The 71,729-nt window shown below is 44.1% G+C and overlaps 2 protein-coding genes across 4 annotated transcripts; one reads left to right on the top strand and one right to left on the bottom strand.

Moving 5' to 3' along the window:
* The first annotated feature begins 1,497 nt into the window (after positions 1–1,497).
* On the top strand, positions 1,498–39,771 carry TRIM55 (tripartite motif containing 55). 3 transcript variants are annotated; one of them, XM_052788168.1, is made up of 11 exons: positions 1,498–1,820; positions 2,236–2,408; positions 10,309–10,474; positions 12,195–12,290; positions 16,157–16,390; positions 17,430–17,452; positions 17,552–17,676; positions 19,869–20,089; positions 22,024–22,311; positions 24,610–24,700; positions 39,369–39,771. In XM_052788168.1, exons 1-11 carry the CDS (start codon positions 1,632–1,634, stop codon positions 39,377–39,379), a joined length of 1,617 nt encoding a protein of 538 aa, XP_052644128.1. In that variant the 5' UTR covers positions 1,498–1,631; the 3' UTR covers positions 39,380–39,771. The 3 variants fall into 3 exon arrangements, with proteins under 3 accessions (XP_052644128.1, XP_052644129.1, XP_052644127.1); XM_052788169.1 differs by lacking the exon at positions 24,610–24,700 and adding an exon at positions 34,140–34,261 and having other exon boundaries at positions 39,368–39,771; XM_052788167.1 differs by lacking the exon at positions 24,610–24,700.
* Positions 39,772–41,646: 1,875 nt separating this feature from the next.
* On the bottom strand, positions 41,647–43,514 carry CRH (corticotropin releasing hormone). The gene is made up of 2 exons (XM_052788170.1): positions 43,197–43,514; positions 41,647–42,661 (listed from the first exon to the last, which is right to left on the bottom strand). The coding sequence occupies exon 2, from the start codon at positions 42,644–42,646 to the stop codon at positions 42,128–42,130; it is 519 nt and encodes a 172-aa protein (XP_052644130.1). The 5' UTR covers positions 42,647–42,661; positions 43,197–43,514; the 3' UTR covers positions 41,647–42,127.
* Between the last annotated feature and the right edge of the window lie 28,215 nt (positions 43,515–71,729).

The raw sequence follows: 71,729 nt of genomic DNA on the forward strand, positions 1-71,729 counted from the left end.
CTGTGAATGCAAGACTTCAGAAAAATCTATTTGGTTTTATGTGACTGCTGACAAATGTGTATGTTTACATAGGGGAAATTCCAGCTCGGTGGGCTGCAAATGGGTACAGGATTTCACCCAAACACTTAAAGAGTATTCAAGGCATTGAAATTAAAATAGTCAATAATACATTTAATTTAATATGATTCATTGCCATTGCATGCAGAGAATAGTACTCATTTTCACGTGGAAATCAATGAAAAGCTTCACTTTTATATTTCCCTGAAGTGCAGTTTCCAGACTGGTGTTGCAAGCAGATAAAGGGCCCTGCTTTGGAGTCAGGCTCTGCCCCTGGACGCGTAGGGGACTCGCTCAGCCGCTCTATAGCATATTTCAGATGCAAGCCCTATACAGTCATGACGTGGAATAAACGAGAGCTTTCTACAAGACACTTAACAGAGAAAGTATTATAGTTATTGATTAAAAGAGAAAACAACATTCTGATTACATGTACAGTACAGTGGCAAAGTGATTTTATACAGTACACACAGGGACTTTGGCTTAAATTTGAGGATGAGATATTTATTGCTTGTACAGTTGTGTGATAAATTATTGGCAAGTAGAAGCACAGATGGCTTTCCCTTAAGATCAGGCATCACATGCCACAAATTATCTGGGAAATTGTCATTTTAAAAATAACTCTGGAACAAGTGCCAAGCTGAGAGGGATATCAGTGTCTAATAAACAGATATAAACACAGCAGTGCCCAAAACTAAAATATATTTGAATTAAACTATGCAGAGAGAGAGTATATACAATTAGCACCTATTCTCTAGCTGTACAAATGGAAGATTTTCATACTGTATTTCTTCTGTCTCTTTCTCGTCAGGAAATCCAAATAATGTTTTTGCTGCATATTTAAGTCGCTGTGGAGTTAATGGCTTGAATAGTCGTGTTGGATTCTTATGTTACAGCTCCTAAAAAAAAAAATCATACCGGAAGAAACTTAAGCACAGTTACATGCAGGCAATTTTTTTTAACTGGTTTTCAAGGTGGTGACATATTTACACCCTGAAGTGTCTGAGCTCCGATGCAGCCATCACTTCTATTGTCTTCTCCAGCAACCACATGTGCTTCACACCTTGGAAAGGCAAGATCCTGGAGCCTGCTGAAACACATGGGCAAAATTACACCCTGCATCTCACGGCCATGGCTGCTTGCTCAAACCAGAGTGTTTGTTAGGCTGAGGCGTGTGGCTGGGCAGACTGGGGCAGCCCTACGCTCTCCACTGCCGTGCAGAGATAAGGGGGGGAGCGGGTTGTGTTTGCTTATCGCTTGCCCTCCTCCTCAAGGGGTGAAGGCCATCATGTGCGAATGAGGAGAGCCAGGGCCCTGCCGGCCGCCCCCCCGCCCCCCCGCCAGCCATCACCTGTCCCAGCCTGTCCTCCTCTCACGCGCTTATATGGGCACGGCAGGATGGCATCTTGTGACGCTGCGCTGCTAAAAACAGCCCCAGCTCCCTATGGCCCCTCGTTTAAACAACGTCCTCCAGCCAGAGCAACCCAGAGAGCCTCTGATCGCAGCACAGCCTTGGACTTATTTCAAGGGAAATTAACCCGGAAACCCCTCCTCGAGGCCGTGATCCTGAGCGTATGCCCCTGGAAAAGCTAGGGATGAGCACCTCCCTGAACTACAAGTCCTTCTCCAAAGAGCAGCAAACCATGGATAACCTGGAGAAACAGCTGATTTGCCCCATCTGCTTGGAGATGTTCACCAAGCCTGTGGTCATCCTGCCCTGCCAGCACAACCTCTGTCGGAAATGCGCCAGCGACATTTTCCAGGTAGGTTTCTTCCCACAGAAAGCTCTGCTTCCCAAGTAGCACTGGCTGAAATGAATGGAAAAGCAGATTTTTCATGTGTTTTGGTTGATTGCTTTTAAAAGTCGGCAAGACGGGGCAGGGGAGTGATTTAAAGCAGAAGCTGAGTGTCCCCAGGGGCCAGGGCTGAGCTCACAGCAGATTAAAGTGTCACCTGTTGGCTGCGGGGACATGGCCGCGTGTGTGAGCTGAGGAACCGGCCCCTCACCCTGCAGTTGCCAGGTGCTTTCCTGGGGGTGGTTTTTGGAGCTACCCTCTCCTTGGGCATATTGACAAACAGTTTCCTACAAGCGTGTTTTTGCCCCCGTGCTTTTGAAAGAGGTTTTCATGGGTTTGCATGGCCTTACTCACCTCTCCTTGTGCTGCTTGGCAAGAGCAGGCCTCCAACCCCTACCTGCCGACGAGGGGAGGCACAACCATGGCGTCGGGAGGCCGCTTTCGCTGTCCCTCCTGCAGGCACGAAGTGGTCCTTGACCGGCATGGTGTCTACGGGCTGCAGAGGAACCTGCTGGTGGAGAACATCATCGACATCTACAAGCAGGAGTCCACAAGGTAACGAGTGAATGTGTGCCCTTCAGAGGAGGTTTGCCACAAAAGCAGACGTGGCTTAGGAGACTGGTGGCCTTTGGTCTTTCCGTTTAGCGCACATGAGGTTGACTTAGTTGTTTTCTCTCTTGGAAATGCGGAAAGAGATCGTGCTGCCATGCATGCCTGTCTGCTGTGCAATGAAGTCAGCTCTTGCTAAGCACAGAAACCCGTATCCAAATAGATGCTGGATTTCCTTGCTGCCACTTATAGCAGAGGATTGTGCCATGCTTATTCACATGAGCAACACTCACCCATGCAAGCAAAGCCCTACTGACATGAATGGCTACTCACGCAAATAAGGGAAAAGTAGCTAGGTTCACATCATTTATTTTAAACAGTTCAGACAATTCTTATTTGTCTCTAACCTGTGCATTCTCATACTAAAGTAGAGAAAGAAATTTCAAATCTTGTTAGAAAATACTGAGGGACAGACAGTGCAAGAAGAAGAAAACTGAATTTCACACAGAAGATACCCTGCATCATAATGTCAAATCAAAACTCAATAAAAATAATCTTCATTCCTGTCAGCTTGGGATATGAACTCATGAAATCAAGTCTTATTTAGGTCTCCATAAAAGAGAAGGAATAGCCAGAAATAATACTTATCAGTGCTGTGTGTCTGTGCACAAGAATCAGGGCCTCAGGGCAGAGGAATGGGTTAATCCTAAAAAGTAAGATTACTCCTGAATGTTAATTGCCTGCACTGGATGTGTAATGGATTCAGCAATAGAAAAATGTTGCGTTCTCATCTCTCTTTCCCTGGGATGGGTTGGACGCCAGTTACCACCATGGGGAACTTAATAAGGTAGGGAGGGAAGCTAAGCCTGGTCCCAGGCCACCAAGCAAGCAGCTCTCACCCAGGGAAGCTACCTTTTGTCACCAGCATGGATCCATAGGGCCGGTTTTATATGGCAAGGTGTTTTGTACACCTGAAAGAAGGTGTAATCCTGGACGTGCTCCCTGACAATCTTCCCATCCTACCCCAACAATGAACTGGGTTTCGCAGGGACAATGAGGTGGTGTTGCTGGAGCATGTGGACGCAAGTGTCGGAGCCCAGTGCCTGGGATGCCTTAGGGCACTTCTACCCTCCTCCAGCAGAGGAGGTCAGTTGCCAGCAGAGAGAATGTTTTGGAGCCCGACTGTGGCTTTGGCTATTCTTGGCTGTTTGAATCCCTTCGGGGACAGTTGTAGCTGGGCATAGGTTGGAGCTCCAAAGTGTCAGAGAGCATGAAGTTGGCTTAAAATTGTCCTTTCTGCTGCCCTTCATGCTCGGTGCCAAGCTACCCTTGTGTGTGTCATTGATACCCAAATATTATTTTAGTCAGGAAAATCTCGGAGGAAATGAATCAGCAAAGCTACGGTGGTGGACTTTGCTTGTGATCAAATAAGCTGGACATGTGCGTCTTCATGTCTTTCTTGGGTTTGGTTTTTTTCAGCTCACAGTTGTATTTAACTTAAAAAATAAAGAAATGCAGCTCCTCTTCCCATTTAGTTCATGGGCAATTGGAACAAAGTTCAGTTAAACAGAAATGTAAGAGATTTAGTAGACTTTTTTTAAATTCCATGAAAGTAAAAGACATGATGAATAAAAGGGGAGGATAGAAAAAATACAAATATGAACATATATTTGCTGAGATATTTGCCCGAAAGATTTGTTTATTTAGTTTGTTAAGGTGCTTATTTAACCTTCATGTATGTCCTTAGAATGAAAGCTATCGTCAGGGTTATGTAGCAGCAGCAATGCATAGCAGCATTATCTAAACTATTTGGCACTTTGTAGGCCTCAGCTGCTTATCTCCCTCTGCCTAACGTTCCTCAGGCTCCCATGAGAGTGTGAGCAAGATCTGCCACGTCTTTACCCAGTGCTGTCCCACTGAAACCAAAACGTCAAGGGAAATCAAGTCTTCTCCACTTCTTCCTTTTGTACCAGTCTGTTCCAAACGGAGCACTGGGGTCTGGCAGAGGTACATAAGAGGAAAGGCGAGATGTGACCTTTGCCTCCTTGTTTCTTCCCAAGACAACCCTTCAAACTGGCAGCACCTGTGATTTCCAGACAGGAGCCTCTTCCCCTCAAGTCCTCCTGTAGGTATAATTCACCATAACTGTGTGTGCCAGAATGGTGCCAGCTCCCAGCTGCATTTCACATGAACTTAGGAGAGTGAGCGGAATTCAGCTAGGGAGCAAGCTTTATCTCCTGCTTAGGCAAAAAAAAAAAATTATTTCAAAAATAGTTTTTTAGATTTGAGTTTCTATTTAGATTAAGGAATTGTTTTTTTTAAATAAAAGCTGGGGCAGGAGCTGAGCTATGGTGTTGGGAGGCTCTGCCTAAGCCTTCACATGCAGCCCCTCCTGTTACTAAAAATCACATCATATGGTCTTTTATCCAATTGCTCATCAAATTCCAGCTGATGGCAGCGTAGCCTGTTGCCCAATTTAGACTCTATTAGCAACACAAGGAAAGAATTCTTCAAGCAGGACGTGGCTCCTACAAAGCTTTAAAGGATGGCAAAGGACTGAACCCAGTGGAAATAGAGTTGGCTAAAATATTAAATCAATCTTTGAAAGTCTGTAGGCCACGGATTACCTGAACTATCTGAGGAACATCAGGGTGCCTGCTGCCACCAGGAAAGGATAGCAACATGAGGCTGTGACTTCTCACAAGATCTGGCAGCCTCTAACGAGCTCAGCTGGCTATTCCTGATCAAAAGGTGCTTTGGGCTTTGTTACCAGCTGCATCCTGATCAGGGAGGGTCGAGTGCTCTTTCTGCCTTGCACCTACCAAGGAGACCCCTAGGTACAGGCTGTCCCTGCAGACCCAAGCACAGATGGAGCAGTGTGCGCAGCAGCGTGCGCAGCAGGGACCAGGCACTGTGCTGAGAGCAGTGTATGTGGGCTCTGCAACAGTGGTGACATGCTGCTGGACGGGGTAGCCAGCACCACCAGGAGCAGCTATCCCTCACACCTCAGAGGCCTCGGCCAGAGCTCCCAAGGGAGAATGTGGCTCTCCAGGATGGGCTGCAGGGATGCCTGAGGACCTCAGATAAGCTGGGCCAGGGAGATGGGCTCCCTGCCCACAGGTCGTGAAGCAAGGGAGCCACAGGAGGAGCCCTGCAGACTGTGCAGCAAGAGAGATGAGGAGAGAGATCACCTGGATCTTCTTCAACTCCCCACCGAGACAAAGACCCAAGCTCACCTGCACCAGTGGTTTTCTTGGGCCAAGCATTCACGATAGTACTAGTGTAATGGAGCTGCAGGAATCCCTATGTCCATATGAACTTTTATGGTCTTCTCATTTTTCAAGCCCCATTTCTACCCTGGGTATTGATGGGCTTTTCACTGGTTTGGGGAGGGTCCATCATTGTTGTTGATTTTCAGGGAACACCTCCTCCAAGCTCACAAATGGTCTATCCCCATATACATGAACTCAAGCAATGGTGGCAGGATACCAGCTTTGATTAACAGGGAGCTCCTGATAAAAATAAAACATTAAAAAAGAAGCAAAAATAAGGTGGACAGATGACTCAGGAATACTTTGAGAAACTGCCCAAGCATGTACAGATAGAGTTAGGAAAGCCAAAGCCAACCTAGAACTGAATCTGGCAAGGGACATGAAAGCTAAAATGAAGAGCTTCTACAGGTACATCAGCAGCAAAAGGAAAATTAGGGAAAGTGTGGGTCCACCGCTAAAAGGAGCAGGGGCATCTGTGACAAAGGACATAGAAAAGGCCAAGGTACTCAATGCCTTCTTCACCTCGGTCTTTACTGGTAAGATCAGTCTTCAAGAGTCCCAGGCCCCCAAGACCAGCGGGAAAGTCTAGACCAAGGAAGACTTAGCCTTAGTGGAGGGGGATCAAGTTAGGGAATATTTAAAAAAAAAATTGACATCCTGATGGGAGGCACCCATGAGTGGTGAGGAAGCTAGCTGATGTCATTGGAAGGCCACTCTCAATAATCTTTGAAAGGTCGTGGTGATCGGGGTAGGTTCCTGAGGACTGGACCGGAAGAAAGCAAATGTTACTCCAGTCTTCAAGAAGGGCAAGGAGCAGAATCCAGGGAGCTATATGCTGGTCATCCTCACACTGGTCCCTGGAAAGTTGTTCGAGCAAACCCTCCTGGAAACTATTTTCAAACATATAAAAGACAAGAAGGTGATTAGAAATAGTCAGCATGGATTTATGAAGGGGAAATCAGCCTGACCAACCTGATAGCCTTTTATAGTGAGATGACTAACTCAGTGAACGAGAGGAGAGCAGTGGATGTTGTTTACCTAGACTTTCAACACTGTCTCCTGTAACATCTTTGTTGACAAACTGATGAAATAAGGTCTAGAGTGGACAGTGGACAGTGAAGTGGACTGAAAACTGGCTGAACTGCCAGACTCAAAGGGTCATGGTGAGCACCATGAAGTCAGGTGGAGGCCAGTCATTAGTGGAGTATGTCCAAGATTGATACTGGGGCCACTACAGTTTAATATCTTCACTAATGACCTGACTGAGCCTCATGCAGTCATGCAGATTCTCTCCATCCCCTGACCAGGTGAAGGCACTAGGTGATGTTATTGTACAGGAAGGGCTACAGCTGTCTTAGGGTCCTCAGTAAAAACACCATCAAAGTTGGATTCAGGATTTCAGTAGAGACCTTTCTGGATTTGTAAAAATCCTAAGGAAAACATGCTTTCTAACTAAACAGCAGTTTTCCTAAAGTCTTACCATGTCCTTAATTAAAGTGTGCTCCTTTATATGCCCAGCAACTTTGCATTTTCTCACCAAATCACAGAATCACAGAATGGCTGAGACTGGATGAGGCCTCTGGAGGTCATCTAGTCCAACCCTCCTGCTCAAGCAGGGCCACCCAGAGCCAGTTGCCCAGGACTATGTCCAGATGGCTTTTGAGTATCTCCAAGGATGGAGACTCTACAACCTCCCTGGGCAACCTGTGCCAGTACTCGGTCATGCTCACAGTGAAAAAGTGTTTCCTAATGTTCAGAGGGAACCTCCTGTGTTTCAGTTTATGCCCATTGCCTCTGATCTTGTCACTGGGTGCCACTGAAAAGACCTTGGCTCCATCCTCGTTACACTCTCTGTTAAAGTATTTAGATACCTGAAGGTATTGATAAGATCAAGGTCATTGTTAAGATCCCTCTCAACCTTCTCTTATCAAGGCTCCAGGCTGAAAGTCCAGCTCTCTCAGCCTTTCCTCACAGGAGACGTGCTCTAGACCTTTAATCATCATGAGGGCCCTTTGCTGGGCTTTCTCCAGTATGTCCATGTCTCCCGTGTACTGGGGAGCCCAGAAGTGGACCCAGTACTCCAGGTTGTGGCCTTACCAGTGCTGAGAATCTTCCTTTCCATAAAACATGCACAACACTCCACACATTAAGGTCCAAACCCAATTTTAACAGAAAAGAATAAGCCTGTAACAGTCAAACACAGGCTTAGCATCTCAAAGAGCAGAGTCAGAGAATGAGAGCACAAAGCTATTAGGCCATTTCAGCAACCTGCCGCTTCTTTGGTCACAAGCACATTTGTGACAAATCTTTTCTTCTACTAAAGCCATGCTGTCATTTTCCTATCGGCCACTCTTTAATCTCCTGTTTCAGGAGCAGCCACCATTTTAAACTCAGAGGTTGTGTTTTGACCTTTGCTACACCAACATAGACCTAGAGGATCCCCTCTGAAGTCAGGGAATGTTGTGCTAAAAATCTCTCCTTTTGCACAGCCTAGGAAGGAGACTGTAGATCTGTGTACTTCTAGTCTTCTGTCACTTTCTTCAGGGCCCCACTAGTTCAGGGAGTTCTGCCAGGTTTCTTCCAGCTCTTTGCGGCACCTTTGAAGGTTGGCTACTTCTGGCTGAACTTGCTTGACACTGTCACCTTTTTGCCCTGTGCAATGTGTCTTTTATGCTAGTGGCACCATTCCAGTGTCAAATAACATTCTAGTAGTTTCTGCTTCTGGTCTTGTAAATATTTGCAGGAAAAGCAGCTATTTCAGGCTTAATTAATCACTTTGAAATTCATTGTCTGTTATTGCCCTCACATGCGGGCCCTTCCACTGGTGCACTATAACATGAATATATTAGGCACTGTTTGCAGTCAGTGTAAAGCATTGTTTGCAAACAATGTAAAGCAGTTTTTGTGGTGGAGACACACCTCTTTTGACTAGCATTGAAATGATGCTGGATTTGACACATTGAGTGCCTTATGTAAATGTACGTTAGAAATCTGACCCAAATAATACAGGCTTCCTTCAGAAGCATCCATCTTGTTTTATTCTGCTGTAGCGTGTTATATTGCAGATTACAGATTTTCCTTACAAACCCTTTAAATTCCAATGCCCTCTTGAAATTAAAAAATATGAATGCATGAGACATTTTATTTGTTGCTTAATCTTTTTTTAAATGCATCTAATTGATCACATTCCGTTCCCTTCGGAAGAGAAAACCTGTACTTTGTCATTAAAAAGTAAATGCCATGTCCACTCTACCAAATTAAATTGAAAAACTCTGTTGTAATATAATCTAAAATAATTATTTTTCGATACATTTTTAAACTTGAATAGAGTGACTGGTTGCCTCCTTGCTACAGAGCTCTGCAGAATGGCTTTAAAAAGAATGTTTCCATGTAATTTCATTATATTCTATAGTTTGGGAAAATATTTTCTGTCTAATGATGAAAAGATATATTTCTATGATGCCATTGCTCCACTTGCTACAGGTAAGTCATAGTTCTCCTTCCAGATGGTAACAGAAGGGGATAATGGCTTATGCTGGAAATATTTAACATTGCTACAGTAGGAGTGGCAAACTTTGGAGGCTTGAACCCCCAGGCACACTCCCTCCATCAATCTACTGACCCTGTACTCTGATACCACATCCTCGCATACTCACATGCTTGCCACGGATGTGCTCAGGGTGCTAAGCCTGAAGCGTGGGCTCAGAAAAGCATCAGCCTGCCCACACAGACTGGACCAGAGATTTCACTTACACTGGGAACGTCAGTTAAGTGGCTCATTTAAAGGAAGCTACAACTAAATCAGTTCCTAAAATAGCAGGGATTGACTTGTGTGTGTATGGCTAAATCATTTTGGTGAAGAGAAGATCAGGACTGAGCTATAGTCTGGTGACAGTTCCTGGCTTAGCACAGGGGAGGAATGCTTCTTGTGTAACCCATGCCCTTGGTGACAGTTACAATCGAGTTACCTACTGTTAAAAAGTTTGATACTGTACAAGTTAGGAATGTGCCACCCAGCTAAAATTAATTTTTGTGAGACCATATTTTGGTTGCTGGCCTAGTGTAAAGGCCATAAAGACCCAGTCCTGTTTGATATTGACAGTCCTGACCTGGGCCTCACAAAGCTCATCAGCAGAGATAGAGAGTTAAGGGCATAAAGGTCCATCAATACCTACAACTCTTGCTTCAGATTAGTCCCCTGCAAAAGAGCTTTGCTGCATTAAGGCCAAGTGTCCAACGTTTTGCATGATGAACCCAAAAGAAATTACATATGTTTCATATTTCAGACAGATGTTAGATAACATGCTAATTAAAGTACACAAGTAGTCTAAGATCAGTCTTAATGAGGTTATTTACATTTTTAAATATGAGTGAGGGTTCAGTCACACGCCCAGCTGGAATCCTCATATGAAGTCATGTTGCTATATTGTCATCACATCCTGTTGTGTCAGGACATTAAACTGTACCGCTGTCTATTTAGTCATCCCGTGTGGCAGGTTTAAGTCTACGCTGTGTATTCAGGTCAGCCTTGGGCACTGCTATACGAATGTACCGTATTTCATGCTGATACCCTAAGTGCTGTCATCAGAAACTCATGGGCACCAAGCTTGTTTTAAACTTGTTTTCTTTTGCAGACCTGAAAGGAAGTGTGACCAGCCAATGTGCGAAGAGCACGAAGATGAGAGAATTAATATCTACTGTTTGAACTGTGAAATGCCCACCTGCTCCTTGTGCAAAGTTTTTGGTGCCCACAAAGACTGTCAAGTTGCTCCTCTCACAAATGTTTACCAGCGACAGAAGGTAAATATCTTTTTGTTTCTCATAGTCCTCCCGGCAACTGACAGGACCATCGACAGGAAAGTATTCCCATGGGCTTCCTGCGAGTTTCCAAAGGGGCCTGGGGATGCCTTTGCCATTCCTGTGTGTGAGTGAAAGGCTCACACAAATCTGTAGGAACTGTTTAGAAACACAGGAAAGTAAATTTATGAGAGATCACACAGAAAGATATTACAGTGTCCCAATTTTTGTTAGTACAGTGAGTAAACATTTTAGACAGTGATTTGATGTGAAGCTGAGGACCTTTCTTTTGAGGTTCCTAATCTCTTTTTTTCAGTGCTTTTAGATCAGAAAAACAAGTGGAATTCCAACACATGAACTGGAAGGAGAATAGACCATTACAAACCAAATAGTTATCTATCAGCCACTTTTGCCTTTCAGCATCCCATTTTTTAAGAAAAGTTAAGTGAAAAACCTCTTCCTGCAAGTGAATGCAGGAATATTCAATAGTTGGCTGCACAGGATGTACCTAACATCCTCTGCCCTTGCTGTCACCAGTAAAAGACTTGTTTATTTTTAATACAGTATTAATTTAAAACCTGACTCACTGGGTTATCCTCCTGAGATAAACAGCTCATTTTTCTGGAAGGCCCCAGTGGGGCAAGCAATCAGACAGGCCAGGTTTGCAATCCCAGCCTCCAACTTTGTCACACAGATGCTTGTGTGTGGAAACTACAAATGAGAAGTCACTTTAGGAAAGTAGTTACATATCATCCTTTTCAAGCAAAAAAGGAGGGAGAAGGGGGATAAGTTTCTTGGACTGAATCCATGCCCCCAGTGACTCCCTTTGCATGGAGATTTGCAAGCCGTGGTTTCCTTCCCAGAGTGCCTGTGGAAAGGGGCTGTCATGTCCAAGACTGGAGGTGTAACGCAGAGGCTACAGGATGCATGCTTCAAAGAATCCTTTGCAAAGCTGTGGAGGCCACAGACATGGTTGCCTCTGTCACTACAGCCATGTGCCAAGGGCCCCTCACCTTCCCCAGCACCCTCACCAAGTTCCCTAGGGACTAGCTTCTGTGTCTCTCCTCTTCTAAGGATACCTCACAGTCATCTCCATCCCCACACTCAGGCCATTTCCTTCTTCCACCGGTTTCCCTCATGCCAGTGGCTCAGCCTCTACCTTCTCCTCCTCCTTTTCTCCCTTCCCCTCTCACCACAGCCCCAGCCCCGGCCCCACTGCCCTCATGCCAGGGGGTCTGTAGTGCCCAGGTCCCTCCAGGTCCATTGGCCACCTCTTCTCGTCTCCAGGGCCAAGAGCCACAGTCCTCAGGGAAATACCACAGTGGCATGGCTAGACAGAGACACTAAAAAAACCAGCCCCTCAAGAGACAGTCTTTTCTCTCAACAAACCCAAAGGGAATATTTTGGGGCTTTTGAAACGTAGCACTTCAGACAAAAACATCTAGAAGAGCCTCCTAGAACAAAGTGCTTCCTCCTTTCCAAACCACAGTTTCTTCTGCATGAAAAGTTTCAAAATGACAATGTTTTCATAGTGTTTTGGGAGAGGAAACAAATGTCAAAGTACTAGCAGGTAACGTGTGGGCAGGTAAAGCTCCAATTTTCCATGGTTCTGGTGGAAAGAAGATGTTATGGCTCATTTGTCTCCTGCTCCCCGCTGTTAGATGTGCCACCCTGAAGTGTGATGGTGTCTAACCCTCCTGCTTGCTCTCCCCTTACTGCCTAGTCTGAGCTGAGTGATGGCATTGCAGTCCTGGTGGGGAGCAACGACAGAGTGCAAGGGATAGTCACGCAGCTGGAGGAGACCTGCAAGACGGTTGAGGTAGGTACCATCTCTTTAAATGCAGTTCTTTCAGTGTGAAGTCACATCTTTTAAACTGCTGGTAATGACCATTCTTTAACAGACCTCACTTTGCCCAAATGCGTTCCCACATAGTTTCGCAAAACCATTACCTGTGGCTTTGTACAGTATCAGCTGTACTTCCTCAACCAAAGGATACGTCCTGCTCGGCACCCTGCCTCTGACATTGGCCATGTGGTTGAGGACAAAGAGTAAGGATAATCCATACCAGCACGTCTTGCTCAGCATTCTCAGTGGCATAGATCCTGTGAACAGAGCTTTAGTCTCAGCCACGGGGTAGCCACAGCGTGGCTCCCAAGTATATCAGTGAGCTCTGTATTTGGTTGCTTTACCTTCTGTGCAGAAGTACTTTTTAAATAGACTTATGTTGCCCTTTAAGAAGTCTTGTTTTGTTGCTCATGGGAGGGAAGAGTTTGGGTTCTTACTGGATTTTCTGGTAAAGTTCTTACTCTGACTGGGCTGGAATTAGTTTTGTGTCATTCAATGGCAGAAGTGGCTTTCATTTCCTCCAGGATATTTGCACCAGAAAAGCAAATATAAATATCAGCTCTGACCAATTTGAGCATCACAGAGCAATAGGCTGAAAGGAGCTCGTATGAATTGATTTTGTGATCAGAGTTTGATGAAGCATCTAGTGAAGGAGTTGCATCCCTCTCAGCCCAATTAGAATTATATTGACCCTTTAGAACTTGAGCAGAAAAGAGAAATGGCAGAGAAAAAGAAGTTAATCCAAGATGTATAGATTCTAATTGGTAAGAAAAATTGATTCCACAATCTATGTACACAATTGCCCAAGGCTCCTATTTCCTCAGAGCAAGGAAGAACAGAAAATGTCCAAATTTGGTTCAAAGAACATCAAACCATTAGCCCAAGTAAATGAGAGAGCATGTTAGCAGCAGTCAGAACTTTGTAGTCAGGAAGCCTTCATGTCGCAAGGATGAAATTAACTGCTATCAGGACTTTGCAGACAGAAACAAGCCTTTCAAGTAGGTTAACTGCAGAAATTTGAATGATACAAAAGCAAAAGCTTATACTCATTTAAGTTGAACTGGCTGAACCAGAAACAAAACTTCAAACATCTAGTCTGAAGTATGGAGAAAACACTGTGCTAAAAATACCTTAATAAATACAACAGTTTCTGAAACTAGCTTCCTCAGTGTCATCCACTCAGTTTAAAGTCTAACCTTTAAACTCAAAGCCCAAAGAAAGTGCAGCCATTTTACCTTCAGATGTTTTAACAGCCTTTTCACCTTTAAAGTCAAAGATTGCAGAAAATAGATCTTAGAGCTTACCTTGGCGCTTCCATGTTACAATTCAAGCAAATCACATTTCCCACCATGTAAGAGCTTTGTCTGAATTGACATCAGTTTGTCCTTGAAGATGAAAAGCTACAGCTAGAGCTGAGAAATGTGCACATATGGAAGTAACACTTATAATCCAAGGATTGTCTCCTCTCTCTGCGTAACACTTTGCAGGGAACAATAAATATCGGCTTTAGCAGAAAATACATTATCATTATCCTTTTAGCTGGAGTAAGCAATAGCCTACAGTTCTATATTTAGCTATTGCTCCTATCCAACCCTAAAAGCCAGAAAAACAAACAAAAAAATTGATTAATACTTGTATAGTTTTTAACTGATTGAAAGGTAGACCAAATTCACATATTATACTGAAAATAAAAAAAAGGGAATATAAAATGCTAAATACTGGAAAACAATAATAAATAATTAAGTACTGTTTAGCCCTGTAAACAATATGAGTCAAACAATGAAGGAAAAATTACAGTGTTTCTTTCAAATGCTAATAGTGTAGTCCAGTCAATACAGATACTTCAGAACAAGCAGTGCGACTCATGCTTAGCGGCAAGGACTCCTTTCTTTTTGCTGTAACTGTGCTTTAAAGAACAAAAAGGCTGAGAACTTTTCAGATTGGAAAGTCATGTATTTGTTAACCTTCTTCATTACTCAGAATCTGATTAGGGTAATTCCATCAGGCAGAGAACGTTGTACACAGAGAATATTTCAGAAATATTTCAGCATTTGCAGTTCGGAAACAATTCTGCACTCTCACTCTTGAGTTTCACAACTCTGTCATATCTGCTGGCAGGAAATATTATATATTAGAGCTTAGAGATAGGGAAGGCTCTCTCAGGGCACCCTGCTATCACTCTCTTGCTCTTCTTCCCCTAACACTTGTCCTGTGCCAAATGGCAAAGGCAGCACACACCTGTCTTGAAATTAAGGTTGTTTTACAAGTGATCTGAATGACGTTTCAGAGGAGGTCATTGTAGACTAAACCAAAGAGGAGTCTGGAGCAAGCAGAAGTGAAGGAAACACTGGGAGGAAGTTAAGAGAGGAGGGAAAGACAAGAGGAAGATTATTTGAGGCCTGAACAATAGAATGACACCCAGGAACCATGACTCACTTGGTTCAAAAGCTTCCTTATCCCCACCCTAGAATTCACTAATCAGGAATTTCTGGGAAGTGGCAAGGACCTCCAGAAGGGCAGGCCAAACCTGCCCCCATGTAAGGAGTTTTAAATTAGAAGTGCCTGTTTAGCCTAGTCTTCCTTATTGGGAAGCAGAGGTGGATACCTGGGTCAATGCAACAAGATCTGTATTCACTCCCCTCCCCTCAATGTATTCTCTCCTCTCCCCTCGATGTAGACAGTGATTTTTGGCCACACGTCCATCTTTGAAAGGCTTTCTCCTTTGAACGATACAGAGCAGACTGTCACCACTCATAGGAAAGAGCTCTGGCTGAAAGTCAAGAAAAAAGTGGGATTCTCTCTAGCCAAGTGCTATGAATAATCAGTCTTATCACTTCCAAAAGTACTGTGGGACTGTTAATAATCCTGTGCTGCCAGGATCTCAGTATGATGCCTCAAGGGACAAAGATGAGGAATTGATTCAGCCTTAGTTCCTAGCAAAGAGATTTAAATAACCGCCACCATCCGCAACCAGATATAACCACAATAAGGTTAAGCCCTGGGGCACACAGATGACTCAAGTACTTCTGTTTGGTAGACCTCAGACATTATAGATAACCTGTCTCCAATTTCCTCCCCATAAATACTCCCTTGCAAGTGCAGTGTGTTCTTGTTAGAGAGCGCTCAATGAAGCAGTCATCAAACCCATCCTCCTTACTCAGTGAAATATGCTATGTTGTCTGGTTGGAAGGACAATAAAAGTGGCTCAAAAAATGATGTGAAAAACAGTGCCTGAAGGTAGGGTTGGAATCGGATTCCTCATTCTTGTCTTTGTGTTTTTGTCACACACCATTTTCTTTGTGGTGCCTCTACCTCATTCAGTGCACAGTAAATGGAACATAATGGACACCTATTGTCAAAATAAAGTCTAAGAGGGCGTATGTGAAAATCATGCCCAGCCAGGATAGTTCCAGGTTCTCTGGTAGAAAATGAAAATACTCCAGAGCTGATTTGAGATGATCACTCCTCTAAAAACCATTCTGTTCATGCAAATGAACGCAGCTGCTAATATGGTAGGGTTCTTTACTTTTTCTGCAGACTTTGACGTCTCACTACAGACATCATAAATACCTTTCACAATTTTTTAGCAGACTGACAAGTTATACAATAATCTCTTTAGGGGCTTTCAGTGGCTTGAAACTCAGAGTTTGAAAACAGTTTTAAAACTTTTGTTCCAATAGCTTGGACTTTGAAAATTCTAAAAGTCTCTGGGGTCATTCAGAATCCTTTGCACTGTTCAGAAAGAGGAATTTCTTTGATGAAAATGCTTCCAAGTAACTGTAAAAATAGAAACTCTTTTAAGAACATAACATGTTAAACATAAACCAAATGATTCACAGGAATGCTGCAGACGACAGAAAGAGCAGCTGTGTGAAAAATTTGATTATCTCTATTCTGTACTGGAAGAAAGAAAAAATGAGATGACACAAATAATCACTAGAACCCAAGAGGAGAAACTGGAACACGTCCGCTCCCTGATGAAGAAGTATGCGGATCATTTGGAAGCTGTGTCAAAGCTTGTTGAATCAGGAATCCAGTTCATGGAAGAACCAGAAATGGCTGTGTTTTTGCAGGTATAAAGTCTATAAATAGAGATAGAAAAAGAATGATGGGTTTATCAAAATACTATTTAAGCATTTCTTAATTTTAGGCACATTCAGAGTTTGGTCATCTTTGAGTGAACATTTATACAAATTCATTTTTTAAACACTTTCATCAGCACAGACAAATGACTAGTCTTCTTGTGAATAGTATCCAAACCAAGAATGTAAGTATTTGTTATTTGCACCAAAATATACTATCCTGTGTATGAATTTCTGGTCCCCAAAGAAGAAACAGGAATTTTAACATTTTCCAACATATCTTTATTGTCCCACCACTATAATATATGTGTATAGGAACTTCTGTGAGTTATAGGTTTCATTTGCCTATTGACAGAGTGATTAACTTTCCAAGAATTAAATATTTATGTTCTAAGTCACATTTTTATGCCTTTACTTCATCTTTTTTTTCTTCCATTTTCTTACTATAAACTTAGGAGAGCTGATTAGGAAACCATTAGCAGCCTGTTCACTGAATTCATTGGTGTAGAATTTCTCTCCTGCGAGTTTACAATTTCTCTATATTAAAGGCTGGAAGGGTGTTTTCTAAAAAAAAAAAAAACCAACACCTTATTTTCATCAAAGAATTGCCTTTGAAAAGTACAGTATTCGTTCCAGACAAATAAAATTTTGTGGCTCCAGAAGTATGCCCTTATGGATAGTCAGAGATATAGTTACTGTGACTAAAGGTGGTAACAGAACAATTGCTTTTCACCACAAATAGACAAAACAAAAGAGCAAAAATATTTCCATTTAATTTTTGTAGAAATTGTACATATTTCCCATCATATTCAGATTTTAATTTAAAAGTCGTCAATTAACTGAAAGGTTTACTCAGCTGTATACTAATTACCATCCAAATTTGATCTCATTCGTAGATCTCATGGCTGCCATTTATGAGATCCATAGTGTGTTTAGAAGCAGCCAGTGTAAGAATTAGATCTCAATGCATAAAATCTCTGAAAAAATGGAACCAGTTAAGAAGTCAGTTATTTCCTTTTTGTTTTCACAGAATGCCAAAACATTGCTACAAAAGTAAGTATTTAAACTTGAGACACTTGATCTTTATAATGAATTACAAATTACAGATTTATCTGCACATCCAAATGCCAATAACCAATCTCTCTGTTTTAGAATTACTGAAGCATCTAAAGGTTTTCAAATGGAAAAAATAGAGGATGGGTATGAAAATATGAACCAATTCACAGTGAACCTCAGTAGAGAAGAAAAGATAATACGAGAAATTGATTTTGACAGAGGTATGTCATTTATTTTACCTAAGTTACTTTCTTAAATTGCAGCTGTGTGTGATTTACATGATGATACTGAGTAGGAAAATACTCAGAACTTGAAGCAGATATTTCTCTCCATCCCAAAGTGTAACTAGACCATTTTGTATCAATTATAAGCAAAAGCAAAAATCCATCACAGTCAAAAAAATCACATAACCTGTTGAAACCATTAATCTTAGCTTTTATGTGGCCTCAACACTTTCCTAAGCCCATGATCTTTACTGACTCCTCATGTGAAGGGACCACAAAATTAAGCTTTTATCTCATTCTGTAAAGTCCTTTTTTCCCCTAAAAGATGTCTTTATTGTATGGCCTGTCTGCTCTAGAAAGTCATTAAAGAAATAGAATGTTTATTACTAAACAATGTACTTATGAAAGATACTTTTTTAAAACTCTTCTTTATAATAATCAAAAATATAATTGAAATTCAAGATCACAGAGTTATAGAGGGCAGCAAAAATTGTCATCATCTTTCATGCATTTAACATCTTGTGTCATGTCAGTTGTCATGACATCATGACTAAACATGCTTACTATGTCTATATTATAATGCAAAGTTGTAATTCTACATTTACCAAAGTAGCCTGAAATCTAGGCTCACCTATGCTTTACCTTGCAGAGTAAGCCACAAGAAGTTAATGGAGATAAATGTTTCAAATAAGCAGATGTCTCCTATTAAAAGGCAGCAGTAATAGTCATCTGGATATCTCCAATTTTCTTGCTAGCACTGGATTCTGCTGGTACATTTACATTTACCTTTCTCAGCCCAGTTAAGTCTCATGCAGATGCCACCCATCGCTTACTCCCCTGCCACGACTTATACTAACTTCAGAGTGCGTGGCTGCTCCCTGCGAGGGACCCTGCATGCCTGCTGTGCAGATCTTGGTCTGTAGGTTGGGATCCGTGGACTAGCTGTACTTGTACTTGGCCCAGGGGTTCATGTAGCAGGACAGCAGCTGTGGCACCAGTCAGCAGCAGAGGAGCAGGTGCCATCTTGCAGGGCCGTGAACTTTCAGGGATTTGTCCTGGGAGGGACAATCCCTAGTCACAGCCTCATGCCCAGTTCGTCCCTGTGATCAGCCCCAGCTGCCACATCCCTGCCACACACGCGCATCTGCCAAGACTGTGACCTCCTGCTCTGGGCACACCCCCCACCATCTGATGGGGAATGTGACACCCACCTCTTGGGGACAAGGCATTAGCAAGGGCTTTGGCAATCAGGAGCTCGGTCCTACATTTGAAACTGCTACTACAGTCAGTGAGGTTCTCTGCGCCCAGGGGATGTGGAACCAGAGATTCAGCACTCTGCTTATAGGAGTGTATTTGCCTGCAGAAACATTTCTCTGTTACGAGGGCATTACTTACTTTGCAGATCTACATTCCTTCTACATACTCAGGCAGAACCATAACCTGTGCAAAATGTGCAGCCAGTTTGGAGCTTGGGTTAATGCATCCATCTAAGTTTATTTCTCTGAAGTGCTAGGATGGCTCTGAACAACATCTGACATTTGTGAGGATGAATAGTGTGATTATGCAAAGGAAAATGCATTGTTGGAGGGCTCCCTCTGGAAACGAGCCAAGCCACAAATGCTGACAACAAGATGTGTCAAATGACGCAAAAGCAACAGTTTGACCAAGTTTGACAGTCTGGTTTTAGGGAGGTTGGTATCCCGAACCTCCAGTCGTGTATTGCAAAGCACTGACCTGGTAAAGATTTATTATGATGGCTTCAATGGTGTTTAAAAAAAACATACCTAAAATTGCAAGAGGGACTGTTTTCCTGGCAGATTGTGCCAGACCAGGTGTTGTCTCCCCTAAAAGTGCAGGGCCGTGCTGCACGTCACTCATGAGGATGACTGCATTGGCGGGACTTTCTGTCCTCCTTCCCATGGAAAGGGCCAGTTTAAGATTTTAACAAGCATGTGTGTTCTGTGTCCTCCTTGCCGCGAAGCGCCTGCTGGCAGATCCATGGCAGTGCCCAGTCCAGGCTGGTGGGAGCAGGCTCCTCACCAATGCCCTCTCCCCAGCCTGTGTCCGCTGCCAGGCAGCAGATTATCAGTAGCTTTGCCATGCAATTGTAAATGGCTTTTTAATTACATAAAGACTGTAGCCATCTTCACGTGGTACTCAGCCCTGTCCTTTTATGCATGTCCTATCAGAGGAGGAGGGAGAAGAGGAAGAGGAGGAGACAGTGGGTGGTGAAGATTTGGATGAAGTCCACACAGAGTCATCAGGAGAGGAGGAAGAGGAAGAGGTGGAGGAGGAAGGGGCTGAGAGAGCATCACAGCCATCTCAGCAGGACCCTGAACCACAGAGCGCAGCAGGAGAACCCCCAGCTGAACCCGCTCCAGTGCCACTGCCCGCTGCCCCGGCTGGTCAGGTGAGTGCCCCCGGTGCCCCGCTGCCCTGCCAGCTATTCTGACTGCACCCCAGCAGAGCAAGGAAACACTCCCCTGTGGCCTGTAGGCACTGTACATCAGGAGCGTGGCTAAGGGAGTCCATGCTCTGGAGAGCAAAATTGTTTATTGCCCTTGTACACATATATGCAACTGTACACTGTGCTCTCCACCTGCATATATATTGCTTGATAGGCAAAAAATTACGCTGCTAGATAAATTGAGATATATATGGGATACATAAGACATAAATAAGAGATTCTGTTTGGGAGTTAAACGCATTACAATGGATGTTCTGCTTGCTATGATTTAACTCAGACTAACTATTATAAATGAAATGGTTGTTAAAATATTTATACTAAGAGAATTTGTCGTTCCCTCTGGATTTAGTGAGCTTTCCATCACCAATTTTTAGATCATACTTCTAATCTATTTTCTGTGAATGCTGTTTGCTGCCTTCTGCCCTGGTCATCCTAGGGATATCGTCTAGGTGGAAACAGGGATGTCATACACCAAACGGGAGAGGAAACTGCCTCTTGCAACCTAGCAGCAAAAAGATTCAGGTTGTGAATAATTTAGGCCAGCACTTTTTCTTAAGGAATGTGATTAGAATGAGACCATAATTGCCGCATATTCTAAAAGACCTACATAAAAAAATATACTTTTTGTGCTACTTTAGCTGGCCTTACATTCAATTAATTTAGCAAATTCTCCTCTTATGCAATTTACCCAGTGAAGTTGCTGAGCGGGTAAAGGCTGCTGTGAAGATATTGGAGGAGGCCAGTGTGAAAACAAGAGAGCACATAAAGAATCTTTGATTGTAGCAGGCTCCCAACATAAAAAAAGGGAAAATAAACAGTATAGATTCATTCTTGCTTTGATTTAGAAAGATACTTGAGTTTGCACCAGTTGTGTGAAGATGCTCTTAAATCAGGCTTTATTAATTTAACCAAAGTTTGTCTTCTGAGGATTTGCACTGACTTAACTAAACTTATGTCGCCTAACAGATGTAGGGTTTTATGCAAACAAGAACTAAACATAAGCAATTCTGCCCACTAGCGTGAAGTCCCTCACTTCTAAGGCTAAAATGAGAAAGGTACGGCATGCTGCTGTAGCAATTGTAAAATGCCACTAGGAGATGGTCAGACATGGAGTCAGACACGGCATGTGGGTGTTGCAGTGTGTGGGATCCCTGTATTTCAGCTTTTGCCTTCTGGTGTAGGAAAGGCAGAGCAGAAATGCTGTGGTGATAGCAGGTGCTGTGTGGGTGAGCCCCAAGAGCTTGATACAGGTAGAGAGGTGCAGTTCAGCCAGCTCCTCCTCTTCCTGGCAGAGCAACTGTGCTTATAGCAATCACAGCAAGGCTGGTGGGAAAATGTTTCTCTCCAATGTCTTTGTATTCCCCTTATTCTGACTGCTCATATCAACAGACTCATTGGCAAACCTGTTGTTCTTAACCCAAAATGCAACAAGCCATTCGAAGGTACCTACACCTGTCGTTCATGGGTGGTACCAGTTCACGAGGCTCTTATGCAGAATTTCTTATATTTTTAGGATTGAATTGGGTGTTTATCTGAATTAAGGAACCACTTGCTCACTCCCATCTCAGTCAGCATCCCCTTCCCAGATAATTCTATTCTATTTTTTGAGTATTAAAGTATATGTATTTGAGTATATTTTTGAGTATCTCTCCTATTCTATTCTGTGAGTAACTTATTTTCTTCCCCATATCTGTGCTATTCGAATGATAGTTGCTTTGGCTTCGCATTTTGATTGTAATTCTTTTAGACCATATATTAGGACAAATCTATTCCTTGCAGTGAGCTATAAGAAACATGGCATGCAGAGCAACGTGGCTATGGCAGGAAGGTAATGTGGTGCACTCTGCTTGTTCTTCTCTTTATCTGTCCTGATTAAGGATGATGTTGTGACACCAAGTGGTTCTCAACAGACCCCAGAGTCTGACACTCAAGTGCCGGCCACAGCAGAAACCATCGATCCCTTGTTTTACCCTAGCTGGTATAAGGCTCAGTCTCGGCAATCAAGCAGTCCGAGCTCAACCCCGGTGAGTGGGTTGGGGAAAGTAGGGCCTCCTGTTTCTCTGGAAACAAGTGCAAAGAAGGCAGAAGCCCCGGCAGCGGCAGCGATCGAGGAGAGTGCACCGGGGAGTGGTAAGGAAAGTAATACCACTGCAGCGACGTCCAAGGTCAGTGCTACTGAAGTCACTCCAGAGGGCTGTGGCACGCAGCAAGGCGGGAATGGCAATTGTTAAGGAAAATGTGACTTAATTTTCCTCTGCATGTTAAAGAATAAGAATAATTTCAGAAATATGGAAACGGCATAAGTTGTCATTTCAGCAAATCCACTGGATTTACAGATGGTTTCAATATGTGACAGGCTGAATTTTCAGCTTCAGAGTAGCATGCCGATGGTTGCTTGTGCTTAACGGCCAGTGCACCTCACTTGTGTGAGCTGTTATCCAAGTTGCTCACGCACACGCTCAGGAGCTGTTGGAGAGGCTGGCAATGTCTCTGCGCATCAGATATTTGCATGCATTAGTAGCAGACAGATCCTGTGCATGACATTATTCTCATCACCTGTTGAAAGCCTGTGTACATCACATGTCATCCCACCACCACTGATTGAGGAGCTATGGCTTGGCTTTGCCTTCTGCAGCTCTGAGGCTGCACCTGGAGTGTACGGCTTCCCCATGTGAACACGAAGCTATGCAAATACCCGGACCCTTCTTGTGTGTTTGATTGCCTCTCAGTAAGCAGTGTGATTTCCTGGGTTCAGATCTGTTGCAAAGAGTTTCCTCCAAGGATTCTTGGGACTTGATTAAAGGAGAGCATGAAGATAATATATTCCAGTTCTGGGTTAGACTACCAGCAGCATGATAGGATAACAGAGACTGATGTGTGGGTACGGGAGGGGGTTTGCCTTAAAATTACAATATTAGAGTTGGTATAACCTGAATTTGAATATTCCTTCTTCTGCATAGTGTACAAACTCCACATGGGTCAAAGATCCAAGGAACAGAGCTGAGGGAGCTGTGTGTGAAGGATTTGCACACTACACCAGCTCCTGCTCTAGTGCCTGGCTACCAGCCCATGAGCAGCACTCTCTAAATTAAACCATCCTGATTTATAGGCTTAAGCCATATGTTTTAAAAAAGCAATTACCTGTATGTGTGCAAGGAGAGAATATGTGTGTGTGTGTGAAAAAGCCCAAGTGGGTAGTATTTTATACTGTTTCCTTTAAAGTTGGGAGTCGACCATTTAACATACATAAGCAGCCGTACCATGATAAACCATCACATGGCAGGCAAAAAGTTAGGAGAAGGAGTTCATACAGATATGATAAAAGCTGGAGGCTTTAGTCAGTGACACTTGAATTTGGTGGTGGAAGGATTCTCAATGACTTCAGTCTTAACAAAAGCAACATTTGACCCCCAAATTTCAAGTCAGGGTTTGATTTGAGAATATTTGAGTGGAATAAAAAAAAAGAGTATTTTAAAATTACCAAATCTGCTATGACCTTGTCTTCTTAAGTATATTCCAAATGAGCTGGCAAAAGCAGGTAAATTCACAGTGAAATTAATTGCTGCTGGTTTTTTGTATTGGTTCCACTAATGACTGGGCAGCCAAACCTCACCATAGGGAGGTAAAATCCTTACTGGGTAAATTCCCTGGGAGCTTGCCTGACTGTGGTCTGCTTCCCTGTGTCCTAATTTACCAGCAGCAAGCAAAGGAGAAAAGTAAGGTTTGATGTGGCCAACTGTCTGAAAAAACAGTGGCAGTGGTTTTCAGTCACACCAAAGCAGCAACCTGGTACCCAGCTCTCTTCATCATCGGGTATTGGGAATAAAAACAGGCATGTGGGAAAGATGTCAATTCCTGTTGGCATGTGAATTTGGGGGTGCTGAGTTTCGATATTTTCCCAGATCACGAGTGACACTGACATTTTGGGAGGAGGATGTTTAGAACAGTAGCATATGGTTCTGGGGATGGGGGAAGGAAGGAGCAGGGGACACAGCTGAGGATGGGGTTGCCCCTGGGCTGGAGACAGAGGAAGGAATAGGAAAGCTTGGGAAGCAGAAAGGTGCAGAGTGTGCTGAAGAACAGAAAAAGCAGAGTGACCAAGCTAGGAAGGGTGATGCCACAAGATGATGCCGTGGTCAGATTTGCAGACCTGAGCTGAATTGTGGCTATGTGATGAGCAAAATGGCCTCTGTCATGTGGCAGTGATCATTTTTAAGTATGTGAAGTTCAACTTTGGTTTTTTTCCTGCATGTGATTTTTACACAACCCACTCTGAAATGCCATATTTGTTTATTTTTTTAAAACCTCGGCTGATGTTCCTCACACCACTGTTTTTACTCCCTCCAATTAAAGGATATCATGGAAAAGTGCTGTGGAAACAGAGCTTTTTCACTGAACGTGGTGATAATGACTAGTTCATGTCATGACAACATTGGTGAAGCACTCTTCTTATTTTCTCACAGGAGTTAGCATTCTGCATATCACTTTTGGCATTTCTTGTCATACTACATCATCTTTGGAATCTGATTCAATACATGATTTGTACTTTCATGGGTAGGAAATATTTTGTTTTACCATTAACTAACAGTTAAAATAGTGTCTCTGGTGATGTTCCTACATGGTTTTAAAGGATTTTTTCCCTTTCTTCCCATGCAAAAACATCATGCTAGTTCACAATACAAGCTGCCTAAAACATTTCTTCCTCGCACCTTTGAAACGCCGCCCTTCAGCTTACCCCTGCATGGTTAAACATTGCATCTCCCTGTTTCAAAATGAAAAGAGACATTTACTCCCTCAGATATATGGGCTTATATTTTAGTTGCTGTTCAGATGACCAGCAGGATGGAGAACCTGTAGGTTCACAGGAGACATGAAGAGCCCCGAGCTTGTTCAGTCCAACAAATGGGGGAGGAAGATCTGGAGAGTAATGGTTGTCATCAGAGGGGTAAACATCAGGAAGAAAAAAATCCACTGAATAATCCTGCTGTTGGGATTCCCACTGTGAGGAAATCACCGGTGCTCCCTGGGGAGATGGCTCAAGCCCTGCTCCCTGGAGGTCCCCATGGAGAGAGTGGAGAGAGTCCCCTCACACCCCAGCCCACACAGCACACCCCACATGTTGGAGACTCCTTTTCAGGTCCTTTTCCCACCAAAGGCATCCAAAGCCATCTCTGCCACATTCCCAGTGAGCATGGAGTACCAAACATGGCCCTGAAATGCGGCTGGAGGGATCCCAACCCTTTAAACACCCAAGGCTCTGTATGTGCTTTTAAATATCCTTGCTTAAAAAATGTTTTTCTGTAGGCAAAGGCTTTTTTTCCTTAGGTCACACTAATTAAGAGCTAAAATATCTACAAGATCAAGGACTAAGAACTTCACTACCCGGTGAAGTTGTCTGGAATGCAAATACTGTAAATTAAACCTTAACTATTCCATAACATCTCTTCTGGAGTAGCTCCTTTTTGGTAGACACTGTTGGTGATTTAGTTCTTCCAGCTCCAAATTCACACCCCTCTTAGGTAAGATATATGTGTATATTGAATTTCCAAAGTGATATGGCTGATCTGCCGAGAATTCTGTGTTACCACAGTGGCATTTAATCTTATTTACTGAAGACCAAAGACCTCTGACACAAAACAACTGTAGTTACCTTTGGGTATTTGCTCTAATGACAGAAGAATTTAATTTCAGTTTGTTCTTCAAGACAAAAATGCTTGGTTTTCCCTGCTAACTTTCTGTACTGCACTCTAAGCACTATACAACATGATATGGTACATCTATGAAAAAAGATAAATTATTATTCAGCTTTTATGTGCAAAAATTCCAGCATTATGACTAAAGTATATCTCTCCATAAAAAAAGGGAGAGGGAAGAAGCTATCACCTGTGCTTTAGCTGTCTAAGTTATGCAAAAAGGTGCACTATCTGGTGGTAATTTGAATTTGAAGAGCATCGGACAATGTGAATCTCAATTAAATTTATGGATAATAGTTTAATTTTCATTTATTTGTGTTTGGTTTTGAAAATTTGTTGTATTATTACAAGAGGACATAGAGCTTGTTTGTACTCCTGGGAAATCAGGCATGTGAATAGCATTATGCTCTTTTTTCCCTCTCTTCCTTTTTTAATTCCAAATACCTTTTGAAATTAAAAATAGACAAATGCAGAAAGCTCTCATTTCTACCATTTGAGACCTCCTTCTATGTGGTCTCTAGTGACAGCTTTATGATTTATTTAATCATGAAACAGAAAGGAGGTGAGGGAGAAAGGTATTTTGGTCTCAGACTCTATTTGCATAAAAACTATTTTCTTCTCCATGTGTAGTGAGGTGGCTGTTTAGACAGTTTATGTGTCTTTATCTTTCATGTGAGATATGAGGTCACTGCACTTGTTTCTTTTTGTGTGATAAGCCCCTGAAAGCCAAATAACAAAATTACTTGAAATAACTGTAATAATAATTTATAATAATAATATAAAGCTGCATAACTGTCATCATAAAAGCAGCATATAATTTATTTTCAGGCTATTTTGATAGAATGCACTGATAGGGATTCCCTTGGTTTTCAGCAGCAAAAAGAGGTCAGTTCCACTTATTAATCCCCCAAATTTACTTTATTTAAGGGCCGCTTCACTCTAAGGAATTGTATCGATGCATCAAGAAATTTCCTCCGCAGTGCAGGAGGGTGTATCAGCAGGGATACGGCAACAGGAGGTGCAGCCCACAGGTGTACAGATTGCTTGGTCTAAGAAGGGACGGCAGGAGATGATTCAGCATGAACAAAATAGGAAACTCCACACTAGAGAGATGCATCCCACTTCAGGGAGTGTCTAAGTCAGAAGTAAAGTCACCACAGGCTGCTTCTGTGTCTGACGGAGGACGGGAGGCATCTCCAGTAAGAGAGACAGTTCACCAGCTGCTGCTCATTCACTTTTGGCACCTCTTCACATCTGCCTGCTGAGTGTAAGGTGACATCGCTCTTAACCCAGATGCCTCTGCTCGATGTCTAAAGTTGCGAGGGTCTTTTGAAGTGAATCTGAGCCTCTGCGGATGACAACTTGCAGCGAATAATTAAAACACAGGGAGCGGGAATAGCATCAATGAGCTGCCTTGCCACCATGTGGAGTAATGTATTAGTGGAGGGTGACATAGACATTAACAAGCAGCCCTTTCCAGTGCATGGGAGAAACAGACCTTAGAGTCCAAACCAAAAACTTAGAGAGCTTAGAGACAGTCTGTGTGATGGGTTACCTAAGGAGGTGAAGCAAGCCTTCACCGAGTCTTAAGTTGTCTTCCTGTGTTCGGTCTCAGAAGACAGGCCAAAAATAAGCTAGGAAGAAGAATATGTATTTTGTGCATTAGACTTCAGAAACTCGTTCACCTGTTTGCCATTCCAGGACTCAGGCATGTGGTTTTGTGGTCTTTACACCTGAAGGATGCTGCCAATGCCATATAGGTGTGGAGCTTTAGGCATATGAAGAATGATGTGTGTGTTTTGTAAATGCTCACGGCATCTAACTGTTGGACTGGCACACCTGAAGGGGCATATGGTCCTTCAGGCTCTTGGAAATCTGACTTCTAAATGTGCATTGAGTCATCTTTAGTAGTAAGATTAGTTTGCAGGAGTGCTGAACATCTATCACTTCTAACAGTGCAAATGCTCAATACTCACAGCTAACAAAGCCGGGTATGTAAGCCCCTCTTGCTGCCCAGCTTTAAGCAACCAAACATGAAAAGCTGGCCCTAAGTTCTGCCCTTCAATTCCCTTGTGCGGACCCCTGATAGCTAGAGAAAGCTATGCACATCAAGAACAGTAAAACCACTTTCCAGGAATGTGTAGTCCTTAAAAATGTCTTCACATGCGGAACCACTCTACCCCTTGTTTTTTAATAGAGGAATCCCAAAAATCAGCAGCCACAGGTATTTTATAACAAAACTTACTTGTGTTGTCACTGGAAGAAGGCAGATCCCACAATACCTTATATCTGCTCAAATTATTTCAGTCTGGTTAAAATACAGAGGGCAATGGATGCATAAGGAAAAGTTTGTTCAGTTTTTTCCCGAATCAGATTTTTGTAGGCAACATCTCTCATGCAGTGACACCATATAAATTTGTGAGAGTTTATGAAAGTCTTGTATTCACCTGGGTCTCTGGTTATCCACTTTATTTCACCTAAGATGAAGTACTGGACCCTATATTCTGTTGCCTAAACTCCCCGTCAGAGAAGTGGCTGTCTGTGGCTCCGAAGGACTCAAGCGCATACACTTAGTTGGAAAGGAAATGCAAGTTAATCATCCACAAACAGTATTCTGATCTAATTTCCCTTTGCTGCCAGTAAGTACAGTGCTTTAATTCCATAAGGATATAAAATATAATCAGGACTGAGCTGTTTGGGAGGAGAAATACTAATGGAGTGGCCTATGTTAATCTTGTTTCATTAGTTTTAAAATTTTCTATTACTTGCTAGCAACCTTATGCCATCTGCCAGAATTACCATAGGGACAGTCCTCTCTGTATTCATGTACTGTAGTTCTCTTTGCCCTGCTGCTGAATACTTCAATTTCAGCTGGTGATCCTTCAAATATTTTTCCATGAGACAGCTTTAAATCACATGTCAGAGAGGTCAGTACTTAGCTAAGTTTTAGCCAATTGGTTGTCACGTCAATATGCAGACAACACGGACAAAATAAGATCATTCAAAACCAAAATAAGCCTGAGAGAGATCATGCTGTGCTCATTGCCCATGTACCTCTGCTTTTCTACCGCTCTGTAAAAGGTACGGTCCCACATTTTAGAGCAGCACTGCTCTGGAATGATTGTATGAGCATGGTACACTAACGTATGTATGGCAGTGGTACACAAATAAAAATTTCCTTTCTCTTCTCCAAATTGGAAACTCAGTCTTGCCAATCTGCTCAGGTAAGGAAGCTAAGTCTCCCCTTCAAGCCAACTGCCTGAAAGGACGGGATTACTTGCTCGAGAGAAGGCAGTCTTGCAAGGCTGGATCTTGGAGGAACAATGCTAAGTGAGGGTCTCCCTCCCCTGTGGCCCACCCAACACAGCCTTCCCACAGTTTGCCCCCAGGGCAGGACAAGAAGTTTGTTAGTGTCAGCAGCAGGAGCAGCCCAGGCAGCTCTCTCCCAGGAAGCCAGCTGCTGCTCTCTGCTCCCTGCAACAACTGTGTTTAGTGCTAATGAAGGATATGGGTACACGGAGAGCAGAAGTCAACTTGATATTTACCATCTAGGTCTTGATACACTTGTACTGTATCTTTTCTTAGGTAGAAAACTGCATGGGTTTATTTCTGCACCATTAAAAAATCTGCAGGGTTTGACTGAATGAAAAATGGGTCATCTATCCTCCGTGTAGTTTTGTAGGAGACCCATGAGTCAGCTAGTATACAAGCCCAAATTAAATTCTGTTTGAAGCTTCTTCCTAAACATCTCCTAAATTTCACTTGGAAAAAAGAAAGTGTTCAGCCTGTAGCTGAAATACAGGACAAATGCTAGATGCAAGAAACTCAGTTAATGGTCAAAAAATTCTGCCTTTGCTTCTCTGTAATTTGACTTAGTGAGTTGGGACTCGGTTATAGCGGCCGGGTCTGCGGCCATGCAGGCTGATGTTCAGCTGGTGGCAAATTCTGCCTGTAAATTTCCATTTTGCGTCTTGACTTTCTGCTTCAGGTGAGATTTTTTTTTTCCTCAGTTTAGCAAATACATGCAGAGAAAATCTGGAAAGCCTTGATTGTTCCTCTTTTAACACCTCTCTCTCCCTTGCTTCTGAGAATTATCTGGGTGATTCAGAGGCAGCAGTGATGAGTCGTGAGGGCAATGCATTAAGACCAGCTTCCAGACAACAGTTCCTCATAATTAATATGAGAGGCAAATACTTTACCTGAAGTCTTACCTCAAATAGTCTGCTCTGTGATTTGTCTGGTGAGTCATAGATACCATCTGATTTATGTATATTTCATTTTTTTCAGTCCATTACTAGCAAAAGGACCTCCACAATGACAGCATGGACACAATTATTTCTCCTGTTCAAATTAATACAAAGCCAGGCTCACCTAGACATTGCCTTTCTGCAACTAGCTCATTTAAATACCGAATACTACCTCCACTCGACTTCCTCCAAGCATCGCTCATTCAGGTCATTGTTAAGGCATTCGGAAAAGACAAGAGAGTGTAAACAAAAAATATTTCTTAATCATGGATGAACTGTTGCTGTTTTGCATCACATTATGGTAGAGTTATGTCACAACAACACAAGCCATCTGTTTGTGAAACATTTGGTTAGTTGTCATCCTACTGCTTTGAGACAGTTCAGGCTTTCAGTGTAGCCATACACTCGTCTATGGAAAGCAGTGCTTGTAGTCCTGTAACCATTAGAGATGGATCAATATTTAAATACCAGCCTATCCACCACTGGCAGTAATTAGTAACTGGGTCTGAGTCCTTGTGTTTGGGTATTGTATCATGTCACTTCCAGGCTTTCCTGACTTGTGAGCAGGCGAGGGGCTGGACCACAGCACCCTGCAGGATTCGGTGCCCACCTACTTGGTGTCTGAAATGGAGATAAAGGTTGGGGGGGCTGCACATACAGCCAAAATGGAATGGAAAAAAAAAGGAGGGGGACATATCAAAAAGTGTGGATTCAGTCTTAGATCCCTTTTCAGATTATATATATTCCTGACATCTTTACCTGACATCTTCAGGCCATTAAGTAAGACACCAGTGACTAATTCAGAAAACTTGTTATCCCAGGCTACTGGCCAATGGAGATAGGTAGGTGCCGCAATGTTCAAACCATGCTACAGATGTCCGACATAGGTGTCATGCCTTTGACTGAGCAGAGAATGAGGATCTCACAGTCCTGGAGAATAAGTAATCTGAGTTTCGCATTGCTCTTTTTAATTTGGAGAGCACCCTATAAAGCCTGCCTGAGTCTATCATCTCAACCACCAAAGGTGGTGATCAAAATACAGACCCAGTCTCTTAGAGCACTCCTAGCTCAGCACTTCTGCACACAGAAGAAGTGGCTTTTTTTCACAGTGAAACGCTTGCTCTATGACTCACTCTGTTACAAAATGCCTTACTGAGGAAAGGTAGCTGTCGTTTCCCCCATCAGTGCTGGTGAGCCTTTTCAACATCTGGCACCAGATTTTTTTTTTTTAAACACATTCACTTTTATATTTATGCATAATTTCATAAATTAATTTTATAAAATAAATAGATTCCTTTTTTTTAAAAAATGGAAGTGGTGCCTGCCCAGATGCAGGTCAGTTCCAAGTTTGTCTCTGGTGACAGTGGCCTGTGATCTGTGCTCTATACTCTGTAATAACCTGGCCAATAACTATGATTGAATCCAAGGCTTTAAGCGCAGCATTTATCACAGCTTCCTCAGACTTCACCTGGGAACAGTGCGAGATGGGCAGAAGGAAGCTTGGTTTAATATCTTGCACATCGGTTGGCCGAGTACTGGGCAAGCAAGACAGCATTGCTAATAGGCAAGCAGAGATTACAATGTGAGATATGATACAACAGACATCTGTCTGGGAAGTCACGGTGCTGCTCACTGAGCAATGTATTGTTGGAGTAGAGTCATTTCTTGGCTACCAGCTTCATTTGCTGTGGTGGTAGTAAGGAGAAGATACAGGCAACTGAAGACATGTCAAAACAAGCACACAAAGGAAAAGGGGCAGCAGCAACAGGTGATGAGGGAAAAAATGTTTTAACTGTGGCCAAGACTTTCTTTTTCCGTTGTGTGGTGGCTTCAAAGAATGGCAACTGGTTGCTCTAGCTGATGTTCCAGCTTGTCTTCCTGCATCTCCATCAGTGTGGTTTTGTCTCTGAGAGAAGGTGTGCTGTGTCCATAGCTCACATATACCACCCCCCACATATTTACAACAGCCCAAGTCAGTCAGTCACTCACCATATGAGCAGTGCTCCAACCTCCAAAGCATAGTGTGTGTCTACACACCTTGCGGCTATGCTGGCTCCTTTATCTGCTCCCATGAATGGAGCTCCAGGGTGAGTCACAGTCTGAACTGGCACTCTGTCTCATTCATTGGATTTACAAAAATACCATTTGCAGAGGAAGAAAAAGCTTTAATTTACAACAGTCCATATTACTCAAAGGAAAGGCCACCTGACAGAGACAGACATGATGTTAAACCATTACTAGGTTTGCGACTTCTCCCTGAAAGCTAATAACGAATTTTCTCTCACATGGATTAGATGGGTTACTGCCACAGAGAAGTTCTTGGAAGGTCTTTACTTCACATTTAACTTGTTGAGCTGAAGTAATATCTACTTGTCTGATGAAACAGCAGTAGGAGGAAGAGGGGAGAACTGGTAGCCGTGAGTAGGTTCCTGGCACTGGTGACCAGCGCATACCACTTACTCCTACAGCCTCTCAAGATGATCCTTCCTTTGCTAAACCGTTCTCCAGCAGGGCTGGAAGGGAGCAGAAATGATAGATGGCTGATTGAGCAGAAGGTCCTCAAAAACTTCACTCTGAGAGGAACGAAGCATGATGTATGGATAGATCCAGGAAAGACTGTTCTGGTCATGCAGCCTTAACATTCACGTGTTTGTAAGACTCTCCTCTTGGGTTTCCCTCATTTTCCTGGACAGTGGCAGGACCAGGTTTTATGCAAATCTGTAGTTAATCACTCTCCACAAAAAGTAATGCCAGTGAGGTGCAGCAATGGGTGAAATATTACACAAGTATGTTATTTCTGGCTTTTTTGTTTGAGTCATGAAAAAGATAGGTGACATAAATAAGGGAATTTTATTTCCTTTTTGACAAGTAACAGTTAGAAGAAAGCTGCTCTCTCACACCGTTCCCTAAAACTGTTTCCACCACTGTTTGAAGTGTCTGGACCTCCATATCCTATGGGAGATGTGTGGATCCTATACCAAAATAAGCTACCCATGCTATTTACCTCTGAAATATATTTGGCCTCTTTAAGGTCATTATGTAAGAGACATTGCATTAGACATTATCCGCATAATGTTAATTGTAAAATAATGAAAATCTATTGAAGAAAGGCATTTCCTCCCAATGGACTTTTAAAATTCATTACCGACCACTATTAAGAGAGTGACATATCTAGTACTGTGACTGATGGAGCTTGTCTGTGCATATTATTTTCTCTGCTACCATATGTATTTCTGTGGCAGGTAATCATAGCAATTATTTTGGAGAATATTCTGTTGGCTCCCACTAATAAAAAAGAAAAGATCCATAAAAATAAGCAGCGTCTTAGCTTGAAACAATATTGTTGTGATGTATTTGACAGCTGCCAGGTGTAATGCTGAAGGAGCTAGACTGCATAAAAATATGAAAACAAAATGCTTGAACTAAAGTTTAAACTATTTAAAACTAACCTGTTGTGCTCCCTTTGTTTCCGCTGCCTGGAAGTGTTGAGCACCAGAAGTGTTAACACTTGACATTTGAGGCAGACAAACATAGCCTACAGATTCTGTGATTGCTTTGAGACCAGCTAGCATTTTTTAATCATTTCTGTTCTTATCAACACTGGGGATTGTTTCTAAACAAGCCAGCTAAAATATGGGAATTAACTCTAATTTCTCACTCATTTTCTGGGGCTACAGAAACGGTAGAAGCAAGAAGCTTTTCACTGCTTCTCTCTCCAAGACCCACATTTTCTAGCAAATTCACACTCTTGCTCTCCTGCTGGGTCAAGAGGAGACAGCGAAGGCATTGGGTAGTTCACATGCCTCTAAGGGTGTAGATCCATTTTTTTCCTCTGGCAGCAAAGGTGATTTAGGAGTTTCTTGCCAAATGGCCCTGCTTCTTACTCCTACCCAGATGCCACCACTCACACGGCATTTGTGCTGAGGCAGCTGCTTGTTGGGCTGTGTTGGAATCAAGTCATTCAAATGGTCCAGGTTTAAAAATACCTTCCTTCACCTCAGAAAACAACAAAAAATTGACATCATTCCAGTGACATTCTCATTCTTAGCACAGCCCTGCAAACAGCTGCAGCAATGCAAATGGACAGTGAACTGTGGAGGCAAAACGGGAAGAGGTGGATGGCGAGCCAAGGGGCAGGACCTGCTTTGGTTAGCATTGTTGCTCCAGAAAATATTCATATAGCTGCACAAGAGGGCTATTTGTAACCAATCATCCCATCCATCTGCATAGTTGTAAGAAATAACCCCCTATCCTAGGGCATACTGACTTCTAATAAGTCATATGCATTCTTTTCTCACTTACTTACTTCACTGTAAATCTAGACCTTTCTCATTAATTCGGTCAAAACTGAGACCACGACTCCACAAGATGGTAAATATAGTTTTGGAGAATTCAGCAATAGGTCAGAAATAACATACTCAGGTGACACAAAGTGTTCAGCTACTACAAATTCACTAGGTAGAAACGTATTTGTTTAAAAAATGTGAGGCGGCCATTTTTGCTTTGCCAACAAAGGCATAATCTATTCTCCTGTAGCCAGCATAAAACTAGCAACCATTTTTGTTTTCTGATTAATTACAGAAAATTGTGATTGTTTAGTTATGCTCAATCCAGATAAAATATACTGCCAGGTGATCGACAGCCCTGGAGGAAACAACCATTTCAGCCCTCACTTCTTTTATTTCTCACATCTCCTTGCAAGCTGGTGTGATACAACCTCTGAGAGGGACATCATAACAATGGTTTCTCCAGATCCTACCTTATCAGAAGTCACCAAAAATAAGCAAAAAATTGCCAAAACAAAAACCAAAGTAAAGAAGACTATGAAGACCCTTCACCTTTCCTCCCCACTTCCTAAATTTAGGAGTTACTGATCTTGTAAAGGTAATAGAGCAGTCAAAGTTCTTGATTCCTATCAAGCAGTTTTCTGATATCCGGAAGTATATGACTGGAATCTTTCTTGTGTAATTACTTAATAGCCACATCTAGTCTAACCTGGTCACCAAGAGTGTCTCTAGAGTCAGTAGAAAGAAACAGGTACCTCCACAGGGCAATCCACCCTGTAGACACTTCTTTTAGGATGGGACAAATCACCCGCTGGTTGTGCCTTTCTCTCATCACTCCCATTAGAGGGAATTAATATGGTTTGCTTGAGTGGATATCTTGTTCCTGGATGACTCAAGTTTGGTAATATGGATCCCAGTTTTTGTACCTAAAGGCTATGGAGATTAATGTTGGTAAAGCAGAAAACAACGTGTAGACTTCACTGTGTTTCAAGTATCTAGAAGGCCTAGACTGCCTATTTTTCCCCAGCATACACAGGATAACTGCTAGGCCCTAATAAATGAAAACTTTATGACAAAGCCATCCCACTCACTCTTTTCCTCCCCTCCACACCCTTTACAAGAACCTTACACAGATTTAGGTAGTGCTCTGCTTAAGGAAGCAAATGCTAAAAGATGCTGAGTACCTGCAACTTTGATACAACTCATCAGGTTAAAACCTGAGATCCTTATACTGTTTATTCATGCAAATTCTAGTGTGCCATATGCTGAGGAGTGCTGAATGGCTGCTCAGTGGGAGTTGTGGTTGCTCAGCACCTCCAAAGAATTGGCATGTAAACTCCAGCCTGGACTTTGCTTATGGGAAAAACAAATCCAACCATCAGTCATGCAGGGTGTGCTTCCCTCCCCGCTTCATGAGCTGGCCTGGTGAATCTTCCTGGTGCTTATTGAAAGCATCATCTGATGTCACTCGACACCACAGGGGAAAATATAAATCAAAGTGTAAGTATTCAGCACTCTCTCAGCATTGGCCTAATGTGATTGATGTAATCTGAGGTAAACACTTTAGTTATTCCTTATTACTGTTAGGGACCCAAATCAAGGGTTGGGACTTGTTATTCTAGGTAATGTGAAAAACAAGCCCTACCCATGAGATCTCCAAGACTAAGATAAAGCTCAGGTAGAAGCTTGACAACAGTTACCTAATAGCAATGGACGGACACAATGAAGCGTTGAATCTGAACCGTCTGAAGGGCATGTGGCAAGGGCTGTGACGTGCTCAGCAGAAAGCTTTTCTCTGGCAGCAGAGTAGGTCTGTGGTAACAGGGAGACCAAGGTGATTCGGGATGAGATTGGAAGGACCTACAGAGGGGTCGGATGCTCAAATCCCATTGACACCGAGGAGACCTGCTTCTGCTTTCTACCTTTCAGAATCACTTCCTGGTTCAAAAAAAGTTGTTTTCTGTAAAAGTCTACAGCTGAAATCTTTGTCTCAGACAATCCCAGCACACTGTATAACTCTGAGTTGTGTGGCCTGCCATTGGAAGGGGGGAGTGGACTTAATAATGTGGACAGAGTTGCTCCTGGCACCTTTTGATGCTCTCTTGCCTCCCATGAGGATAGCATACCTCAGTCATTGTATGACTCAGAGCACAAATACTAAAGTGTCACAGGTGTGAAAACACAAGTCTAAAAGCCAAGGAATGGCTCTATTGTCAGTTTTGTGCTTGCTTCACTCCCAGCTGGGTGTGATGGCAAATGATTGCTCTTGGAAAGGCACATTGAGGTATTGCAGACTGGCAGCCTGCTGAGCCCAGCGAGGTGCAGGGAGTAAATGCTTCATCCAGCCAAACCCAGTGGGAATATGTTGGAGCTCCGACGTTGTTTTGCTGACACAGGAAGATGTCATCACAGCAGAATATGAAGGAGTTAACACATTATGAAATACAGTTTTGGCAGTGATGCAGACAAAGATTGTTTTGTTTGAAATGCAGTACCAGCAGTGTTGGTTAACAAGGTAATGCAGTCACCTTGCCAGTCTAAGTCATTACATTGTGGGTTTTTTCCTTCCACCATGTTAGGTCCAAATCCTATGAAACAAGCTGCTTAACTTCAAGTCCATAGATAGTTCTTTGCTTCAGAGTTAACCTTAGTTTAATGTATATTTCTGGATAGTGGCTGGTTGGAATAGCAAGTGGAGGTGCTAAAGGAAGCCCATCTTGCACAGGAAGAGAAATGACAAGGTACCAGTGTGTTTTTAAGTAAAAAAGAATAAAAACTCAGGAAATTATTTTTTAAACCTCTTGCCATTCCTATTCCTTTGCAGGGTGGAAGTGAGAAGGGCTGTCCCATGCCTGCTTACACACATTACTGAGGGCTCGGTGCACAAAATTGCACAACCAATTTCAAAATGACTCTTAGCTAGTCCAGGCACTCTAGCTGTCCTTCCAAAAATGAAAGGCAAAATTTTCAACATCACAGAGGACTAATAAACCACCTACGCTCCTGCATCTACCGAGATCAAGAGAGCACAGAATCCCTTACGACTCAGAAAGTCTAGCCATGCATTTACTGCTGATACCTGACTTTTGTAATCCCGTTGAAAGGTTTGCATTCAGCACTTTCCAGGGCTGAGAGGCACATCTTCTATAATCGGGACTCAATTAGGTTACCTGCCTTTTCAGCTGAAGATCTGGCCCTGTGGGCCCAATTCTTTACAATACTTTTGCATAAGCTTGGGAGACAATTCTTCTCACCAGCATTCCTGAAAATGGACTTTTGTATTCAAGTGGGCAGCTGTTTCTCCCAGATTTTTCACCAGGCTTGTGCTCTCATTAAAGTATGTGATAAACTTAGCAAGCAAAAGCTATATTCTTCTGCAAGATCCTTGTCCATAAAAATCCTTTCTGAGCCCTGTATTTTGCAGTGAGTAGCAGTGAGTGCCCTGCTTTGAAAATACGAATATAAGTCAAAGATTAGTCCACATTTCAAATCTTAAAGCAGGTTCTTAGATAGTATTTCATTGGAACAAGTGGGGCTATTCCAATCTAGAGCAACTGAGGATCTGAGTCTAAAAAAAAGGAGCTATGAATTCTAATTAGATATAAATAAAGAAATAGGGAGCTACTTTTTTTCATACCTCCATGCTGTCTTGTTTGTTGGTGTCCTGACACTTAAATAGGTAGTAACTGGAAGGAAGCCCAGTAGCTAAAATATACTTAACATACCACTGGTTCTTACTAATTCCTATGGTCCACTTTAACATTAAGCACTTACTTACAAAAATACTTAGGAAAATAATCCATCCCATGCTTCAGTTCCTCACAAGCATCCCTGCTTCATTGTTTCTTCCTGGATATGTCTGTTAGCATCACTGCTTTGGTAACTTTCCATTTTAGGACAATATTATAAATTATTGAGTCATGTTAAAATTCAGAGGACACTACTCTGGCATTTTCCCTCTATCGAGTAGTATCGTGAGGTCAGATAGTTTTCTTGAGATCATGCTGAAGTTCCCAAAGTAAGGTGAAACCCTGCACAGAGAAGGCTGGCAGTATGGCTATTTTAATTTTAAGAATGTATAATGATGTATATGCATATCTAGGAACATAGAGGGAACAAATTCCTGTATATTGCAAGTTAAATTTTGGTTTTAATGATGAAGAGACAAGGCATCCCTTAGCTACCAAATCACCTATTTTTATACTTTTTATCTTTAATAGGATTTCTGACACTATCACAAAGCCAGTCTTCATTCTCTGCCAAAGGGATCTGAAAACACTGGAACTAGTGAAATATTTCTGCATATTATACTGGTCTGTTAAATATTCAGCTAATTTTAAAAATAGTAATAACTCCTGTGATTAGCAGCTACAGCATATCTTGTCCAGATTCCTTTTTTTACTGTAAGCGTAGGATACCTGTGCAAACAAAAGCAGAATTGGGCCTGGGATATAAGCAGAAGCTTATATCTTTGTATTATTTATCTCCTGTTCTTGGGCTGAGTGAAATTGAAGTGAAATAAATATTAAAAGACTTTAACGAAAAAAAACCCAAAACACATCCAAGGCAGATTTCATGACAGCAGAACAAGTATCATTTTGAGTGGCAATGCACTGACAATAACTTTTGGCTTCGGTCCACATCAATCTGGAGGCCCAGCTACACAAGCCAAGCTGGCTCAGGATCCCTTCTAAACAGGCAGTTATCACCTTCAGTGCAATAATATTCCAGAGGTCCAAATCAGGACTAAGCCTTTTGCACAGGTGCAACATGCTCACCCGGCATGATCCTTCCTCTGCCGTTGTCCCTCCATGGCAAAAGTCCCTCCAACTTCTCTGGCGTTAGAAGTCTGGCTGGCCTCCCCAAATTTTCATGCTCCCTGCCTTTTCCCCTCTTTCCCCCTTCATTCTGTTTTTCTGCATGTTGTGAAATCTTAAGGATTTTAATGCAATTCATCTTTCACTCTTCCATTTGTCAACCTTTCCTTCCTTTACAGACTGGTTCTGAACCATCCCCTCAAGGACGAGTGGAGGAAACTCCCGTGAGCAATGAGAGGGGTGACGAGCCGGCTCGTCATATCTTCTCCTTCTCCTGGTTGAACTCACTGAATGAATGATGACTCACTCCAGCTGGCTTCTGGTGTGCTTCTCCTCGGAGGGACCGCGAGTGCAGGCAGCCTGGCTGCAGTCAACAAAGAAACTGGCCTGGAAAGGGACATCCGAGCAGGTTTCGTTCCCAGGAACTCAGTTGACCTCCACATCGTACCCAGCCCTTGAAATGACAGTCCTGAGAGGGATGGGAGCATGGGGACAAATTACTATACTGTATTGTAGTCAGAGTGTTTTCCAGTAATTTCTTGTTTCCAAGGGGAAAATAGCATCACTACAGCTGTAGGCTGAGCACTGCTCGTGTTTTGTTACTCACTTTTTGGCACGTCCCCGTGTAGGTGTAAATGCTTCACCAACGTTGTTAGCTAAAATGCTGGTATGATATTCACTAGTAGCATCCTTTGCCAAAACATCGTTTCTCCTCAGTACCCTGCTGCGTCCCTGCTCGTCAGTGCTGGTGACTTCAGTGACACTGTTGGACCCTTGGCACCCCCAAGTCAGGGTCGTCTCTAAGCACCTCCCTGCAGTCACTTGTAGCCCCCCCGGTACCAGTGCCTCCCCAGCTGCAGAGGCTGAACACGGGAGGGCAGAGGGAAGCTGCCATTTCTTCTTTTGCACTTGCCCTTCCTGCTAAGCCACAACAGATGACGCTCACATAAACAGGTTATTTGTAGGGAAGGTGCCCAGCAGTAGGGATGAGGAAGGTGCACACGCCGAAAGCACTGGCCAAGCCTCCGTGCATGGGTGCAGGACACAGATCTGAGTGTGTGGGGCAGACACTAGAATGCTGCCCACCTCTGTCCAGCCGGAATCTGTGTCTATGTCTTCTCAGTCATCCATGTGTGTAAGAAAAGGGGCATGTTCTTGCATGAAACCAGAATGCAGTGAGGGTTTAATTTGAAGGCTCCGTGGTGCGCTGTAGAAAAGGCGAATGCAGAATGTCCTGATCTGTGTGCATGTCAGATGTTGAGCCGTCTAATGAAATCAGATTTGTGTCTTAAAAGAAGCTCTACAAGTTGTACTGAAGGTGACACTCTGCAAGTTTTGCCACTGGGGACAGGGTGTCAGCACTCAGTAGTGTTTAAGAGAGATTGGCAGGTTGCCGGGAGTGCTCGGTGCCATCGGGGACCAGGTGCCAAGCTCTGCACTAGGGTTAAGTGCGGATCTTTCCAGGAGCCCCGAGCCAGGCCCTAAACACACTGCTTTGGCAGGGGATTGTGTCGGGCCATAGGGCTGCCCTGCGCCCCAGCAGGACTGGTGAGCTGGCAGTGCAGACCGTGAGGGGGCAGCCCCAGTCCCGGCCACCCCTCGCTACAGGGCTGAGTCACATCAATCCTCACTTGTCTCTGTTTCCCCTGGAAAACGCTCCTGCGGCAGAAGTTTTGGAGGGCTGCATCGGCCGAGCTCCGGGCAGAGCTTTGAGATTCGCACAGCCCAGAGCGAGCATTGCTCCGCACCACCACCACCACATCGCCTCCGGCTGCGGGAGCAGCTTCCCTGGGATTTGGTTCGGGATGAGGGATTTCCGATTTTCTCCCGGTCTCCCTGAAGGATTTACCCCAGTTCCTACCGGGAAGTTTCTCTACACGCACCGCCACCTCCCCAGCGCCCCTGGGAGGGACCCGGCTTGGGCACCGCCGCCGGGACGGCGGGGTAGCCGAAGCGGGGAGGAACCTGCCCTTTTGGGGTGCGGGGAGGACGAGCAGAGCTAGAAGGAAAACACAAAACAGATGCCGGAGCGCCTCAGCCCTTTCCCACCGCTGCGCTCTGGCAGGAGGAGGCTGCGCGGCCCCGGCCGCAGCGGCAGGAGCCGGGGAGCCCCCTCGGGGTGCTGCTGAGGTGGGAGTCTGCAGGGCTGGGGGCCACCCACCCTGACACCCACCCCCCCATTCTCTCCCTCCGTCCCCCGGAGCAGCCTGTGCCGAGGGCGGCGGAGGGAGGCAGCCCCTGGCCGGGGCCGGCGGCACGTCGGGGCGCGCCTCTGGGAGTCCCCGCAAGGACGGGGGCCCCCCGGGGCGGGGAGGGGAAAAACATCCCCGGGGGTGACTTAGGGGTCCCTGCGGCTCTGGGGGTCCGCGGCCGTGGGTGCCCCCCCCCGCCCCGGTAAGCGCTGAGGGAGGCAGAGCAGCCCTCAGGCGTCTAGGCAAGAAAGTCTATCAAGCCATCTTTACTTTGCAGCTTTTATTAAAAATATAAATATTAAACATTCTCTTACACAACAAAATCGACCGAGCGCTGAAAAGATGTTTTATTGTGAAAATGTTTACAGGAAAAAAAGTGGATTTAAAGTAGCTTACAGAGATTCCCCCTCCCACCTCCCTGCCCCCAGCAGAAAAGTTATCTGTCTTCTTGGCACCATTTCTTCCAATGCTCACACATCCCTACGTAGCGATGGCACTAGAATAACTGGGAAATGGAGAAATAAATAAAGGTAGGGGAGGTTACGAACGACACTCGTGTTTCTGCACTTGGTACACGGTTGTGCATGCTAGTCAAGGGACAGAGGCTGTTCGGAGTACACCCTTCTAGGTTTAAAGCTATATAAAAATAAAGAGATGACATCAGAGCAGCACTATGGTACTTCGGACGGTGTAATTATTCTTGTGCTAACTGCGGAATCTCTTTGGCAAGGCGGGGAGGGGCCGTTTCATTTCCCGATTATCTCCATCAGTTTCCTGTTGCTGTGAGCTTGCTGCGCTAACTGCTCGGCTCGGGCCATCTCCAAGACTTCTCGCAGGAGGTGGAAAGTCAGATCCAGAGAAATAGGGGGCTCCTCGGATCGCTTCTCCCTCTCCACGGCCTCCCCCTCGGCTTCGCCCTCCTCGGGGCTCCCCAGCGAGCTCTCGGGCAGCTGCTGCAGCTGTTGCACCGCCGCCCGGAAAAAGTTGCTGGCGGAGGCTTCGGGCTGTAGGTGGCTGGTGCTGCTGGGAGAGGCGGAGAAAGAGCCGACGGGTCTCTTGTTGAGGTTGCCCAGGCGCAGGAAATACTCTTCTCCCATGCGGAGCAAGACGGGCAGAGTTTGCTGCTGCTGCTGCTGCTGGAAGAAATCTGGCTGGTGCAGAGCCCCGTGGGCGGCTACCGGGCTCTTGCTGAGAGCTCTGCACTCCTGGCAGGGCAGGAGGGCGACCAGCAGGATTCCCGTGGAGACCAGCAGCGGGATCTTCATGGTCGGGGCCCAAACCTGCGGGGGCAGACGGGGGACGGGGGACGGGGTTACGCAGCCGAGCCGCGGCGGCGGGGAGGGCAGCGGGGGCCGGGGAGGGGGCGTCCCCCGCCGCCGCCGCTGTCCCGGTGCTGAAACGCGCGCCTCCGCGCCCCTCCGCGCCCCTCCGCGCCCCGCACACGGCGGCCCAGCCGCGCTCAGCCCCGGCCCGGCCGCCCCCGCCGTCGAGGCGGCCGCCCCGCGCCGAACAGCCCCGCGGGGCGGCTCCGGGCTGCTCCGGCAGCGGCTGCCGCGGACGGGGCTGGGCTGAGCCCCCGCGGAGAGACTCCACGCGTGTGCGCGGACCCGCGCCCCTTCACCCACCCGGGGGGTGGGAGGGTGCGTGGGGTGCCTGCGGCGGGGCGGCTGTCCCCGAGAGCCGCGGGGTGCGGGCGCCCGGCTCCCCCGCGCCTCCCCGCTCCCTGCCCGGCCGGGGGAGCTCCCCGCCTCCCGCGGGACGCGCAGCGCAGCGCAGCGCAGCCCGCTCCGCGCCCGGGCGCGGCCCCGCACCTACCTGGGGCGGCGGCGGCGGCGGCGGCGGCGGCGGCAGGGCAGGGCAGGGCAGGCGGCGGGGCTCGGCGGTGCCCGGCGTCCCTTCCTCTCGCTCTCCCTCGGAGCCGGCTCCTGGCGAACTTGGGATCAGATTTGGTCCTAATCAGAGCCGGGGCGCGGGATTTTTATAGCTTAGACCCTCTCCTGGAATCACGCAGAACTTGCCTAATAAGCTGACGCTCTCCTGACAGCCCGATTGCGTGCCCCGATCCACTGCTGAATAAATCATGGGGGCCCGTCGGAGCGGCGATGGGCCGAGTTTCGCTATCGCAACCCCAAATCTCACGTCCAATTATATCAACAGATATTTATCGCCTCTGCAGTGACGTCAGCCGGGCCGGGGGCCGGGGAGCAGGGTGCCCCCCCCACCCACCCCATTGACAAAAATACTTGAATGAGATTTCCTAGCGGGCGCGTACTATGAGAGGTCACTCCGGGGAAACTTTCCACTCGCTGGCCGGCCCGCGGGGAGGGACCCGACCCGCCCGGGGCCAGGGCTGCTACCCCGGCCGGTGTCCTCCCCCCATCCCCGGTGTTCCCCGGCGCTCCCCGGCCCCCCCGCCCCCTTCGGGCCCGCCCGCAGGGGGCGGCTGCCGCCGGCCGGCGCGGGAGGCTCCACGGGGCGCGGGGTTTGCGCGGAGCCCGGCCTTTGCTGCTCGGCGCCCGCGGCCAGCCCGGGCCGGGGCAACGCTCCCCCCTGCAAACCGGACAGCAGCGCAGCCGACCCCGCGGGGCGGGGCAGGGCAGGTCCCGGTGCCGGTGCCGGTGCCGGTGCCGGTGCTGGTGCCGGTGCCGGTGCCGGGAGGGACCCGCGGCACCGCTGACACCGTCACGTCGCACGGGCTGCCCAGGCCCCGCCGCCGGGAGAGGGGATGGAAAGCCCTCGGCGAGCCTGCCCCCCGGGGGCGGGGGCGGCGGGGAGGGCCGGGGTGCCGCCGCCAGGGCCGCCCCGGGAGCATCTGCCGGGGCAGGGACGGCAGCCCCAGCACCGCTCCGCCCGCTCCTCCTCCCCTGCCGCCTCCGGCACCGCCGCCTGCTCGTCCCGGCCCTGCCTCCGCGCTGCCAGCTCCCACTCCCTCGTTCTGGCCCTTGCTTCTCTCCATCGTCTTCCCCCTTCTTGCGCGGAGGCAGCAACTGCTCTTTTTTCTTTTCCTTTTTTTTTTCCCCTCCTCGACTCCACTAGTCGATCTTCCCCACCTCTTCAACCCCATGGCCCTGTGTTTCCCTGTTCGCCCTCCTCAGCTAAGGCCCTCCCTCCAGGGTGCCCTAATCCCACGTTGAGCTCCCTTTGAAGTGCTGTCCCGTCTTCATTAGGTCTGAAGGCTCCCGACCACATCCCACCAATGTCTCCAGCTGGGTTGCTTACCCTCCAATCCCCTCTTCCAGGAGGAAGCGCTGCCTATAGAAGTAACTTCTGCCCAACGCCCATTCCCCACGTAACGTACCCTCTTCGACGTTTGCATCCCATCAGCTTTGCCACTGCATCTCAGTCCTGCTTCCCCACTGCTTCGGTTGCAACACCAATCACGTCCTTCCCTTTAAATCGGAAACTTTACAGAAAACCTACTGGTTTTATCCTGCCTAGACCGTAAATGCGTGGGGTCATGCCCTTGCATGTCCCCCATCATAGTGAGGAGTAGCAACAGACCACGGAAGGTGGTCATATGCTATTGATGCTAAATCAGTGATCAATCTGAAATCCATTTCCTTAATAAAATAACAAAGTTCAAACAACTTAATACATGAGGTTGGCCACAGCCCAATTCTGAGCATCTCCTTAGGGATGCTATACACTTTAATTTTTGTTATACCTACCTCCAGCCTCAGACGCTGTTGGTGAAGTGCCAAAGAATCAGATCTTGTGCATCACAAAGAAACAAATGGAAAAACAAGTAGTAATACCAGAGATTTATCTCTGCATTATGTCTGTTAACTCAGGCATTCACAAACTGAAATGTGTATTACAATGAAAACAGAACGGAATATATTGTGTAGATAGTTGCAGCAGAAGCTATTTGTATGCTTTTAAAGCATGTCAGCACAGCTTTCAGTGAGAACAACAAGAGGTTCAAAGAAACAGGAGCTAAGTTCAATCAGTGGATGGAAAATGCAAGAGGTACTTACTAAACTCAAACCCTCCAGATGTACCCTGGGGCGGGTTTTATCACAGTGCCTCCATTTTTAGGTTTAATATACCTTTTAGAGACACGAAACCTCTTAAAAATAATGTGACCATAAACGTAAAGAAGGAAGCATTTTGATCCAAATACATTTTTTTAGTGTCATGGGTGAGATCTGAATAAGACATAGAGCTGCATCTCTCCAAAAGATTGATGCTAGTGAGAATTGGCTCACATTATTTTTTTCATCATTTACAATATTATTTAGGTCCCTTTAGGCAGACAGTTTTGTCCCTTGAAGAAATCCAGGGATAGCAACTACAGCATAGGAGTGGGCTAGGAGAGCTCCTGCAATTTTCACAAGAGCTGTACAACCTGCCAGGTTCTTCTCCCCTTTTTCCTGACCCCTGGCTCTGAGCTGGGTCTGCAGTGTCTCACCAATGCTTGTTTCTAATCCGACATGGTCTTATTACCCTACTTTCCCCAGAGATCCTGAGTGATGTGTGAGAGGGCTTGCAACAATTTAAACATGGAGAACACTGTGAGACATTTGGATGCCTTGATAACGAGGAATATAAAATACCACAGATACACAAACCAAAAAGTATTTCCCTCAGCACTTCAGATGCAGAACTGACTGCCTAGGAACACAGAAGTCCTTTCTCTGGAGTCACCGGTTTCTGAGTGGAATCTCAGCTGCTACTCCTGCAGGAGATTACAACAGAAGAAATTCTGGGTTCTCACCGGAGGGGTGAAAGAGAGAGACAAGGCAGATGTCAGGTATAACTGCATCAGAGTTTTATGTTTAGTGATATAGTTTGAGATTAGCATACACTTCATAAGAAAAGTATTCATCTTTGACTCATTCTGCAAACATTGGGGCAAACAGAATTTTTGCAGTGAATCACAAAATAACATTGCCTAGAAATAAAAAGCGCTAGCGAGGCCCATCTCCTGTCTGCTGACTTGGGTTGGATGCACCTGCCCTTTAGCCTCGGTGATCTCAAACTCGGGCACCTACTGAAAGGCAATTACAGCTACTCCGTGGTAGCTAATGGAAAGCAAAAGCATGCCCAGAGTATGATACATCCCATTGCAAAATAGTACCTTCAGGCTTCTGGAGAAGCTCACCTCGTTCCCTTGTCTATAAAGGGAGTGCACAGAACTACCTTAGCCTAGTCACTGAATTTTTAGATAGCTAATGTGAGGCAAGAAGAATCCCCTCCTCAATGACTGACCATACCAGAGAGATCACACAGTTCTGAAAATAGCAATACAGAAGGGATGTTGTTAAACTGAGGGCATGGCTCTTACCCCAGGTATTTCTGAAGATGTCCAACTACAAACATGGAAGAACACACACTAGATGTAGATCAGCTTTCTACCACGGTGCAACATTTCATTACCACTCCAGCTTTTGTCAGAAGGCAGTAAGAATTTCTGGTGGTGTTGCATTCAGCAAATATTTCCATGTCATCTCGCATAACCACTTCATGTGATCACCATCATTACTCAGTCCCTGTGATCAGCTCTGTAACATGCGATCTTACATTCTGTGACTATTTCAGGTGAACTCAGTGCATCTTGCCCACTCTGAGGTGCCAGCAATCATACACTGGCACATTATACACTACATTTCTGTTTCACCTTTGGTACTCCTGATACTAAGAAATCTAAATCTGATGGTCATAAATATTATGGGTTCTAGGGCAATATAAAGAAAAAGAAAAAATATTCAAGATATCTTACTATGCCTGAAAGTGATAAGTCATTTTAAGAACAAAATATGTTTGCTTATTGTTCCTCACCAAACTGAATTTGCTAGACTAATCATAGAGAACCTCAATTAAAGTGAATTATAAAAATCAATAAAAATAAATCAATTAAATACAAAAGAGTATGTTCTAGGTCAGGACAAAGAACAAAACTCATAAGGAGCTCAGCTATCTGCCCTTTCTTCTGACCCCAGAAATCTTCAAAGTTCTCTCATTCAGTTTTAATTTCTCTTTCAATTTTTCAGTGACGTCACCCCAGGAAGGGCATCACATGCTCATGTCACAGAGATTTTCTGTGGTATGTCTCACCGTCATATCAGAGCTCCATCTATAACTTATAACAGGTTTTCCTACAGTCCTGTGAGAGAGGAAAGCACCTTAATTTCCCAAACTTTTCAGTGGGGAAAAGCAACATGAGAGGATGAAGAGATTTAACCAGCGTCCCTCAAGGGTTTGTGTATGAGGCAGGAGTGAATCTTGCATTTTCCAAGACCAAGTTCACAAACTCAACCAGAGGACTATTTTCATTCATGACTTAATGTTCAGACTCTTGATCCCAGACGGCTGCCCACAAGACACACTTTTATGGGCTCAGGGTCCCAAAGGAAGGAAAAAATCCTTGAGAATATCCTCTCGGTTCCACCGTGTCTGGAGAACACAGCCACTCGCACACGGGTGGATTTGCAGGGATGGTTTTCCTCCCAAAGCCTGACCCCCGGCTGAGCAGAGGCCAGCACACGCCGCTCAGGAATCTCAAGCACGGACCTTCTGCCCCAGCAAGAGCCTTCCCTCTGCTCAAAGGCCCGCTCACCCGGAGGGGTATTCCCACCGGTGCACGTAACACGGAGACGAGCTGCGTGCGTACCCTCTTGGACATCACCAAAAAACACTCTTGGAGGCCTCACGGCCTCGCTCTCTCTTTCTGAGCAGCGAAGGGAAGTGGCAGACACAGGCTAGGAGAAGTGTGCAGGCAGCAAGAGCTGCACCTCTCTCCTGACAGTTCTCATCCAGGGAGGCAACAGCTGACCTTTATATTTACCTCACAAGACTTGTCAGTTGCTATTCTTGCTCTTGAATAAGGGCTGGAGAAGGCTGTGCAGGTACTTGTGCGAGCCCTCTATGCCGTTAATGATAATGCTGCAGGAACTAATCTCACAGTTATTGGTAGCAAGAAGGAAATCCATTGAACAAGCACTCCCTGAGCACGCTGAGCAATTGGCATTCCTGGCTGTTTTGGTGTTTGGGTACGTTTGGCCATGAGAGAAATTCTGTTGGTTTGCTGGTCCGATCTGTCTGTCTGTCTGTCTTTGGCACAGACCGGGGCAAGGACAAGGGTTTGGGTTTGCATCTCGCACGCATCTGGAACAACCCACTGAAATCACCAGGTTCACCCTAGTTCGCAGTGACAGAGAAAAGGACACACACAACCTGTACGGGCAGCAGGGTATGGGCTCCCGTGAGCAGGAGGGGGGATGCCGAACCAGAGGAGGGCAGGCGGCAGGCACACGGGCCAAGCCACCAGCCAAGGGGAGGTAGGGGAGGCCAGGGTGGGCCTGCAGGGAAGGGCAGGTGGGAATACCCACATTGCCTCTCCCCAGGCACGTTCCTGCCTCTGGAAGGCTAGAGCCCAGAGCTGTCCCTTTATTCGGCACCGGGAGAGGGGCACGGGGGGGGACGACCCCGCAACGCTCTGACCATATTGCTGATGGCTGCTTGCGGGCTCGCTCCTGGGAGTCTGCAAGAAGCTGTCCACCAAAGGACAGGCACAGATGAGAGCCCGTCTGTGCACCTGGGACGTCCCAATGGAAAGGGCCACTGAGCCAGTGATGGCTTCAGCCATCGAACACACGGCTGATGCCAGGGACCCTGACTTGCTCTCAGCACGTGCAGCCACAGGCCTGCCATCAGCCATTAGCATCAGCAGCAATACGTAGTTCCTTCAGCTCTAAAGTTGTAGCCATGTCACAAGCATGGGGAAACCATGCTGCTGGGTTGATGGATCCAGGCATCACTACAAAAATCAAGAGAAACATTTGAGCACAGCTGGGCTGGTGTGGCATTTTCAGGCATCCAGGCAGAAGCAGTTTGAGCCAACTGCTGGGCCTGTGTTTCTTCAGAGGCCAACCCACTGCTGTCCTGCTGAAGGAGAAGATAACAGGAGAAATGTTGGAGTTGGAATTTGCAGAAAGCGAAACCCTCACTCAATGGCAAAACATCCACTGTGTGTGCTTGTTGCAAACCAGGATTTCCTTCGTAATGTAAGATACATGATACATTCACAGGTAAGAGCATACACAACATAAGAATGAGACTGAGAAATGACAAACAGTAGAGAGGGAAAATGATCAGTGCAATTTAAAGGAGGTTTGTGGTACCAAGGGCAACTCCTGCTCCTGGAATCCTGTTACAACCTCAACTGTTGCTAAAAAAAAAAAAAAAAAAAAAAAAAGAAAAAGAAAGTTTAGCCTTCAAGCTTAAAAACATCACCCAGCTATGCTGTCAAGGCTGAGAATCCCCAAATAAACTCCAGAAGAGCTGAGAATGTCATCTGCTTTAAAAATCTCATGATTCTGAAAACAATATCTGGGGGAGAAGGAGATGGGGGCAGCACAGTTTTGGAATACTTGAAGCTAGAGATGTTGCAATTGCCTTCTCACTCCTTTCAAGTGAGGAAATATGGGAAGAAATACAAACACACTATCTGTCTTGAATGGCTGGGCAACGGGCTATATATAGAATCTGCTCTGTCCTACTTAAGTTATGACTAATGCTAAACAATTAGAAATTCAGATGTCTGCATATTTGAAGGAGCAAACATCTCTAATGCACCATTTGTTCATTTAAAAAATGGAAGAATCAAAGTCTCTCTAAGCTCCAACTACGCTGCACTTATCAACAGGTGCGTGTTGCTGGAAGTGGAGCCCCATGAGACTAATTGCAAGGGATAATGAACAAGATGAGGCGTTTCTTGGAAAAAAAGATTGTTATCTTTATAATGACCATACTCATGCCAAAGACTGCAAATTCTTTAGGGAAGGGACTTTCTTTTTTGTTCCACGCCTGCCTGGTGTCTAGCGCAGCGGCGCCCTAGTCTGTGACTAGGAATCCTAAGTGCTACTGCAATTCAACCAGTACATTATAGTAAATAGTAGTATTAAATTAGCTGGGAACATGAAGGTGGTTTTCATCAGCATCTCTGATGTACAGGATCAACAAACATTTCTCTAAACCAGAGGCCAATGGAGTTTTGTTTGAAAACACTTCATTTTTATGAGGAGAAGACAATGCTAATACAAAACTATAGTTTACTCTCAGGAATTTGGCAGGACTTTTTGTCTGGTTCCTCTAATTCAGGGCTGCAGTGTCTGGAAGCACTAGAGTAGTTTTTGATAGAGCCAAGATGAAAGACTGGGTGAAGGAATCAAAGTACAGAATAAAACCACAAATCATGCCAGCCAATAAATGGAAGAAATGATCAGTCTCCGCCAGACAAAATCTCTAGATTTCTCAACTGTTCCTATTCTCACTCTGGGTTACTGTTATTGCAAAGCATATACTTAATGAATTTACTCACTGGATGGTTTCCTTCATCTCTCTTCTACTTTGTCATCATTACAGATGTAATGACAGGGACTATGGATGGCACTGCCACACACACATCATCATATGTTATTCTTTTAGCAAAAGAGGAAGATTTTAGTCTGGAGGAAAATACTAGCTTTATTCTTAACTCCTGACGCTGGTAGAGCAAAGGCCAGTAGCGATGGAGATATTGTACCTGCTTCTCTACGACCAGGAGCTTCCAGTAAACTTAGAAGCAGGTATACTTTCGGCCTCAGGATGTCATTAAAAAACCCTCAATTCCAGGCTAGTGGATGTGAAAATCAAGTAAGACAGACTATGAATATTCCTAGGCACTAAGTTTTTGATTTCTCCTTCACCAGGAAACAGTGGTGCCAGTGGCGTGACATCAGGCCACTTGATAAGAAGCAAATCTCAAACTTCTTCGCAAATATTACTACTGAAGTTAATGAATAGCCATATGTAATTAATTTTGTTTAGCACTGAAACGCATTCTGTACTGAGATAGTCCAACACCGTCCAGAATCAAGGCCCACAGACTGAGCTAAAACTAGCACCAGGACATGTGTATGGATACTGCATCCAAGCAAGGCTGCAGGATGGGGGTGTTACAGGCAAGCCTACCTCATGTAATGGGCACAGAGATGCTTGGACTACCCAAGCTTGCATCATACTGCTCTGGCAATGCAATGCCGCATCTCATGTAAGAGCCTTGCTGAGGGCTGGTGGCTCCTCACTTTTCTTTGCAGGAGCAGGCACATGGGTTTGGAGCAGCAGTAGCTCAGCGCTCTCTCACTGTGCTCTGCTGTACATGCCCTTGCATCGACAGTTAAACTGAAACTTGGCTAAAACCATCTAGATAAATGCCAAGAGCTCTTCAGCACCCATCTCTGATGTAACCTGGCTCACCCGGATGAAGTTTTTACTAAATGGCAGAGGAAGGATGAGATTTTAGGAGTGAATACCTAAAGCAGAGCGCCATAGGGGGCCTCAAAGACATAAGGAGCTACAAGCTCACAACTTCTCCTAGGATGCTTTCAAATGGGAGAAGACAGCTGTTACCAGAGGGGCCAAAGCTTTTTTTAAACTTAAGAAATAACATCAGAACTGTAATCAGTAAATAAAGTCTAATTTTAAACAATACTTGAGTTGATAGTGTCTCTTTTGAGGCAGCCACATATATGGGCATACAAATGTTGGGAATGTCCCTATAAGGCTTTTTCAGTTCCCCTAGTGAAGGCTATGTGAGAAATAATTTTAGAGCAGCCAAATTTAAGGTGTTAACAGTGACCTTTGGGTGTTGCTGTAAGACAGCAGCGTGAATAATAATAAACTCCCTGAGGTCTCTCTTCAGTTTTCTATGAGTATCTTGTGCTCAGGGAAGATTTTAAAAATCCTTAGCTCAAACAGACAGCTCATCTGAACCTCTGAGGGATGCCACCTCAGGAAGTCTGCTCAGCAATGTCTCTATCATGAGAGACAGATTCAGAGGAACCTGAAAACACACCTAGTAAAAGGGTTGGCACAAAAGCACTTTGAGCTTAGTCAGAATTGCTCTTAAGCTTGAGAGTGAGAAAGGTCTCTCCCTCTGCTAGTAGGAGAAGGAAGAGGGTCCTTGGGTGTAATGTGGGGAGTACATCTCAATCCCTTGCTTGTCCTACCTGTATTAATGTTCCTGAGGGGGAAAAGGTACTGGTTTTGACTCAGAGGAGATGAAATTGTGCATCCTGAAATCTAGGGGTTTGACACTGACTGTAATTAAACTTGTTTTGGCCCCAAACTGAAAAGCACACGCTTTCCTCCTATTTGTCTTGGCAGAGCTTTTGGCAGAGCTGCGTGGTGGAGGCTGGCTGACTGTTGCAGAACAGGAATGGAAAGGAGATGCCAATAACAGGAAACTGGTGAACTGGAAAAGAAGGGCAGCAGTAAATGAACTGGATTCTACGTGGCAAAAGGTGATTGAACAGCACCGTCATGTCTTTGTCATGTCAGCAAGAACAATGACAGTAGGTACATATGTGTGACTCAAGATACCCTCCAATTTTGCTACTACAGTGACTGTGCATAGGAGGTGGAATTTCTCTCTGGATCCTTTTGCTATTCCTATTAACAAACAAACCTCAAATTAAAGAAATGAGCAAGAAGGAATATTGTGCATTTTACAACCAACTCACATTTCCAGCCTAGCTCTATCTAGACCCAAGAAACACTCAAGCAGGTCCTTCAGGGAGCAGGTAAAGGAGGTATTAATCCATTCTGAGAGTGAAGGAATTGTGGCACTTGTTTTTTTGTTGTAGCTGGGAACTGTGTCTCTTGCCGCAGGCACAGGACTATCCTCCCTCCTTCAGCTGCTTAGTGACATGTGAGGACATACTTCTAATAAACAACATGTCCTAGATACCTATCTAAGGGGTAAATATCCCAGTTTTGGCCCCTCAGAACAGGTCTTAATTTCAAAAAATGAGCTACATGATAATCCCTTCAAAAATCCATTACAGTCAACACCAAGCAGAGTCAAAACTGGCTGATGGAAAACAAGGCGTTATTTGACTCTTCCTTTGTAGAGAATGAAAACAAAGTCCCAGTTTGGGATCAAGGCCAGATTTCAAATCTTGAACACCATCCTGAAGTGCAACCCTGTCTCTGCATGATTCCGCTTGAGATACTACACGGAGCTTGAGGCAGAGCTGCCTCATGCTCCAAAGAACGAACGCCGTAGCTTAAATATCTTTACATGCTATCTGTCATCATGACTGGAGCCACAAGGAGTAAGTTTTCCATCTGCGTGTATTTCTACCACATTATCACAGAGATCCTATTCAGTTTGACTTTTGTGTTCAAAGAATTGGACATGAACGATGCCAACTGCAGAGGAGTTGCCAGCAACAGTCTGGTGAATCTTTTCAGGCTCATTGACAACTACTGATAACCAATCTCTGTTCATTATGGAAACCAGATAGTCTACTTACCCTTCAGCCTTCAGTTATGGCTAGGATGTAGCTTGAGACAGACTAAGATGTTTTCAAGAATCTAAACTGAAGTAAATCTTCCAGTGACTTCTCTCTTCCAATAGTGAATGAACTGAGTTGTGAACTCACGGCATGTGTAACTTCTGGTGGTTTTGGAGAAAGAAAGTAATATTTTGATAGCACAGTTTCAGGTGGGGCATATACAGATTTTATACTCTAAATAACCTGGCCTTCTCCAATTTGCCAAGCACAACATCAGTATAATGCCACTACCCAGGACACCAGTCTCAGACTGTGTCTCCCAATCCTGAGTTCATTTTCCCTTGGGAACTAACAGATGCCTCACTTACTAGCCATAAACTAGCTGCATCTTCAACTGTACTATGCTTCTGAGTGCTGAATAACAACTATTACAGAGCTTACCATACTTCACAAATACAGCGCATGTCTGTCATTCATTTGCCTGAGCCTTCAGTCAAACAGTGCTCTCTGCCCCCTCCTCCATGTGCTAGAGCCTGATCACGCAGGTCTGTGTGCTGGGGCTCTGGTGGGAAGAGGTCTGCGGCTTAGGGACTTTGTGATCCAGCGAAAGGCTTTGTGTTTAATAGAATAGAATTTTAATAGAATAATATAGAATTTTCTTTCATGAATCTGTCTGAACAAAGATTGATTGAGAAGTGTTCTGTCTGTGAATGACATCTGCATTAAAAATAAACAAGCCCCATAACAGATCCTAACGTGTAACGTGACTGTGATAGGAAAAAGATAACTTCAGTTATACAACCCATCTATAAAACGGGAGAGATCCTTCTTTTCCTAGGAAAGATATCTTTGCACCTGACATTGCTGTCCTTACACTGGAAAAGTAGGAGTTGATTTTACAATTCATTGTAGAACTCATGCTTCTTCCACAACATAAACAATGCAGATGATCACCCACAGCTCAGATTTCCAATTGAAATACCAGAAATTCCAGCAATGCTTTGTAAGGCTGGTACATTGCTTGCTTTCCTCTAGCTGAGAAAATAACATGTCTCGAAGAAGAAGAGAAGAATCGTATTATCTTTGTCCAAAAAGGCTAAGCTTCCTGACTACCCATCATTCATTTATTTAGTTTGAATCATCCCATACCTACAGGTGGGAGCCAAGAGGTGGTGCTAGAACTCAGCTATCTTGTACCCAGCAAACCTCTATTCCATCTTGTCTGCAGGTGGAAAGATGCAAAAGATGGCTGCGCTCACTATCCTTTATAATATTTCCAACCCATGTTGTTTAGTCTCTCCCAGCTGTCTGTGCTGTTAGGAATATAACCTGTTTTGTAGTTTTAGGGGCTAGCTGTTCTGGAAAGCAATCATCCTCAATTCTTCCTGCTTGCTTCCCAGCGTTCGGCTACATCCAGAAGCACTCATTATCAATATAATGAGAACAACTACCTCAGATGCAAATATTCAAGAGTTAATCTATCAAATTGTCCCTAAATTGAGCACTAGAGCAACACACCACCAAACATGAATGAGTCAAATCATGCTTAAAACTAACACCAGGCCTTTCATCAGTGAAAAATGTCCTACTTTGGGGATGAATTACCAGAAGCTCTTTCAGTGACAGTGAATCGCACTACTTCTGGGATAGGAACTCACGTCACATTGTTTATTGACCGGGGGCCTTGAGTAAGACAGCAGGAAGAACACGAGAGATACTTACACCATCACTGACAGAGGCATCTGCAATAGCTGAGGCTTTTCTTGCCCCGCTGGTGTATGGCTGAACTGGGAAATCAGTCCCCTGGGAATTGTTCCCTCTATGCAGCCATCCTCAAAGGGAAATTTTGTGCTGCCAGTGGAAAAATGAGCAATGTTAGGAAGAACAGGTACACCTCTGCTGAGAGAACCACACAGCGAGGTTTCAGTGGCAGTTTTGCAGTGCAGACCTTTCCAAATCAAACTGAGCAGAGACCACAATAAGAGCAGTGAATAACCATTTTTATTATTGGCTAACAGTACTAGTCACTTGTTACCTGTGCCACCCTTTAGCAACTGATTTTAAAAGGCACCCAAAAGAACCCTCCTCTTACAGTTTCCAGTGTGTTTTCTATATTTACTTCCATTAAAATCTGGACAATTAAGGCTCCTTCATCAACTTAATTTATTCTATGAAAACAGCCCACTAAAGACTTTTACTTCAGAATCAACAAGAGGTAGCTAATAAATTGTAGTATCATGATCAATGGTTAGGGAATTTCTTGAAGAGCTCCTAAACAATTAGCTGATAGAGCACTTGAAGTGAAATTTTCGTAAGCTGCTCATGAATAAACCTGGTTTTATTTCATCATAAAAAGAGCATACTGAGATAACAAATTCAAACGCTAGGATATTATATCATTTGTCATTATTATATTCTTATATAATTTGTATAACATTGCATTGTTATGCACTAGACCAGTTTTCTTTGGAACAAATGAATCTACCAGCCACCTTCCATTTTGGGATAAATGTGAGCATTGATTATAGTACTCTAGGGAATCAGACAATAAACGATACTATTCTCTGTCCCCAAAATGCACACACATCACCAATAAAGCCATACATCAACATAACTAGCAGGGGAAGTTTATTGGATGTTGGTTTTGGACGGCTATCATTCTGAAAGAAGCTGAGAAGACTAAAGCTGCTGACAAAGAAAAGCAGAAAAGCTCATGACGTGATCAGAGCAAGCTCTGGGCACAGAGCTCCGAGTACTCAGTACTGCAAATCTGACCTGGTGCCTGCCAGTATTGGATCAAAAGTGCTGCAGCCACCTGGTGCAAAGTGCTGCTGGATCAAAATTCTTCAAAAGCAAGTTAATTTTGTACCAGCGGGGTTTGTGCTGCTCTGGGTATCATCTGTTCCCCCTAAAGCTGGCACAGAAGATGGAGGCAGTATAAATACCACAGCACGTGATGCGAGTAATTTGACAGAAATGGGAGCATATACTCATGCTCCAGCTGGATCAGTGGGTGATCTGGTGGTGAGCAGTTCTACCAGCAATGAATGTGGCACCACCACCAAAAAAAGAAGGGGGACTTTCAGGCTAAGAACTGACTGAAAAAGGAGTCCAAGCTACAAACAATTATCCTTTGTCGCTTGATTCTTTCACCAAGGTTTTGACAAAGAAACACCATTTTGTCAGCTTTTACGTTTCAGTGGCTACGGACTCATGTCCAAATGGGGAACAATAGTACATTTAGACTACAACAGAATATTTTGCTTGAAATAGCCCACTTGGCAACATATACCCAAGCTTCATAATAAAACAGCAATAGCAGAGTTATTTAGTATTTTTAATGAACTGAGAAGACCAATGCATTTCAAATAAGATATAAACCAGCAGATATAGTGTTCTGAGCATTCATGGACCCTCTCTCTGCCAAAGAACACACGAATAAAACTAAGTCACAAGACTGGAGATTATTTCTCTCCTTTTTTTTCCTAAATCAATTCTGTTACTGAGCTATGTCCCAAAGGCCTTACCCAGACGTTACTTACTTCAGTAGAATGTCCTTCACCATTTAGGTTTTGCCCATGACTCAGTGGAGACAATTGGCGGATGTGTTTATCCTATAGGAAATACCTGGAGCTAGCATTTCCAGGTAGGTTCTTTCATTAGCAATTGATGAACACTTGCTAATGCAATATCACAAGAATTACCACCACCAGAAAGAGCACTTAGAGTGACCTACGGACAATTTGTAGTTCCTGGTCTTTCCATAATTGTGTGCTCACTATTGCCTTTTTTGAGAAGTTTTATTTCCCATCTTTTTGTGGACAGCCACTTCCACCCTTGTGTAAGGAATAAGAACTAGAGTTAGGCTAAGACTTGGAAGACCAATGCTCACTTCCTTTCTCGGGTACTGTCATCTTAGGTGACTTTGAGCAAGCTGTGTACTGTCTCAGTGCCTGACTTCCTTACCCCTGAAATATTCTTTCTAAAGATGCTACAGTAAAGAATATAGGGTACACAGACTTTACTGTCCTGGAAGCCCCGTGACCCTACATGAGATACAGATGGCCCAGTAGCTTCCTAGGTCATCCCAATCGTGCCAGTTCCTCAGTGCTGTGATCTCTTCTCCCCTCCTACCAGGTTTATTTCGGAGCTCACAGATGGATGTCTCAGTAGAATGCCTCTAATCAGGCACAATATTTTGCATGTAGTTAACCATTCATATGGGACTCTACATTTCAAACAGTTCAGATTTTCCTAATTAATGTTTTGCATCATGATCGTATTTACAGTAATTGGGACTGATATTTGAAGTACAGTAAAAGCTGTCATCTCATTCCCTCCTAAAGAACCCAATTACCTTCATTTGTTAGCAAATTCATACTAACATTTGGGTTTATTACACTTGACAATATAAAGCCAGCTCCTTCCATGACACAGTTCAGCAACATACCATCAGCCCAGGCCTAAAAGATGCTGCAGACCTAGTGCTAGAGTTGGGACTGCCTTCCTGACTTATATCCTGACAGTGAAATCAATCAAGAAGTGTATCTAGGACAAGAATTTCCCTTGTGCCCATGCTTGACTCCAGCCCATCACTACTGAGGAAGATGACAGCTTTTGTAATCAGCCATTTCTCTGACGTTCATGTGCTACAGGAGACAGCTTGTGCCCAGGTTCACTCAGCCCAGCTTCCACCTAATTCCTTGTGCCTAGTGTTTTCAATTAGCACCTCTGAAGGCCTACAGCCAGCCAAGAGGAAATATTAGGCACAGAAACTGGGGCAAAAGTCAGACCACATGAACCAAGGCATTAGTCTTTTCAGGTTTTCACATCTCGGGATTGTAGTCCTAAAGGACGGCTCATGCTACTCGTGTCATTGAAAGCCATAGCTGCCATTGCATCCAAAAGTTAATTTCATGATCAGGTGTTAAAATGCACCTGTGTATATGGCTATGCCATATAGCCATATACGCCTCAGCCAGGTGTTTACAAGTATGCCGTACGGGCGCTTCAGAGCGAGTCAGCCATCCCACAGATGGGAAAGAGGATGGAAGAGTGCCATACTTGTTTCTCATTCTGGGAAGTCCTATTTCAGCTACTGATTATTACCTAATAACCTAATCAGCAGTAACAGCAATATTTGGCACTTAAAAACACTTTATAATCAAGGAGCTGCACAAGCTGATTAGGTAGAAAATTAATTCCCAAATAATTAGCAAAGGAAGCAAGCAAAAACAGTATTTTAGGATCAGAAGACAGCTACAGAAACAAGGTCAGATCATGAGAGCACAGTCATTCATTTGTTGTGGCTTTCTATAGGGAAACAGGTGTTTTTCAACAGGGAAATAAGGTAAACTATGATTTTAACAGATGTTAGTGGGTCAAGGTCAGGCCTAGTGGGATGCTTTGAGTTGCCTAATTAATAAACATTTAACCACTAAGAAAAAAGATCTTTAGATCTCACTCACTCCAGCTACAACAGAGGTTTAAAATGGGCTTGTTACAGTGTGTTAGTGAGCACCAAAGGTGCCTCCCTGCCTGGGGTAAGCAAGATGTGAATAAGAAACAGAAATCAGGAGGTCCCACCCTTCCCACCTACCGACTGAGAAAACAAAATTTGTCTCTGCATGAAATTTCAGCACAAAGTTTTCCGACTGAAATCAGTTCCATGATTCAACAGTTCAATAAGCAGAAATCTCTCTCTCTTTTTGGTAATTTTCCCAAGCGTTTTCTCCAACTATTTTAGCTCTTAATTTATCTCTCTCTCTCTTTTCTTTTCTTTTTTTTTTCTACAAGCAACTTCTTCCCCAAGCACCTATCTACAATTGAATCCTACTCTAAATTCATGTCAAGATCAGCTTATGTATTCACTGCTGAATGAATTTCAAATATGTGCTCCTTGTGTTCCTTTCCCAACAGGATAGAGAGGCCTCTTGAGTTGCTTTAAATGTCTCATTACAAATGCTTCATTAGAAACTACGTCACAGATTGTGTCAATCTGGTCCACACTTTCATGCCAAAAAGTAAAGACTTTCAAGCTGTGCCTTTCTTACCATTAAGTTTCCAATCTGTTTTTAGAATCTCAATCAGTTCTTTAAGGAATGCAAATGTTACTTCTCCCTTCAGTGCTGAAACTAGCCATTGGGAAATGCACATGCATAATGCTTTCCTGTTTCTGCATGTATTGAAACAATAATCAATGCTGGAAGGGCAGGCTACTTTCTATATATTTTCTGAAGGACACACAGACCTTCTGTGCTCATAAAGACAGACCGCCTCCTTCACATTGTGTGAACAGAAATAATTCAGTTGCAATCAATATTACATATGACAAGAGTTTAATCAAAATCAGTGTGAGAAGCTTAAGTCTATTGGGGCTGAAGCTGATCTTATGATAGTGTAACATGAGTCAAGTTTCTTTGAGCCTGTTTTTCCCCTCAGCCAGGCCTGACTTACACCACCATAAATGTATTTACTTCAAGGGATTACTCTTAGCTGCTACTTTCTGCTTAGTGCAACATGGCTCCATTATTGTTTCCTACATACTCAGGAGCCCTACCTGCTTTACAGACACTGTGGATATCAGTTTTGTCAGTAATTCTTACTATGCTCTCTAATATCTGAACGATAGAGGCCTTCTGCTTCTGTGGCTTCTGAACCGTGTGGTGAAATACAGATAATTTTTTTTTTTTTGCTACTAATTCGGCCTCAGAAGCTGAGTTAAAAGCTCCTATTTGGTATGAAACTGTAAAGAAATAGTACAGAAAAGTGTTCTCAAGCAGATGATAAGCAGTTAAAATAGAAGCAACCAGTGAAAAGGTGAGATGGAAAACCCAGCAGCTTGGGTATGGGAAGTTCAAGCCAAGTGAAAATAGGAGGTAGAATATACGAAGTACACCACAAATTATTCCTTGTTGACTGTGGTGGAGCAGAAGGTGGATAGGACACCTATGCTGCTGGCACCTGTGCATCCAGACAGCCTCACCTGTCTGATGGTCCTGGCTGAGATACACGAGACCATCATCTTGCCTCAAGGTAGGATCACAGAGATTCCACATGCTCTCGTATCAATCTTTCCTTACCATTGCCAAGGTTTCCTAAGATCTAACTGCAATATCAACGTAGCCCATGAGTTTTCATCCTATCAAAACATTATTTGGAGACTGACTGTGTTTCACTCAGTCTTCTTTGTACTAACCTCTCTCGGTTGCTTTCGTCTATCCACATACACTTTGTTTCCTAGGACTGCATCACCCATACTACTCTCCCCTAGACTCTACATCTATCTTGCAGGATGGTGGACACAAGACTGAAGTGAAGCCTTATCAGCAGTGAGTAAAGCACTCCTTGTCACACATCCTCGTGCGATATCTGCTTTTTTGTCCAAACAGTATGACATGGTTGATGTAAGTTCAGTTGTGATCTGCTGTAATTCCTAGACTCCTTTCAGTAGATGTGTCTACTGAAGACTCATTTTATGTTTGTGCATTTTTCTTCCTAATAATAGAATTTTGTTTATTGGGCTTCAACTTTTTATCCCGGGGGGGGGGGTGTCAGTTTGTCAAGAACACTTAAGTCCTTTGCCATTCATGCTGTCCCTCCCAGATGGGTGTCATATGCAGGTTTAGTAGGTATATTCTCTATTCCATCATCCAAACCATTAATGAAACACTGAAGATCAAGCCCAGGTTATAACTCTTTGGATGCATCTCCTCAGTTGGAAAGGTAATCATAACTAATCTCTGAATGAGGGTTTTAAAACCAGATTTGCACTGTTGCATTTTCACCTAGAGCAATCTTCTTCAACCTTAGTCAACAAAAAACACTCAACCCCCTTGAAAAAAAGAAAAGTAAAAATCCATGGACCATCTTGTGTAATGACACCACATGAGATTTAGGTGTGGTGAAAACTAGATGAAAGCTTATTTCTCCTCCCTTCTTGTTCGGCATTCCCAGCATGCATAAGAGTGTGCACACATTTCTTTTTAACTGTTGTTAGTAACCATCTTGCAACTCACCTCTGATATCTTACAAAAGACTAGAAGTCAGTCCACAGACTACCAGAAAGAAACTTGAACTAGACCAGGTTCCTCTATACTGCTTAAGACAAATATCCCCAAGACAGTGTCAAAAGTGTATTGGAGTCAAGTTTCATCTGTTGCTTCTTGATTAACGCCCTCTCCAGGTCCTGGAGAAAAGGGAAAGTTCACACATTTTGTGTCCCAACATCACAGTACTTTGGCTAAGAGGCAGTAGGATCCTGACAACTATATGCTTGTCCTGGTTAAACCACCATAATGCTTTCTTAAGTTTATATGATTTCAGGGATTGTTAGGAAAAAACACAATAGCTCAAAGAATGGTTTTAGGGATTGCTAAGTGCTGGAAACTGTTTGTAAGAAGGTAGTGTTCCCAGACGGGCACACCGGCCTGCATCAGTCTCAGGGGCAATCTCCTACAATATCCAAAGCTGGGGCATGCTTCACATTACTATGGCAATGGCTGTGCATGTCCATCTATCTCACTTTCAGAGATTAAGTTTATCACAGATGCTCAGAGCCTCCAGCCTTCAGCAGACATATCGCCGCCTTTGGCTGGAAGAGTTAATCCTGATCTTGTGACCACAGATTACATATTATGTTATGCACCGTGCTGTCATGGATGTTTTAACACTTTTGTATGCCTGACATGAGTAGGAAGATCCTCAAGGGAAGCAGTAACCACAAATATATTACATTTAATCTTGTAGGAGAGGCCATACAATGTCTAATTAGATTTTCCTCATTTCTTTTTCACATTTGGCCAGTTGCAATGTTATGAAGATTCATAACATCTTAACTGAAAGCAAGGACTGTTTTCTGTTGGTGTTGTTTTCTTCCTAGCTGACTAAACGTCAATTAGGTAGTGGAAGAAATTTAATTGAGTTGTGCTGAGTTCTCCAATGACTAACAAGGCTACTCCTGAGATCTGGAAGAAAACATTATATCACCTGTGACGTGTGTCATCCCAAGAATGAGGCAGCAGAGATGAAGGAGCACTGGAACATGTACAGCTGGATTTATTCTTTTCCAGATGAGGCTCAGGCAGTATAGTCCATGTATACACTGTCTTAAAGAGAACAGGCTAGTAAAGGCCTCCAAATCAACACACCCATATCTCATCACAGAAACTACAGGCTGCTAACATTTACAAGTCCGAAAGCTTGAGCACAGGGTTTTGAACATGCAGATTTAAATGCTTTGTTGAGGCTATGTAGACCCCTGGGAGGGTGTTTACTGAGCTCGTTCAGGAACCAGCAACTGTCTGACTGCATCAGCTATGCACTACACCCACATCTGCTAACCTTGCTGAGAGGTGGGACTTCTTAGCTCCTATAGAGCACACAAGCTAGTACTGCCTCACAGGTCTGTCCTGTACGCTGTGGAGGTACTAGTCAGGTCAGGAAACTTGACCCATGAATTTCTGCATTTTGTTCCTTTGCGTAGCTTAGATGTATCCTCTAAAAATGTCAGCTTGCATCTTGGTTATAATCTCCTTTTGCAACTTTGACAATAAAAAGATCCCTTCAAGTGAATGTAAAATGAAGTGTTATTCACTGTAAGGTACCTCTGCGTTGCCACAGCAGCACTGAAGAACCTTTACGTTACTGAAAAGAGGCAATTTGACTATACAGTCCATACACATTTTACGGTTGCCGTTAAGTTGCGGCTGAACCCTGCCCTTAGTCACAGGGCAGTGAGGGTGGAGGAGCAGCCTGCAGTCCATGGAAGAACACGGGCAGGGTGGAGAGCACACTGCTCTCCCTGAGGTACCCGATGCTAAAAAGCTGAATCGCCTTTGCACAATTTCAGTTTTACAGCTGTGGAGGGTAATGCAGCCTCCTGGGAGCAGCGGAGCAGTCCTAGCCCACAGCACAGCCCTTGGTGCTCCAGCGAAGCTCCTCACCTGGATCACCCGTACAGCTGGTGTTGTAATTAAGACACCTGATCCGCTGAAAAGTGGTGTCTACTGCTCTGATACATTGAGCTCTCTAATCCAGTGGGGAAACGCATAAGAAGATGTGAGCGCTGGAAGTAAAGATGGGCCACACAACTCCAAGTCAGAGCAGAGACACACTGGTTTTATGTGTGAAACAGGGTAACCGTTGTCACAGACTGCCTAGTCAAGACCTAGGCTCTACAGTTCTCAAGTGTTTTCAAAATAGGATTCAGTGCCTTTCTGGAGGTCTTTCATCAAATGTGTTACTGAATTCAACTTAGAGGTGACAATGACCTGCATGTATGTGATGCACAAAGGGTTTCAGGCTAGATGATCTAAAGATGCTTCCTGGCCTTAAATACCACCCATCTTCATACCTATTTTGTCCTTGATCGTACAGAACCAGCAGCGGGGACCGGCCTGAAGAAATACATCTACTACGTCTCTTCTGATGTTAGCCTTTCTAGAGGCTGTTTTATTTTTTTAAACTGACATCCTCTTCACCATAAATGTTTTCTACCAAAGGCTCATAAGCAAGTATGTGCCCAGTCACAGTCTTTTCAAACTCTCTGCCATTGTTAATTCAGATTTTGTTTGTGTTTAAAAAATAATGTATTGATGCAGTGAATTTTTGAATGACTCATCTAATTCTTGTAGTAGGTGGATTGTATGTCTTCACGCAGTAAAAGCATACTTCAATCTCAGCCACCCAATTCTTTTAATCTTCAAAGGCGGAACGACGCAATCCAGCAGTGCAGTTGACTGCTGTTTGAATTTATGAGGAAGATCTCTGGTCCTGCACCTATGTCATAAAACAGACCTTCAATTACCCTAGAGCTTACCAGCATGGCTTCACACTACTTCAGTTTGCATCTGGCTCTGAGAAATTGATTTGGACCATGGCATATTTCAGGCCAGTCTTGAATTCTGCTGGGGTCCATGTCCCTATAGGGCTGCAGGAGCTGGTGAGGCCAATGGCTGTAATATCATCTATCCATGCTCCTCTTTCCCCTGGCTCAGACTCCAGGCTTCCCAGCATCGACTGCTTTGAATCTGACTCCACTTAATGGCACCAACTCAGAACAAGATCTTGAGGTGGATGTGCACAGGTAGCTACTACTGCCTTTGGACCACAAAGTTGGAGGCCGACATGCAGCAAATGTCTACATGTAGTCAGGTGACCTAGAAGACACCAAATGCAAGGTTTCCTGCTTCCTAGGTATGGCTAGCAGACAGTACAGACCTACAGGTAAAGAACTCAATTAGGTCTCCTCTGTATTTTTAAGAAGGACAAAATATGGAGATGGATGTTTCCTCCCCAGTCCCACCTGGTGCACAATGGTAGCCCTGCTATGTACTACTTAGAGCTTTCTACTACAACTGAATAAAATCCAGCCTCAGAAGGAGGACATGAAACTTAACTCCTGTATTTGAGTTTCATTTGAGCTGCCTTGGCCAGCTAACCCATCAGCTGCTCTATGTGCCAACATACATGCCTGATTAAAAAAAAAAAAAAGAAATCTGCCATTAAATTTGCAGACAAAACAGAGTAGATGGAATAGTTCCCCTTTCCCAGCCTATGTATTGTTAACATCCCTTTGGCTGAGTGTCAGGCTGTCTAAGCACATTTCTTAAAGCGAGCGTGAAGGTGTTGTCTGCATCAGATTTGCTGGAGAGAGTCTTTAATAACTGTCCTTAATCTGGGACAATTTGCATACAACCAGCAACCCCAGCTTCAAAAAATAAATCAGAAGGAGTAAGAAAGTGGTATTAAATCAGCTAAATCAACTCAGCACAGGTAAATACAAGTCCTACATGCAGCTTTTGACTGATTTACAATTACTTAATTCCCTGAAATTAAAGAAAAATGAACTGCCTGATTGGTTTTGTAATCCAGGGGCCACAAACTGCCCTTGTTAATAGAAGACCTGCTGGTTTGGATAATAGAGGGAATTGCTAATTTACTTGCTATTCACTATGGTATAATTTTTCCTCTGAACTAAATTGTTAAAAATAAACAATTTCTTTTCCTTTCCAAATAGGAAAAAAGAGAGAATTTATTACCAAGAATGTTTTGTGGCTTTAGGGGGAAAGTTAAATTTAGAACTTAGACTAGTTGCACAAAATGCTTTATAAATATTTTAAGGAGCTAGCTTCCACTTTCTTCTGAATATAGATAGGAGCAGGGAACAAACTGAAACAAGGGTTTGGGATAGAGTATTATTCACAGAGCCTGATGTACCTCTGAAGAAGAGTGAATATATTTTGCTTGGGATGTAACTTTTCTTGACTCTGTACCTTGTCTATATAAAATTGCAAAGCCTATGGTAGCCAGACTGGTCAGACAGGAACCTGTTGGTGACTCAGTCTGTAGCCCAAGAACTCTCTGCCTCCTGCCCAGATGTGCCTGCACTGGTCCTTCCTCACCTATAAATTGGGGTACAGCTCTGGCTGCTGCTCCCTGGGCATGGGCCCAGGTGCTTTCTCACTAGGACTGTGGTGTATGAACATGTCTATTTGTTAGCGCCTATTTAGTTTTAAATTAGCATGCCATGCTTGATTTGCGATGCCCCGTATGCAGAGGAGACTGGTCCCCAGTGTCACCCCCACTCTCATTCTCAGCCATGCGTACCAGCTGTGCCACACTCTGCTGGTCCCTGTGCCTCTGCAGGGCCTGGCTTTCCCTTTCTGCACCTTTTCTGATTTAGCTGGACCAAACTTGGGTGTCATTACAGTGCAAGAGAGCCAGAACACCTCCTCCTCGTCTCAGCAAGCAGGAGGCAACTGGGAGCTAAGTAAAGCCAGTCACCTCCCATGGGAAATGCGTGCCTGCCCAAGTTGAGCCTGGGGCACACCAGACACAGGCTCAGGCTGAGGTAGCTGATGGGCAGGCAGGTTCTCCCATGAGCTAGTCCTTCAAGTGGCTCTATTTAAGGGGCTACTAAGGACTCTGGGACACGTTCCTATAACTCCTTAGCACCAAACTCTCTCCAAACTGATGCACCAGAATAGAAGCAAAGACACGTGCGTGGATTGTATGCAATAAAAAACAAAAACTTGGCCAGACCAGAGGTTTGGATTTGAGCCTGGATCTGGGATCTGGGCACACTTTGCAGTGTATATACAGTATATGTCAAGAGTGACATTTTAGAAGAGCTTAGGAGAAGAAGAAATGATGACTTGCATCTCCCTGAACATAACTCCAATGGCAGTACTAGAAAAGAGCAATCAGCCCTTTTTAACCACACTTGTTCTCACAGAAGAGTCAGGAAATTAAAGATTTTTTTTTAGGCAAAGAGATCAATTGAGTTTTGGTCCCACACTTCAAAAAACCTGGCACTTTTACCAAACAATGAAGATTTTCAATAGGAAAGGACAATTAATTACTCCAAAGAGGTTGCTAAATGTTAATAAGCACAGAACTTAGAGATGATAATTTTCATCTGACAACTATTCTCATTAACAGTTGCTATGTTAAGGAATATTTAGAAATCCTGACTGAAATTTTTAAATATAAAGACAGTAATGCAGTATAGATCTATTGTTTGAAAGACTCACGGCATGGACACAGTACATAATTTTCATTGCCATAGTGCAGGTAAAGAGGAAAAATATATTGCACCAATGCAACACAACTGAGGGAAAAAAAAGAGCTGCAATGGTTTATAGATGAGTAATTAGGAAGTTAATTACCACCTACAGAAACTAATCTGTAGCATGCATCAGGGCAGGCCTAGACTCAAGCAAAGACAAATGTTGTCCAGAGTTTTGAGCAGATCTGGTCAAAGATTTATCAGAATGTAATATTGTAAAATGGATTCTTCTCTTTTGTAAAAGACTTTGCGATTAAATATTAAGCATAAACACTCATTGAGATGATGACTGTGACCAGTTTCATAAAGTATATTATGGAGAACTATGTGTCTATGTTCAGAAGAATAAAACTCAAATTTTTATTAATTCCTGAAATGCATGTATATACATGTGTTCATGGCTTCAGATGGAGAATAATTTTGATATTGTAATTGTCAGTTTATTTTAACCAAAACCTCTTTCTTGTCACTGGTGCTACTCTGTACAAAATCAACCTGAAAGCAGACAAACACATTACTCAAAGCACTTGGGAAGCCACAGTAATAGGTATTTAACTGGCCCAAGCATTACGTGGGGCTGGTGGTCATCAAAGAGAGTCTAAACCTTAAAAAAAAAAAAAAAAAAAAAAAAGGTGTCTATATTCATGGACTCAGGATATGTTTGTAGCTGTGAGTCAGTGTACTGCTGCTGCTTTCACAGAATCATGGAATGGTCGAGGTTGGAAGGGACCTCTGGAGGTATCTGGTCCAACCTTCCTGCTCAGGGAGGGCCACCTACAGCTGATTGCCCAGGAATATGTCCAGACACCTTTTGCACATCTCCAAGGAGAGAGACATTCATAGGTGGTACCTTTCTTTACATGTTATTACTGAAGCAAAACTCTAGGCATGACAATACCACATCGAGTGAAAACAAAACCATAAACCTAAGGGTCTCAGTATCTCACAATATTTTATTTTTTAGCCTAAATCTAGTTAGGTCACTAAAATAAAGAGATTCAACTTCAGTCATTATTTCTTAAGGAAAATAATTAAAAAAAAAGATCCTGTTAAACCATACTTAAAATAGAAAATTTTTTTTTCTTCCAGAGATGGTCACATTTCAGGATTAAAGGTGTTACAGAAAAGCATAAGAGTTAATACTAATAACATCATGAGACAGCTTTTTCTAGCACTTTGCTGTTTGTCCTTAGATTTTAAGTGAATTTGAGAACTGTTTCTGTCACATTTCAGGCATGACCTCTCATGTGCTCTGACACATCACACTGGGCCATGTATGTGACATCATGTTTTCCTTAAAGAAAGAAGTCTGATGCGACCTATACAACTCCATGCTGTGAATCACAGCATGACATATTGGGCAGAAAATTTTAAAAGACACTTTTGCAAAATCCACTGTTAAAAGAGCTAATTTTTCATCTTGGGAGACAAAAATGTTAAAAAATAAAAAAATACTTCTAAAAATGCCAAATTCTTCTTCATACATTGTTTAGGTCTGGATTGACGGTTATAATATATGATTCTCTTTTAAAGATTTAAATTAACAGGTAGATAGATAGATAGCGATAGAAATGTTCTTTTCAAGTTGTTTTTCTTCTTGCTAAAAGACTTAGTAAGTTTTTGTTCTCTAGATAAGATAAAGGTGAAATGAGCAAACTATGCAACATGCAATGAGACAATGAATGCTTCTCCTTATCCTGAAATTGCAAAAAGAACAGCTCTGTGCTGGGTCTTTTGAGCTGTATTGTTATCACTTTCATGACAATAGCTGGTTGAATTTCAAACTCGCATCACTTATTGAGCTGTTACCTTGATAGCAGGATTTTATCTTCTGTCTGAACTCTGTTGGGTCCTCTGAGCTCACAGCAGAGCCTGGGCAGCACAGAGTACACAGCTGTTTCAGCTAGTAGTTGGGTGCTGTGGAGCATCTTGGCACCTTTGAATCACAAGGAGCTGGATTTCGGTCCCAGTCCAATGTCCCCCTGAAGTCAAGACACATATGAAAGACATGTCATGCTCTTAAAAATAAGACCCTGGACCCTTCCAGCCTACCATGTAGTATCTTTACAGAGCTGCAGCCCTCCTCCGACAAGAAGCTCAGCGTGTCTGTGAGTGGGGGCACGCTGGAGCCACAGACACAAACTTCCTTGCAGCCCACTGCCTGGCACAGCTCCCCACTTTCCCTGACCACCCAGCTTACAGAGCTGGCTTCTCTATTGCTGCCCCCTGAGCCATTTGTGTGAGCCAGGTCAATTTAAGCAGAGTAATTTAAACAGCAGATTCAGATTTATTTTGCTCATTTTCACCGAGGTGGGTTTGGGAGCACTTGCACACATAGTTGAGCAAGCAGATCAGAGTAGCAATAGCCCCTAAGAGTGGGTAGCCCTGAAAAGCTGGGGCAATGCATCTTGTACTGGCAGACCCAAATCCAGGAGAGATTGCCTACAGCCTGTTTTACTCTGAGTGCCTGTCCTGATTTCGGCTGGGATAGAGTTAATTGTCCTCCTAGGAGCTGGTATAGTGTTAATGTTTTGGATGTAGTATGAGAAGAATGTTGATAACACACTGATGTTTTCAGTTGTTGCTAAGTAATGTTTAGTCTAAAGTCAAGGATTTTTCAGCTTCTCATGCCCAGCCAGCAAGAAGGCTGGAGGGGCACAAGAAGTTGGGAGGGGCCACAGCCAGGGCAGCTGACCCAAACTGGCCAACAGGGCATTCCATACCATGTGACATCACATCTAGTATATAAACTGGGGGGAGTTGGCCTGGGAGGGATTGCTGCTCAGGAACTAACTGGGCATCTGTCAGCAAGTGGTGAGCAACTGCTTTGTGCATCACTTGTTTTGTATATTCTAATCCTTTTATTATTATTATTGTCATTTTATTACTGGTATTATTATCATTATTATTTTCTTTCTTTCTGTTCCATTAAACTGTTCTTACCTCAACCCATGAGTTTTACTCTTTTTCAGATTCTCTCCCCCATCCCACTGGGGTGGGGGAGTGAGTGAACTGGCTGGGGTTAAACCACAACAGTGCCATACTGCTGTACCTAGGCTTTTCTGGGAGTAGAACTAGCTCATTTAAAATTTTCTCAGGCCTCTCCAGGTTACCTCACACCCTGTGAAGAGCAGACCTCCACAAACAAAATCCTTCTCCACATGGCTGCATTAGCCCCTGGATTGCCTTTGTCTTTGCCTTCCCACCAGCACAAGGATGGGAGTTTGATGCAAGGAAAGTATCCTGGTTTCAGCTGGGATAGAGTTAATTGTCTTCCCAGGAGCTGGTACAGTGTTTTTGAGTTTGGTATGAGAAGAAAGTTGATAACACACTGATGTTTTCAGCTGTTGCTAAGTAATGTTTAGTCTAAAGTCAAGGATTTTTCAGCTTCTCATGCCCAGCCAGCAAGAAGGCTGGAGGGGCACAAGAAGTTGGGAGGGGACGCAGCCAGGGCAGCTGACCCAAACTGGACAATGGGGTATTCCATACCATGTGACGTCATGGCCAGTATATAAACTGGGGGAGTGGGGGCAGGGGGCATCGCCGCTTGGGGACTAACTGGGCGTTGATTGGCGGTTGGTGAGCAATTGCATTGTGATTGCATTGTGCATCACTTGTATATTCCAATCCTTTTATTATTACTATTGTCATTTTATTAGTGTTATCATTATCATTATCAGTTGCTTCTTTTCTGTTCTATTAAACTGTTCTTATCTCAACCCATGAGTTTTACTTCTTTTCCCAATTTTCTCCCCATCCCACTGGGTCTGGGGGGGGGTGAATGAGTGAGCGGCTGCGTGGTGCTTAGTTGCTGGCTGGGGTTAAACCATGACAGAAAGAAAAGTTAGGATCAGTCTGTGATGCTAACTAACATTGTGAATAACCCTCCATGCTGATGGAGCAAGGTGGCATGGCTGAAGGCAAAAGATGCCAGTTGAAAAACCTTGGTATAGATTCAGGATTTGGCAGATTCTGTCCATTGCCAGTCAGGGTTCAGCCCAATAAAATTCTTTTGGGGGTAAGCCTGTACTGAGTAACTTTAGCCACTTTAGACAGACATGTAAAATTAAATGCTGCGCATACTTACACCATCCTCTGTGTTTCATCCTCCTGATTTTTGTTGGGATGATAGAATATTGTCCTGCATATGTATTTCCCTAGCTTGCTTCCTCCCCTGCTCCGGACAGTGATAAACAAGGAAGAATGTCTCTCCTTTGCAAAGTTCTCACCCTGCTCCACCTCCGTGAGAGCTCAGTGGTGGCTAAAGATTATCCTTCAGGTAAAGAATCTCCTCTGACTCTCTGAGGATTAGCATTGCTAATTCACTTTTTACTTGCTGCAATAGTCCTCTCAGATCAGCCTGCTCCAGAAAGAACGTGTTCAAGTGAACTGAATATCAGCAGCAATTAAATTTGTGATGGTCTCTAAGCAAATATCCTCACTTGGTAATGTTGGTTTGTTTGTTTTGCTCAGGCAGCATCTATAGTCAACTTTCCA

Source organism: Harpia harpyja, chromosome 5 (genome assembly GCF_026419915.1).
Source record: "Harpia harpyja isolate bHarHar1 chromosome 5, bHarHar1 primary haplotype, whole genome shotgun sequence".
Taxonomy (NCBI): domain Eukaryota; kingdom Metazoa; phylum Chordata; class Aves; order Accipitriformes; family Accipitridae; genus Harpia; species Harpia harpyja.

What these genes read in the sequence shown, in the direction of transcription:
- TRIM55 (XM_052788169.1), top strand. Translation starts at nt 1,632, where the DNA reads ATGCCCCTGGAAAAGCTAGGGATGAGCACCTCCCTGAACTACAAGTCC. An exon ending in ATGTTTACCAGCGACAGAAG is followed by an intron (nt 10,475 to 12,194) that starts GTAAATATCTTT and finishes CTTACTGCCTAG; the next exon opens with TCTGAGCTGAGTGATGGCAT. An exon ending in CCGCTGCCCCGGCTGGTCAG is followed by an intron (nt 20,090 to 22,023) that starts GTGAGTGCCCCC and finishes GTCCTGATTAAG; the next exon opens with GATGATGTTGTGACACCAAG.
- CRH (XM_052788170.1), bottom strand. Translation starts at nt 42,646, where the DNA reads ATGAAGATCCCGCTGCTGGTCTCCACGGGAATCCTGCTGGTCGCCCTC.